Source organism: Oncorhynchus masou, unplaced genomic scaffold (assembly GCF_036934945.1).
Source record: "Oncorhynchus masou masou isolate Uvic2021 unplaced genomic scaffold, UVic_Omas_1.1 unplaced_scaffold_899, whole genome shotgun sequence".
Lineage (NCBI taxonomy): Eukaryota > Metazoa > Chordata > Actinopteri > Salmoniformes > Salmonidae > Oncorhynchus > Oncorhynchus masou.
In genome coordinates this window covers 1-60765 of record NW_027015460.1, presented here as the reverse complement: position 1 = coordinate 60765, position 60765 = coordinate 1, and the positions used below count along the sequence as shown (strand labels likewise).

Here is a 60765-nt window from a genome sequence, read left to right as displayed (position 1 = left end):
TATGTCATCCTATGTTAGGTTCTACTACCTGTATATAGAACTGGGTTGGGTATATCATCCTATGTTAGGTTCTACTACCTGTATATAGAACTGGGTTGGGTATGTCATCCTATGTTAGGTTCTACTACCTGTATATAGAACTGGGTTGGGTATGTCATCCTATGTTAGGTTCTACTACCTGTATATAGAACTGGGTTGGGTATATCATCCTATGTTAGGTTCTACTACCTGTATATAGAACTGGGTTGGGTATGTCATCCTATGTTAGGTTCTACTACCTGTATATAGAACTGGGTTGGGTATATCATCCTATGTTAGGTTCTACTACCTGTATATAGAACTGGGTTGGGTATGTCATCCTATGTTAGGTTCTACTACCTGTATATAGAACTGGGTTGGGTATGTCATCCTATGTTAGGTTCTACTACCTGTATATAGAACTGTGTTGGGTATGTCATCCTATGTTAGGTTCTACTACCTGTATATAGAACTGGGTTGGGTATATCATCCTATGTTAGGTTCTACTACCTGTATATAGAACTGTGTTGGGTATGTCATCCTATGTTAGGTTCTACTACCTGTATATAGAACTGGGTTGGGTATGTCATCCTATGTTAGGTTCTACTACCTTTATATAGAACTGGGTTGGGTGTGTCATCCTATGTTAGGTTCTACTACCTGTATATAGAACTGGGTTGGGTATGTCATCCTATGTTAGGTTCTACTACCTGTATATAGAACTGGGTTGGGTATATCATCCTATGTTAGGTTCTACTACCTGTATATAGAACTGGGTTGGGTATGTCATCCTATGTTAGGTTCTACTACCTGTATATAGAACTGGGTTGGGTATGTCATCCTATGTTAGGTTCTACTACCTGTATATAGAACTGGGTTGGGTATGTCATCCTATGTTAGGTTCTACTACCTGTATATAGAACTGGGTTGGGTATGTCATCCTATGTTAGGTTCTACTACCTGTATATAGAACTGGGTTGGGTATGTCATCCTATGTTAGGTTCTACTACCTGTATATAGAACTGGGTTGGGTATGTCATCCTATGTTAGGTTCTACTACCTGTATATAGAACTGGGTTGGGTATATCATCCTATGTTAGGTTCTACTACCTGTATATAGAACTGGGTTGTGTATGTCATCCTATGTTAGGTTCTACTACCTGTATATAGAACTGGGTTGGGTATGTCATCCTATGTTAGGTTCTACTACCTTTATATAGAACTGGGTTGGGTGTGTCATCCTATGTTAGGTTCTACTACCTGTATATAGAACTGGGTTGGGTATGTCATCCTATGTTAGGTTCTACTACCTGTATATAGAACTGGGTTGGGTATATCATCCTATGTTAGGTTCTACTACCTGTATATAGAACTGGGTTGGGTATGTCATCCTATGTTAGGTTCTACTACCTGTATATAGAACTGGGTTGGGTATGTCATCCTATGTTAGGTTCTACTACCTGTATATAGAACTGGGTTGGGTATATCATCCTATGTTAGGTTCTACTACCTGTATATAGAACTGGGTTGGGTATGTCATCCTATGTTAGGTTCTACTACCTGTATATAGAACTGGGTTGGGTATATCATCCTATGTTAGGTTCTACTACCTGTATATAGAACTGGGTTGGGTATGTCATCCTATGTTAGGTTCTACTACCTGTATATAGAACTGGGTTGGGTATGTCATCCTATGTTAGGTTCTACTACCTGTATATAGAACTGTGTTGGGTATGTCATCCTATGTTAGGTTCTACTACCTGTATATAGAACTGGGTTGGGTATATCATCCTATGTTAGGTTCTACTACCTGTATATAGAACTGTGTTGGGTATGTCATCCTATGTTAGGTTCTACTACCTGTATATAGAACTGGGTTGGGTATGTCATCCTATGTTAGGTTCTACTACCTTTATATAGAACTGGGTTGGGTGTGTCATCCTATGTTAGGTTCTACTACCTGTATATAGAACTGGGTTGGGTATGTCATCCTATGTTAGGTTCTACTACCTGTATATAGAACTGGGTTGGGTATATCATCCTATGTTAGGTTCTACTACCTGTATATAGAACTGGGTTGGGTATGTCATCCTATGTTAGGTTCTACTACCTGTATATAGAACTGGGTTGGGTATGTCATCCTATGTTAGGTTGTACTACCTGTATATAGAACTGGGTTGGGTATGTCATCCTATGTTAGGTTCTACTACCTGTATATAGAACTGGGTTGGGTATGTCATCCTATGTTAGGTTCTACTACCTGTATATAGAACTGGGTTGGGTATGTCATCCTATGTTAGGTTCTACTACCTGTATATAGAACTGGGTTGGGTATGTCATCCTATGTTAGGTTCTACTACCTGTATATAGAACTGGGTTGGGTATGTCATCCTATGTTAGGTTCTACTACCTGTATATAGAACTGTGTTGGGTATGTCATCCTATGTTAGGTTCTACTACCTGTATATAGAACTGGGTTGGGTATATCATCCTATGTTAGGTTCTACTACCTGTATATAGAACTGTGTTGGGTATGTCATCCTATGTTAGGTTCTACTACCTGTATATAGAACTGGGTTGGGTGTGTCATCCTATGTTAGGTTCTACTACCTTTATATAGAACTGGGTTGGGTGTGTCATCCTATGTTAGGTTCTACTACCTGTATATAGAACTGGGTTGGGTATGTCATCCTATGTTAGGTTCTACTACCTGTATATAGAACTGGGTTGGGTATATCATCCTATGTTAGGTTCTACTACCTGTATATAGAACTGGGTTGGGTATGTCATCCTATGTTAGGTTCTACTACCTGTATATAGAACTGGGTTGGGTATGTCATCCTATGTTAGGTTCTACTACCTGTATATAGAACTGGGTTGGGTATATCATCCTATGTTAGGTTCTACTACCTGTATATAGAACTGGGTTGGGTATGTCATCCTATGTTAGGTTCTACTACCTGTATATAGAACTGGGTTGGGTATGTCATCCTATGTTAGGTTCTACTACCTGTATATAGAACTGTGTTGGGTATGTCATCCTATGTTAGGTTCTACTACCTGTATATAGAACTGGGTTGGGTATATCATCCTATGTTAGGTTCTACTACCTGTATATAGAACTGGGTTGGGTATATCATCCTATGTTAGGTTCTACTACCTGTATATAGAACTGGGTTGGGTATGTCATCCTATGTTAGGTTCTACTACCTGTATTCGGGGATAGAACTGGGTGGGGTATGTCATCCTATGTTAGGTTCTACTACCTGTATATAGAACTAGGTTGGGTATGTCATCCTATGTTAGGTTCTACTACCTGTATATAGAACTGGGTTGGGTATGTCATCCTATGTTAGGTTCTACTACCTGTATATAGAACTGGGTTGGTTATATCATCCTATGTTAGGTTCTACTACCTGTATATAGAACTGGGTTGGGTATGTCATCCTATGTTAGGTTCTACTACCTGTATATAGAACTGGGTTGGGTATGTCATCCTATGTTAGGTTCTACTACCTGTATATAGAACTGTGTTGGGTATGTCATCCTATGTTAGGTTCTACTACCTGTATATAGAACTGGGTTGGGTATATCATCCTATGTTAGGTTCTACTACCTGTATATAGAACTGTGTTGGGTATGTCATCCTATGTTAGGTTCTACTACCTGTATATAGAACTGGGTTGGGTATGTCATCCTATGTTAGGTTCTACTACCTTTATATAGAACTGGGTTGGGTGTGTCATCCTATGTTAGGTTCTACTACCTGTATATAGAACTGGGTTGGGTATATCATCCTATGTTAGGTTCTACTACCTGTATATAGAACTGGGTTGGGTATGTCATCCTATGTTAGGTTCTACTACCTGTATTCGGGGATAGAACTGGGTGGGGTATGTCATCCTATGTTAGGTTCTACTACCTGTATATAGAACTAGGTTGGGTATGTCATCCTATGTTAGGTTCTACTACCTGTATATAGAACTGGGTTGGGTATGTCATCCTATGTTAGGTTCTACTACCTGTATATAGAACTGGGTTGGGTATATCATCCTATGTTAGGTTCTACTACCTGTATATAGAACTGGGTTGGGTATGTCATCCTATGTTAGGTTCTACTACCTGTATATAGAACTGGGTTGGGTATGTCATCCTATGTTAGGTTCTACTACCTGTATATAGAACTGTGTTGGGTATGTCATCCTATGTTAGGTTCTACTACCTGTATATAGAACTGGGTTGGGTATATCATCCTATGTTAGGTTCTACTACCTGTATATAGAACTGTGTTGGGTATGTCATCCTATGTTAGGTTCTACTACCTGTATATAGAACTGGGTTGGGTATGTCATCCTATGTTAGGTTCTACTACCTTTATATAGAACTGGGTTGGGTGTGTCATCCTATGTTAGGTTCTACTACCTGTATATAGAACTGGGTTGGGTATGTCATCCTATGTTAGGTTCTACTACCTGTATATAGAACTGGGTTGGGTATATCATCCTATGTTAGGTTCTACTACCTGTATATAGAACTGGGTTGGGTATGTCATCCTATGTTAGGTTCTACTACCTGTATATAGAACTGGGTTGGGTATGTCATCCTATGTTAGGTTCTACTACCTGTATATAGAACTGGGTTGGGTATGTCATCCTATGTTAGGTTCTACTACCTGTATATAGAACTGGGTTGGGTATGTCATCCTATGTTAGGTTCTACTACCTGTATATAGAACTGGGTTGGGTATGTCATCCTATGTTAGGTTCTACTACCTGTATATAGAACTGGGTTGGGTATGTCATCCTATGTTAGGTTCTACTACCTGTATATAGAACTGGGTTGGGTATGTCATCCTATGTTAGGTTCTACTACCTGTATATAGAACTGTGTTGGGTATGTCATCCTATGTTAGGTTCTACTACCTGTATATAGAACTGGGTTGGGTATATCATCCTATGTTAGGTTCTACTACCTGTATATAGAACTGTGTTGGGTATGTCATCCTATGTTAGGTTCTACTACCTGTATATAGAACTGGGTTGGGTGTGTCATCCTATGTTAGGTTCTACTACCTTTATATAGAACTGGTTTGGGTGTGTCATCCTATGTTAGGTTCTACTACCTGTATATAGAACTGGGTTGGGTATGTCATCCTATGTTAGGTTCTACTACCTGTATATAGAACTGGGTTGGGTATATCATCCTATGTTAGGTTCTACTACCTGTATATAGAACTGGGTTGGGTATGTCATCCTATGTTAGGTTCTACTACCTGTATATAGAACTGGGTTGGGTATGTCATCCTATGTTAGGTTCTACTACCTGTATATAGAACTGGGTTGGGTATATCATCCTATGTTAGGTTCTACTACCTGTATATAGAACTGGGTTGGGTATGTCATCCTATGTTAGGTTCTACTACCTGTATATAGAACTGGGTTGGGTATATCATCCTATGTTAGGTTCTACTACCTGTATATAGAACTGGGTTGGGTATGTCATCCTATGTTAGGTTCTACTACCTGTATATAGAACTGGGTTGGGTATGTCATCCTATGTTAGGTTCTACTACCTGTATATAGAACTGGGTTGGGTATGTCATCCTATGTTAGGTTCTACTACCTGTATATAGAACTGGGTTGGGTATGTCATCCTATGTTAGGTTCTACTACCTGTATATAGAACTGGGTTGGGTATATCATCCTATGTTAGGTTCTACTACCTGTATATAGAACTGGGTTGGGTATGTCATCCTATGTTAGGTTCTACTACCTGTATATAGAACTGGGTTGGGTATGTCATCCTATGTTAGGTTCTACTACCTGTATATAGAACTGTGTTGGGTATGTCATCCTATGTTAGGTTCTACTACCTGTATATAGAACTGGGTTGGGTATATCATCCTATGTTAGGTTCTACTACCTGTATATAGAACTGTGTTGGGTATGTCATCCTATGTTAGGTTCTACTACCTGTATATAGAACTGGGTTGGGTATGTCATCCTATGTTAGGTTCTACTACCTTTATATAGAACTGGGTTGGGTGTGTCATCCTATGTTAGGTTCTACTACCTGTATATAGAACTGGGTTGGGTATGTCATCCTATGTTAGGTTCTACTACCTGTATATAGAACTGGGTTGGGTATATCATCCTATGTTAGGTTCTACTACCTGTATATAGAACTGGGTTGGGTATGTCATCCTATGTTAGGTTCTACTACCTGTATATAGAACTGGGTTGGGTATGTCATCCTATGTTAGGTTCTACTACCTGTATATAGAACTGGGTTGGGTATGTCATCCTATGTTAGGTTCTACTACCTGTATATAGAACTGGGTTGGGTATATCATCCTATGTTAGGTTCTACTACCTGTATATAGAACTGGGTTGGGTATGTCATCCTATGTTAGGTTCTACTACCTGTATATAGAACTGGGTTGGGTATGTCATCCTATGTTAGGTTCTACTACCTGTATATAGAACTGGGTTGGGTATGTCATCCTATGTTAGGTTCTACTACCTGTATATAGAACTGGGTTGGGTATGTCATCCTATGTTAGGTTCTACTACCTGTATATAGAACTGGGTTGGGTATATCATCCTATGTTAGGTTCTACTACCTGTATATAGAACTGGGTTGGGTATGTCATCCTATGTTAGGTTCTACTACCTGTATATAGAACTGGGTTGGGTGTGTCATCCTATGTTAGGTTCTACTACCTTTATATAGAACTGGTTTGGGTGTGTCATCCTATGTTAGGTTCTACTACCTGTATATAGAACTGGGTTGGGTATGTCATCCTATGTTAGGTTCTACTACCTGTATATAGAACTGGGTTGGGTATATCATCCTATGTTAGGTTCTACTACCTGTATATAGAACTGGGTTGGGTATGTCATCCTATGTTAGGTTCTACTACCTGTATATAGAACTGGGTTGGGTATGTCATCCTATGTTAGGTTCTACTACCTGTATATAGAACTGGGTTGGGTATATCATCCTATGTTAGGTTCTACTACCTGTATATAGAACTGGGTTGGGTATGTCATCCTATGTTAGGTTCTACTACCTGTATATAGAACTGGGTTGGGTATATCATCCTATGTTAGGTTCTACTACCTGTATATAGAACTGGGTTGGGTATGTCATCCTATGTTAGGTTCTACTACCTGTATATAGAACTGGGTTGGGTATGTCATCCTATGTTAGGTTCTACTACCTGTATATAGAACTGGGTTGGGTATGTCATCCTATGTTAGGTTCTACTACCTGTATATAGAACTGGGTTGGGTATGTCATCCTATGTTAGGTTCTACTACCTTTATATAGAACTGGGTTGGGTGTGTCATCCTATGTTAGGTTCTACTACCTGTATATAGAACTGGGTTGGGTATGTCATCCTATGTTAGGTTCTACTACCTGTATATAGAACTGGGTTGGGTATATCATCCTATGTTAGGTTCTACTACCTGTATATAGAACTGGGTTGGGTATGTCATCCTATGTTAGGTTCTACTACCTGTATATAGAACTGGGTTGGGTATGTCATCCTATGTTAGGTTCTACTACCTTTATATAGAACTGGGTTGGGTGTGTCATCCTATGTTAGGTTCTACTACCTGTATATAGAACTGGGTTGGGTATGTCATCCTATGTTAGGTTCTACTACCTGTATATAGAACTGGGTTGGGTATATCATCCTATGTTAGGTTCTACTACCTGTATATAGAACTGGGTTGGGTATGTCATCCTATGTTAGGTTCTACTACCTGTATATAGAACTGGGTTGGGTATGTCATCCTATGTTAGGTTCTACTACCTGTATATAGAACTGGGTTGGGTATATCATCCTATGTTAGGTTCTACTACCTGTATATAGAACTGTGTTGGGTATGTCATCCTATGTTAGGTTCTACTACCTGTATATAGAACTGGGTTGGGTATGTCATCCTATGTTAGGTTCTACTACCTTTATATAGAACTGGGTTGGGTGTGTCATCCTATGTTAGGTTCTACTACCTGTATATAGAACTGGGTTGGGTATGTCATCCTATGTTAGGTTCTACTACCTGTATATAGAACTGGGTTGGGTATGTCATCCTATGTTAGGTTCTACTACCTGTATATAGAACTGGGTTGGGTATATCATCCTATGTTAGGTTCTACTACCTGTATATAGAACTGGGTTGGGTATGTCATCCTATGTTAGGTTCTACTACCTGTATATAGAACTGGGTTGGGTATATCATCCTATGTTAGGTTCTACTACCTGTATATAGAACTGGGTTGGGTATGTCATCCTATGTTAGGTTCTACTACCTGTATATAGAACTGGGTTGGGTATGTCATCCTATGTTAGGTTCTACTACCTGTATATAGAACTGTGTTGGGTATGTCATCCTATGTTAGGTTCTACTACCTGTATATAGAACTGGGTTGGGTATATCATCCTATGTTAGGTTCTACTACCTGTATATAGAACTGTGTTGGGTATGTCATCCTATGTTAGGTTCTACTACCTGTATATAGAACTGGGTTGGGTATGTCATCCTATGTTAGGTTCTACTACCTTTATATAGAACTGGGTTGGGTGTGTCATCCTATGTTAGGTTCTACTACCTGTATATAGAACTGGGTTGGGTATGTCATCCTATGTTAGGTTCTACTACCTGTATATAGAACTGGGTTGGGTATATCATCCTATGTTAGGTTCTACTACCTGTATATAGAACTGGGTTGGGTATGTCATCCTATGTTAGGTTCTACTACCTGTATATAGAACTGGGTTGGGTGTGTCATCCTATGTTAGGTTCTACTACCTGTATATAGAACTGGGTTGGGTATGTCATCCTATGTTAGGTTCTACTACCTGTATATAGAACTGGGTTGGGTATGTCATCCTATGTTAGGTTCTACTACCTGTATATAGAACTGGGTTGGGTATGTCATCCTATGTTAGGTTCTACTACCTGTATATAGAACTGGGTTGGGTATGTCATCCTATGTTAGGTTCTACTACCTGTATATAGAACTGGGTTGGGTATGTCATCCTATGTTAGGTTCTACTACCTGTATATAGAACTGGGTTGGGTATGTCATCCTATGTTAGGTTCTACTACCTGTATATAGAACTGGGTTGGGTATGTCATCCTATGTTAGGTTCTACTACCTTTATATAGAACTGGGTTGGGTGTGTCATCCTATGTTAGGTTCTACTACCTGTATATAGAACTGGGTTGGGTATGTCATCCTATGTTAGGTTCTACTACCTGTATATAGAACTGGGTTGGGTATATCATCCTATGTTAGGTTCTACTACCTGTATATAGAACTGGGTTGGGTATGTCATCCTATGTTAGGTTCTACTACCTGTATATAGAACTGGGTTGGGTATGTCATCCTATGTTAGGTTCTACTACCTGTATATAGAACTGGGTTGGGTATATCATCCTATGTTAGGTTCTACTACCTGTATATAGAACTGGGTTGGGTATGTCATCCTATGTTAGGTTCTACTACCTGTATATAGAACTGGGTTGGGTATATCATCCTATGTTAGGTTCTACTACCTGTATATAGAACTGGGTTGGGTATGTCATCCTATGTTAGGTTCTACTACCTGTATATAGAACTGGGTTGGGTATGTCATCCTATGTTAGGTTCTACTACCTGTATATAGAACTGTGTTGGGTATGTCATCCTATGTTAGGTTCTACTACCTGTATATAGAACTGGGTTGGGTATATCATCCTATGTTAGGTTCTACTACCTGTATATAGAACTGTGTTGGGTATGTCATCCTATGTTAGGTTCTACTACCTGTATATAGAACTGGGTTGGGTATGTCATCCTATGTTAGGTTCTACTACCTTTATATAGAACTGGGTTGGGTGTGTCATCCTATGTTAGGTTCTACTACCTGTATATAGAACTGGGTTGGGTATGTCATCCTATGTTAGGTTCTACTACCTGTATATAGAACTGGGTTGGGTATATCATCCTATGTTAGGTTCTACTACCTGTATATAGAACTGGGTTGGGTATGTCATCCTATGTTAGGTTCTACTACCTGTATATAGAACTGGGTTGGGTATGTCATCCTATGTTAGGTTCTACTACCTGTATATAGAACTGGGTTGGGTATGTCATCCTATGTTAGGTTCTACTACCTGTATATAGAACTGGGTTGGGTATGTCATCCTATGTTAGGTTCTCCTACCTGTATATAGAACTGGGTTGGGTATGTCATCCTATGTTAGGTTCTACTACCTGTATATAGAACTGGGTTGGGTATGTCATCCTATGTTAGGTTCTACTACCTGTATATAGAACTGGGTTGGGTATGTCATCCTATGTTAGGTTCTACTACCTGTATATAGAACTGGGTTGGGTATATCATCCTATGTTAGGTTCTACTACCTGTATATAGAACTGTGTTGGGTATGTCATCCTATGTTAGGTTCTACTACCTGTATATAGAACTGGGTTGGGTGTGTCATCCTATGTTAGGTTCTACTACCTTTATATAGAACTGGGTTGGGTGTGTCATCCTATGTTAGGTTCTACTACCTGTATATAGAACTGGGTTGGGTATGTCATCCTATGTTAGGTTCTACTACCTGTATATAGAACTGGGTTGGGTATATCATCCTATGTTAGGTTCTACTACCTGTATATAGAACTGGGTTGGGTATGTCATCCTATGTTAGGTTCTACTACCTGTATATAGAACTGGGTTGGGTATGTCATCCTATGTTAGGTTCTACTACCTGTATATAGAACTGGGTTGGGTATATCATCCTATGTTAGGTTCTACTACCTGTATATAGAACTGGGTTGGGTATGTCATCCTATGTTAGGTTCTACTACCTGTATATAGAACTGGGTTGGGTATGTCATCCTATGTTAGGTTCTACTACCTGTATATAGAACTGTGTTGGGTATGTCATCCTATGTTAGGTTCTACTACCTGTATATAGAACTGGGTTGGGTATATCATCCTATGTTAGGTTCTACTACCTGTATATAGAACTGGGTTGGGTATATCATCCTATGTTAGGTTCTACTACCTGTATATAGAACTGGGTTGGGTATGTCATCCTATGTTAGGTTCTACTACCTGTATATAGAACTGGGTTGGGTATGTCATCCTATGTTAGGTTCTACTACCTGTATATAGAACTGGGTTGGGTATATCATCCTATGTTAGGTTCTACTACCTGTATATACAACTGGGTTGGGTATGTCATCCTATGTTAGGTTCTACTACCTGTATATACAACTGGGTTGGGTATGTCATCCTATGTTAGGTTCTACTACCTGTATATAGAACTGTGTTGGGTATGTCATCCTATGTTAGGTTCTACTACCTGTATATAGAACTGGGTTGGGTATATCATCCTATGTTAGGTTCTACTACCTGTATATAGAACTGGGTTGGGTATGTCATCCTATGTTAGCTAACTACTATTGTCAGATCTCTCCACTCTCACACTAGGGAAGCTCAGGCTGGAGGTACCAGGTTTGAGGACCCTGACGACCTGCCTGTGGAGGTTGGAGACTGGGGCAAAATCCGGGATCCACAAGAGAAAATGGAACCAGTCAAGATGGAATTGGGCCCGTTCCGGGTAACCGTGGCAACACCAACGGGCGGTCAGAGTTCAGGAAGGGTTCCCGGCTGGCACCACCTGTCAGAAGGAGTTCAGCCCACAGGAGATGACGGAGCCAAGACACTGAAACAAGAGGCAGAAGCAGATGTGAGTCGAGACCAAAGACTTGAAAAAGATGAAGAGCCAAAGCCCTGAAGAACCAACTGTTTTACATGATCAGCAAGGTTATGTTGTAAATTAACAAACTCTTAAGAGGGTATAAGAGAGGGAAGACGACAGCGTGAGGTCGTCGGTGGTCGACTGTGTTGGCTCTATCCACACTACTTGTTTGTGTGGGTGAAGCCGGCCCTGTCAACACGTGGGTAAAGTTGGTTTGACACTTAGTTAGAAAAGTGTCCCCACATTTTTATTAAGAATAAAAAACAGATGTCTTATATACGTAAGTATACAAAATGGAGAAAAAGTCAAGGGGTTTGAATACTTTTTCAATACACTGTATATAGAGATTAGGGTGACATTCAATGTGGCCAATCACATCCGGGGCACCGGTGTCGAGGTAAATGAGGTCATATGTACATGCAGGTAGAGTTATTAAAGTGGCTATGCATAAATAATAACAGAGCAGCAGCAGCGTTCCGGGGGGAAGTAGAGTACTCACCAACATGTCATCAGTGTGGGACAGGAAGGGCTGCTTAGCACTGTGATGGGGCTGTTCTAATGTTACCAAGGCAGCAGAGCCTCATGTACATCAGGATGTAATGTTACTGAGGAGAAGCTAGGTGGCAGCGTAACACAGGAGTAGAATACTATAGGAGAAACGCTAGGTGGCAGCGTAACACAGCAGTAGAATACTATAGGAGAAACGCTAGATGGCAGCGTAACACAGGAGTAGAATACTATAGGAGAAACGCTAGGTGGCAGCGTAACACAGGAGTAGAATACTATAGGAGAAACGCTAGATGGCAGCGTAACACTGGAGTAGAATACTATAGGAGAAACGCTAGGTGGCAGCGTAACACAGCAGTAGAATACTATAGGAGAAACGCTAGGTGGCAGCGTAACACAGCAGTAGAATACTATAGGAGAAACGCTAGATGGCAGCGTAACACAGGAGTAGAATACTATAGGAGAAACGCTAGGTGGCAGCGTAACACAGCAGTAGAATACTATAGGAGAAACGCTAGATGGCAGCGTAACACAGCAGTAGAATACTATAGGAGAAACGCTAGGTGGCAGCGTAACACAGGAGTAGAATACTATAGGAGAAACGCTAGATGGCAGCGTAACACAGGAGTAGAATACTATAGGAGAAACGCTAGGTGGCAGCGTAACACAGCAGTAGAATACTATAGGAGAAACGCTAGGTGGCAGCGTAACACAGCAGTAGAATACTATAGGAGAAACGCTAGATGGCAGCGTAACACAGGAGTAGAATACTATAGGAGAAACGCTAGGTGGCAGCGTAACACAGCAGTAGAATACTATAGGAGAAACGCTAGGGGGCAGCGTAACACAGGAGTAGAATACTATAGGAGAAACGCTAGGTGGCAGCGTAACACAGCAGTAGAATACTATAGGAGAAACGCTAGGTGGCAGCGTAACACAGGAGTAGAATACTATAGGAGAAACACTAGGTGGCAGCGTAACACAGGAGTTATCACTGTACTATAGACCACTGTAGGAGCGAGAGGGTCACAGCAGCAAGATTCGTGACCTGTTGCCACGAGAAAAGGGCAACCAGTGAAGAACAAACACCATTGTAAATACAACCCATATTTATGCTTATTTATTTCCCCCTTTATACTTTAACAATTTGCACATAATATGACATTTGAAATGTCTTTATTCCTTTGGAACTTTTGTGTAATGTTTACTGTTCATTTTTATTGTTTATTTCACTTTTGTTTATTTTATTAGTTATTTATTTTTGCCACTGAAATGAAACACTTTATTTAAAGGGTTGCCATATAATTGAAATTTCATACCATTTCAAATGTACAAACCAAAGCAAAAGAAAATGTGCAGCTACATTTTGTCACAACAAGAACAGGCATCCTGTCACCATAGCAACACCCACTCGTAGCACACGCTCCAGCAGGTATATCTCACTGGTCACCATAGCAACACCCACTCGTAGCACACGCTCCAGCAGGTATATCTCACTGGTCACCATAGCAGCACCCACTCGTAGCACGCGCTCCAGCAGGTATATCTCACTGGTCACCATAGCAGCACCCACTCGTAGCACGCGCTCCAGCAGGTATATCTCACTGGTCACCATAGCAGCACCCACTCGTAGCACGCGCTCCAGCAGGTATATCTCACTGGTCACCATAGCAGCACCCACTCGTAGCACGCGCTCCAGCAGGTATATCTCACTGGTCACCATAGCAACACCCACCCGTAGCACGAGCTCCAGCAGGTATATCTCACTGGTCACCATGGCAGCACCCACTCGTAGCACGCGCTCCAGCAGGTATATCTCACTGGTCACCATAGCAGCACCCACTCGTAGCACGCATATCTCACTGGTCACCATAGCAACACCCACTCGTAGCACACGCACCAGCAGGTATATCTCACTGGTCACCATAGCAGCACCCACTCGTAGCACGCGCTCCAGCAGGTATATCTCACTGGTCACCATAGCAACACCCACACGTAGCACGAGCTCCAGCAGGTATATCTCACTGGTCACCATAGCAGCACCCACTCGTAGCACGCGCTCCAGCAGGTATATCTCACTGGTCACAATAGCAGCACCCACTCGTAGCACGCGCTCCAGCAGGTATATCTCACTGGTCACCATAGCAGCACCCACCCGTAGCACGAGCTCCAGCAGGTATATCTCACTGGTCACCATGGCAGCACCCACTCGTAGCACGCGCTCCAGCAGGTATATCTCACTGGTCACCATAGCAACACCCACCCGTAGCACGAGCTCCAGCAGGTATATCTCACTGGTCACCATGGCAGCACCCACTCGTAGCACGCGCTCCAGCAGGTATATCTCACTGGTCACCATAGCAGCACCCACTCGTAGCACGCATATCTCACTGGTCACCATAGCAACACCCACTCGTAGCACACGCACCAGCAGGTATATCTCACTGGTCACCATAGCAGCACCCACTCGTAGCACGCGCTCCAGCAGGTATATCTCACTGGTCACCATAGCAACACCCACACGTAGCACGAGCTCCAGCAGGTATATCTCACTGGTCACAATAGCAGCACCCACTCGTAGCACGCGCTCCAGCAGGTATATCTCACTGGTCACCATAGCAACACCCACTCGTAGCACGCGCTCCAGCAGGTATATCTCACTGGTCACCATAGCAGCACCCACTCGTAGCACGCGCTCCAGCAGGTATATCTCACTGGTCACCATAGCAACACCCACTCGTAGCACGAGCTCCAGCAGGTATATCTCACTGGTCACCATAGCAGCACCCACTCGTAGCAACGCGCTCCAGCAGGTATATCTCACTGGTCACCATAGCAGCACCCACTCGTAGCACGCGCTCCAGCAGGTATATCTCACTGGTCACCATAGCAGCACCCACTCGTAGCACGCGCTCCAGCAGGTATATCTCACTGGTCACCATAGCAGCACCCACTCGTAGCACGCGCTCCAGCAGGTATATCTCACTGGTCACCATGGCAGCACCCACTCGTAGCACGCGCTCCAGCAGGTATATCTCACTGGTCACCATAGCAGCACCCACTCGTAGCACGCGCTACAGCAGGTATATCTCACTGGTCACCATGGCAGCACCCACTCGTAGCACGCGCTCCAGCAGGTATATCTCACTGGTCACCAAAGCAGCACCCACTCGTAGCACGCGCTACAGCAGGTATATCTCACTGGTCACCATAGCAGCACCCACTCGTAGCACGCGCTCCAGCAGGTATATCTCACTGGTCACCATGGCAGCACCCACTCGTAGCACGCGCTCCAGCAGGTATATCTCACTGGTCATCATGGCAGCACCCACTCGTAGCACGCGCTCCAGCAGGTATATCTCACTGGTCACCATAGCAACACCCACTCGTAGCACGCGCTTTGGTCGCCTTTCCTTCCAGTTCTCTGCTGCCACTGACTGGAACGAACTGCAAAAATCACTGAAGCTGGAGATTCCCATCTCCCTCACTAGCTTTAAGAACCAGCTGTCAGTGCATCTCACAGATCACTGCGCCTGTTTATAGCCCATCTGTATACAGCCCATCTATCTACCTCATCCCCATACTGTATTTATTTATCTTGCTCCTTTGCACCCCAGTATCTCTACTTGCACATTCATCTTCTGCACATCTACCATTCCAGTGTTTAATTGCTATATTGTAATTACTTTGCCATCATGACCTATTTATTGCCTTAACTCCCTTATCTTACCTCATTTACACTCACTGTATATAGACTTTGTTTTATTTTTTTCTACTGTATTATTGACTGTATGTTTTGTTTATTCCTTGTGTAACTCTGTGTTGTTGTATCTGTCGAACTGCTTTGCTTTATCTTGGCCAGGTCACAGTTGCAAATGAGAACTTGTTCTCAACTAGCCTACCTGGTTAAATAAAGGTGTTCTCAACTAGTCTACCTGGTGAAATAAAGGTGTTCTCAACTAGTCTACCTGGTGAAATAAAGGTGTTCTCAACTAGTCTACCTGGTTAAATAAAGGTGTTCTCAACTAGTCTACCTGGTTAAATAAAGGTGTTCTCAACTAGTCTACCTGGTTAAATAAAGGTGTTCTCAACTAGTCTACCTGGTTAAATAAAGGTGTTCTCAACTAGTCTACCTGGTGAAATAAAGGTGTTCTCAACTAGTCTACCTGGTGAAATAAAGGTGTTCTCAACTAGTCTACCTGGTGAAATAAAGGTGTTCTCAACTAGTCTACCTGGTTAAATAAAGGTGTTCTCAACTAGCCTACCTGGTTAAATAAAGGTGTTCTCAACTAGTCTACCTGGTTAAATAAAGGTGTTCTCAACTAGTCTACCTGGTTAAATAAAGGTGTTCTCAACTAGTCTACCTGGTTAAATAAAGGTGTTCTCAACTAGTCTACCTGGTTAAATAAAGGTGTTCTCAAATAGTCTACCTGGTTAAATAAAAAAATAAAAAAATGGAAAACCGATTAGAAATGCTCTGCTATTGGTGATTTATCATGTCACTGTGAGATGAAACCGATATAGATTGCATGTTTGTGCTGAGAACATGAATAACTGTGAGCATCTCATTCTATTGGGCTCTCCAACATCTGTCAGGCTGGTGACAATAATGGCAGTGTCTTTCAAATCTCTCCTCTGGCATTTCTAAAGTGTCGTTGTAGCTCTGAAACAGAGCACCTGATTCTGATTCACCTAGTCAATGGGTTGATGATGAGTTGAACCAGGTGTGCTAGCCGTGGAGTATATAAAATACATGGAACGGCCGGGGGTCCTAGAAGCGAGGTTGGAACCCCCCCCCCCCCCCCTCCTGAGCTAGGAGACTACAACCCACTGAGGACATTATCATCAACCTAATAGTGCATGGCTCAAGATTGGGCCTAGTAAACAAGTATTGTGGTAAATCAGAAACTTCTCCCATGTAGTTCGTTCTGGCTGAGAAGGCAGTACTGAACATTAATAGAATTGCAAGGCTTGAGCCAGATGTCCAGGGTTATATCAGTTGGTATATGGATTTACTTTGCTAAATCACAGGAACTCCTGCCAGGACCATCGGACCGATATGGATGCAAACTGCAGGTCGATAGTACCCCTGTAGAGGTCACTGGGCACCATTATATAGACTGCGTTGTGATGTCCTCAGTGTACAGAACTATCAACCAGACACAAAAAACACTGGTCTACTAAGAACAGGTCAATACAGGTTTACAGTGACCTAAAAGTCAGAACATAGGCAGAGAACTTGCTAGGGACAGATTTGGAGATATTAACTTAATATTCTTAACATCTGGGTACTACAGTATGTTGTAAATATAATTTGGGTATAACAAGGTTGGATGGTTAATCTACAAGCAAAAGACCAAATTGAAAGCTGTCCTGAGGCAAAGAAAATCTCCCCCTATAAAGCACCCACTTCCATCAGGGAAATCCCCATGGCATTAAATAAGAACGTTATCTTTCCAGTTAATATATATATATATATGTCACAGTTTTCTTCATGTGTAAAGAGAGTCGGGCCAAAATGCGGCGTGGCTATTGTGATTCATATTTTAACGAAACAAGGAAAACCACGAATCAATAAGAAAACCGAAACAGCCTATACTGGTGCAAACTAACACACGACAGGAACAATCACCCACAAAACAGTCAAAGAATATGGCTGCCTAAATATGGTTCCCAATCAGAGACAACGATAATCACCTGCCTCTGATTGAGAACCACTTCAGACAGCCATAGATTAACCTAGAACACCCCAATAAGCTACAATCCCAAATACCTGTGAAAAACCAAGACAAAACACACCACATACACCACACACACCACATACAAAAACCCATGTCACACCCTGATCTGACCAAATAGATAAAGAAAACACAAAATACTAAGACCAGGGCGTGACATATATAAGGCCCTGAGGAGTATTGCACACATTGCAAGAGATGTTTGTGAAGACGTGATGCATAATTCAAGCAACCATATTGGTTTTTCCTAAATTTCTCCACACAAACAAACATAATTTTTCTGAATTCAGTAAATCAAATCAAATTTTATTTGTCACGTACACATGGTTAGCAGATGTTAATGCGAGTGTAGCGAAATGCTTGGAAAAAAAACAGTGGGTTAACTGCCTGTTCAGGGGCAGAACGACAGATTTGTACCTTGTCAGCTCGGGGATTTGAACTTGCAACCTTCCGGTGACTAGTCCAACACTCTAACCACTAGGCTAGCCTGCAGGCCCAACCCAACCGCCCCAGTACCATTGTGCAATCTGAAACTGAAGGCTGTGGAGTAGTTCTATGGATCTTTCTGTTAGGGGGCAGGTTTATTGGTTCAGTGATCCATCTTCTCCCCCAGAACCAGGGCTGCTATTTGCCGGGTCCTTTTAAGAGTGTTGAAACAGTCTTTCAGGGTTTGCTTGATGTTGGACACCAACATGTTGAGCTACAAAGATGCCTGTGCAAGTCCCAAAGATCACGCCCCAAAACCACAGAGGATCGCAGCCGAGACACCATGTATCCTGCCAAGAAGCCCTGAAGGAAAGGAGAGGCCAGCACTCTGCCCCCCTGTGGGATCCCAGTCTGTACTTCCTCCTCCACCCACCTCTGAATGTCCTCCAGCTGGTCCTCGAGCTCTGCCAGGTCCTTCAGTGGTCTGAAGGGGTCCACGTGGATGGGCATTCATAAAACGCCATTGTAGCCTACACCCCAGTAAGCACGGACCAGCGCCAGCGTCTTTCTTCGGTGCGGACCGGCCTTGACGTTTATGTTTGGTTAAAAGTTTGTTCGGTCTGGACCAATCTTAATTTGGCCCGAAACATAGACTTCACATAAAGTTGGTCTCACTTTTGTTTATTATCTACTTCACTTGCTTTGGAAAAGTTAACATATGTTTCCCATGCCAATAAATCCCTTACATTTGAATTGAGAGAGAGTGAGTGAGTGTGTGTGTGTGTGTACCATCAATCATCAACATCAACACTGAGATACACACACATACATTAATCTTCAGCTTCAACACTGACAGACTCTCTCCTGACGTCTTTCTCTCATCCAGTAAGTACAGTGTATTCTGAAGGTATTCAGACCCCTTGACTTTTTCCACATTTTGTTACGTTACAGCCTTATTCTACGTAAGGATTTAGACCCTTTGCTCTGATACTTGAAATTGTGACTTGTCCCAAAGCCACTCCTGTGTTTCTTGTCTGTGTGCTTAGGGTCATTGTCCTGTTGGAAGGTGAACCTTCACCCCAGTCTGCTCTGGGGCAGGTTTCATCAAGGATCTCTGTACTTCGCTCCATTCATCTTTCTCTCAATTCTGACTAGTCTCCCAGTCCCTGCCGCTGAAAAACATCCCCACAGCATGATGCTGCTGCCACCACCACCATGCTTCACCGTAGGGATGGTGCCAGGTTTCCTCCAGACATGACGCTTGGCATTCGGGCCAAAGAGTTCAATCTTGGCGGGAACTTATATAGACAGGTGTGTGCCCTTACAAATCATGTCCAATCAATTGAATTTACCACAGCTGGACTCCAATCAAGTTGTAGAAACATCTCAAGGATGATCAATGGAAACAGGATGCGCCTGAGCTCAATATGGAGTATTATAGCAAAGGGTCTGAATACTGATGTAAATAAACTATTTCTGTTTTTTATTATTAATACATTTGCAAAAAATGTCTAAAAACCTGTTTTCGCTTTGTCATTATGGGGTATCGTGTGTAGATTGTGTGTAATTTTTTAAATATTTAACCCATTTTAGAGTAAGGCTGTAACGTAACACAATGTGGAAAAAGGGAAAGGGGTCTGAATACTCTCTGAATACTGTCTGAATACTGTCTGAATACTCTCTGAATACTGTCTGAATACTGTCTGAATACTGTCTGATTACTCTCTGAATACTGTCTGATTACTGTCTGAATACTGTCTGAATACTCTCTGAATACTGTCTGAATACTGTATGAATACTGTTTGATTACTCTCTGAATACTGTCTGATTACTGTCTGAATACTGTCTGAATACTGTCTGAATACTGTCTGAATACTGTATGATTACTGTCTGATTACTCTCTGAATACTGTCTGAATACTGTCTGAATACTGTCTGATTACTCTCTGAATACTGTCTGATTACTCTCTGAATACTGTCTGAATACTGTATGATTACTGTCTGAATACTGTCTGATTACTCTCTGAATACTGTCTGAATACTGTCTGAATACTGTCTGATTACTCTCTGAATACTGTCTGATTACTCTCTGAATACTGTCTGAATACTGTCTGAATACTGTCTGATTACTCTCTGAATACTGTCTGATTACTGTCTGAATACTGTCTGATTACTGTCTGAATACTGTCTGATTACTCTCTGAATACTGTCTGATTACTCTCTGAATACTGTCTGAATACTGTCTGATTACTCTCTGAATACTGTCTGAATACTGTCTGAATACTGTCTGAATACTGTATGAATACTGTCTGAATACTGTCTGATTACTCTCTGAATACTGTCTGAATACTGTCTGAATACTGTCTGATTACTCTCTGAATACTGTCTGATTACTGTCTGAATACTGTCTGAATACTGTCTGATTACTCTCTGAATACTGTCTGATTACTGTCTGAATACTGTCTGATTACTGTCTGAATACTGTCTGATTACTGTCTGAATACTGTCTGAATACTGTCTGAATACTGTCTGAATACTGTCTGAATACTGTCTGATTACTGTCTGAATACTGTCTGAATACTGTATGAATACTGTCTGAATACTGTCTGATTACTCTCTGAATACTGTCTGAATACTGTCTGAATACTGTCTGATTACTCTCTGAATACTGTCTGATTACTGTCTGAATACTGTCTGAATACTGTCTGATTACTCTCTGAATACTGTCTGATTACTGTCTGAATACTGTCTGATTACTGTATGATTACTCTCTGAATACTGTCTGATTACTGTCTGAATACTGTCTGATTACTGTCTGAATACTGTATGATTACTGTCTGAATACTGTCTGATTACTCTCTGAATACTGTCTGAATACTGTCTGATTACTCTCTGAATACTGTCTGATTACTGTCTGAATACTGTCTGAATACTGTCTGATTACTGTCTGAATACTGTCTGAATACTGTCTGAATACTGTATGATTACTGTCTGAATACTGTATGATTACTGTCTGAATACTGTATGATTACTGTCTGAATACTGTCTGATTACTCTCTGAATACTGTCTGAATACTGTCTGAATACTGTCTGATTACTGTCTGAATACTGTCTGAATACTGTCTGAATACTGTCTGAATACTCTCTGAATACTGTCTGATTACTGTCTGATTACTGTCTGAATACTGTCTGAATATATATATGTATATATGCCTCCCTCAATAGAATGAATACATGGACACGTGTTCAAATGTTCATTTGTTATAAACAAATCAATTTAATCAATTAAAAAAAAGCTGATCAGCAATGAGTGTTGCAGCAGAGATGATAGATCCTGTATCTCAGTGCAAGAGGTCTGAGTGACTGAGAGTCTTTGGGTAGGGCATTTAGGCCAGTCTGAGGGAGATCGGCCTCTCTCCTTGTCTCAAGGTCTTCACCTGCATAATATGGTGGTGAGAGACTCCAGGGTGTTTCGGATTCGACGATCAAAGGAGTCGAGGAATCAACACTTTTGTAGTCAAATCTCCACCTCTACCTACCTAGGAAGTTTTGTCTCGTCACTGTGGCCTTGGCTTCAAATGCATTTATATATATTTTTTTAAATAAACACGGCAGGGAAGCCTAGTGGTTAGAGTGTTGGACTAGTAACCGGAAGGTTGCAAGTTCAAACCCCCGAGCTGACAAGGTACAAATCTGTCGTTCTGCTCCTGAACAGGCAGTTAACCCACTGTTCCTAGACCAGTTAACCCACTGTTCCTAGGCCGTCATTGAAAATAAGAATTTGTTCTTAACTGACTTGCCTAGTTAAATAAAGATAAAATAAAAAAATATAAATAAAAGCTTTGATTGTTTGATTGATTGGCTGACAGGTAAAGCAGTGATCCACATGAATTGAAACAGCTCGTGATTCACACTGTAATCCAAACATCTTAGTTTCACCTACGGCCTCATTTGGTACTGTTATATCCCATTCATACATCACCTAGGTACAGGAAGTAGACTGTTGGCGAACACATACCGTGTACAGGCTGTGCAGAATACTGTGGTGGCAGTGTGCTTGGGTAACAGGAGGCCTTCAGATTGAACCATCATAATAGTCATCGATATGAAGACAGGACCTGTCACTACCAGGCCTTTGGCATCAACGGAGGGGTTGAGACAGAGAAACAGTCATCATGGTGAGAACTATGAACCCGAGAGGTCATGTCATGGTGAGAACTATGAACAGAGGTCATGTCATGGTGAGAACTATGAACCGAGAGATCATATCATGGTTATAACTATGAACAGAGAGGTCATATCATGGTTATATCAACTACTGACAGAGCGGTAATCATGTTAAAAGCCTGTGTCTCAGCCATGCATGGAGTTTGGTTGACTCTGAGGAGAGACTTGGTCAATAGGAATGCACCTAAGACAGTTGTTCGCTGTAATGCAAGTGTATGTGAATGACATCTGAGAGGGTGAACAGGTCAAAGCCGTGTGTGTGTGTACATTCTGTACCACAGAGGTGATTGTCCAGCACTCAGTCTCTCAGTAGCATGTTGACAGTGTGTGTGTGTGTGTGTGTGTGTGTACATTCTGTACCACAGAGGTGATTGTCCAGCACTCAGTCTCTCAGTAGCATGTTGACAGTGTGTGTGTGTGTGTGTGTGTGTGTGTGTGTGTGTGTGTGTGTGTGTGTGTGTGTGTGTGTGTGTGTGTGTGTGTACATTCTGTACCACAGAGGTGATTGTCCAGCACTCAGTCTCTCAGTAAGCATGTTGACAGTGTGTGTGTGTGTGTGTGTGTGTGTGTGTGTGTGTGTGTGTGTGTGTGTGTGTATGTGTGTATACATTCTGTACCACAGAGGTGATTGTCCAGCACTCAGTCTCTCAGTAGCATGTTTGACAGCGTGTGTGTTCTCTTATTTGCTCGATGGTTGGGTGTTTGTTCTCCATTCTAACCACCTGTGAGTATGGAGTGGTCAAGGTCCTCCTTGGTCGGTCAGTCAGGCAGCGGTCGGTAAAACGCTGTCATGTGTTTATATTCAACCTTTATTTAACCAGGTCGTCCCATTGAGTTCAGAAGTTCCAAAGGAGGCCTGGTTGTGGTTCTGTCTTAGCTATTCAACCGCGTTCAGACCGCGTTGGTCTCCTGTTTTGGGGACCATTTAGCCGGACTGGTCTCCTCAACCAGATCAACATCTAGATAATCTGTTGATCCACTGTCCTGAGAAACCTTCTCCTCCTCGTCTCCTCCTCTCTCCTCTCCTCCTTCCTCCTCTCCTTCATCCTCCTCCTCCTGTTTTCTCGTCTTCCCGCGGTGGCAGAGGCCAGACTTGGCAGGCCCCACCATGGCGAGGAAGATGGCGCCCAGGCCCATTCCCACAGCACAGGAGTAGAAGGCTGAGCCATAGTTCTGGGTCTTGTCCACCAACAGGCCTGGGGAGAAAACACAGGAGGCAACGTCAGAGACGCCTAAAGATCTGCCAGGACCCTTCCAGATCATCAGGTTGGTGCAGCAGAAATCAAACCCTTCTAGATGGGTTCAAAAGAGGACTACAGACAGACAATGAAAGGATTCACAAAGAAAGATATTCAGAGAGAGAGAGAGAGAGAGAGAGGGAGAGTAACGAAGAGAGGGAGAGAGAGGGAGAGGGGGATGGAGAGAGAGAGTAACGAAGAGAGGGAGAGACAGAGAGAGGGAGAGTAACGAAGAGAGGGAGAGATGTAGAGAGGGAGTAACGAATAGAGGGAGAGAGGGAGAGAGGGGGATGGAGAGAGGGAGAGAGAGAGAGGGAGAGACGGAGAGAGGGAGTAACGAAGAGAGGGAGAGACAGAGAGGGAGAGACGGAGAGAGGGAGAGACGGAGAGAGGGGGATGGAGAGAGGGAGAGACAGAGAGAGGGAGAGGGAGAGACGGAGAAACGAAAAGAGGGAGAGACAGAGAGGCAGAGACAGAGAGGGAGAGACGGAGAGAGGGAGTAACGAAGAGAGGGAGAGACAGAGAGGGAGAGACGGAGAGAGGGAGAGAGGGAGTAACGAAGAGACGGAGAGAGGGAGAGACGGAGTAAGGGAGAGAGGGAGAGACGGAGAGAGGGAGAGACAGAGAGAGGGAGAGAGGGAGAAACGGAGAGAGGGAGAAACGGAGAGAGGGAGAGATGGAGAGAGGGAGTAATGAAGAGAGGGAGAGAGGGAGAGATGGAGAGACGGAGAGAGGGAGTAACGAAGAGAGGGAGAGAGGGAGAGAGGGAGTAATGAAGAGAGGGAGAGAGAGAGAGAAGACTAAGATCCAGACAGAGTTAACCATCTAGAGTCTCTTACCCCCCAGCGGTGGGCCTGCCAACCCAGCAAAGCTCTGGATACACACATAGACCCCCACGGACGAGGGCATCCTGTCTATGCCCACCACGTCGTCCTCTGCCAGCATGGGGATGTGTGTCGAACCCACGGTGCCCATCAGGAAGCCATAGAGACAGCAGCAGGCTGCCAGGCCCCAGAACTCAGTCACCTGGGTGAAGGCAAGCAGCACCAGACACAGCAGAACTACACATCCCAGAAGCACCTGGGTCTTACGCAGCCGCACCTTGTTTAAAATGACCCCGATGGACAGGCGCCCGCAGACCTCGGACACCGCCATTACAGAGAGCATGTAGGCCGACTTTTCTGGGTGGACGCCGCGGCTCTTACTGAGCTCTATGATGTAAAGTGACGGGGCGAAGAACCCCAGCGTGGCGAAGAGACCGAACAGAGAGTAGCAGATGAACGCTCCATCTTTCAACACAGAAAAGTCTAGAAGTTTAGGTCTGGAGGGTTGAACAAGGGGACCCACCTCACCCTGCTCTTTCTCCCCAGCCTCAAGCTGATTCAGTGGGGTTCCAAGGGCTGCCTGTCCCCCCTGGTTCTTCTCCCCCTGGTCCTCCATGAGGGCCCGGGTCTCTGAGGGGTCCTGTGCGGCTGTGGCGGCCCGGAGGTCAGCACTGGAGGTGGACAGAGAGGTGACCCCAGAATCCCCTGAGTCCTCAGACTCCCCCGAGCTAACGTTGGTCTGGGTGTCCTCATTCTCCAGCTCGTAGCCCGTCTGCAGCTCAACGGACAGCTTCTCCTTATTGGACACCTCCCCTGACACTTCCTGGTCAGGTCTGATGATGATTGGTCGAAGCAGAGCGCCGCAGCCAATCACGGAGGCCTGCATGAGACCGATGACAATGAGGCAGTGGCGCCAGCCGATGATCTCCTTCAAGGCCATGAAGGCTGCAGAGAAGGAGATGTGCTTTTAAATGACCGTTAGAAACATTTAAAAGTCCTGTTTTTTCACCCTCCTCCACAATGTTTCAGGTATTATTTATAGAACAGTATCAGTCACTCTATCTGCCTTTAGAGATTCATTAGTCTGTGTATGAAATGGCACCCTATTCCCTATATAGCACCCTACACCCTATGGGCCCTGGTCCAAAGTAGTGCACTATATAGGGAATAGGGTATCATTAGGCCCTGGTAAAAGAGTAGTGCACTATGTAGGGAATAGGGTATCATTGGGCTCTGGTCCAAAGTAGTGCACTATATAGGGAATAGGGTATCATTGGGCCCTGGTAAAAGTAGTGCACTATATAGGGAATAGAGTATCATTGGGCCCTGGTAAGAGTAGTGCACTATATAGGGAATAGGGTATCATTGGGCCCTGGTAAAAGTAGTGCACTATATAGGGAATAGAGTATCATTGGGCCCTGGTAAGAGTAGTGCACTATATAGGGAATAGGGTATCATTGGGCCCTGGTAAGAGTAGTGCACTATATAGGGAATAGGGTATCATTGGGCCCTGGTAAGAGTAGTGCACTATATAGGGAATAGAGTATCATTGGGCCCTGGTAAGAGTAGTGCACTATATAGGGAATAGGGTATCATTGGGCCCTGGTAAGAGTAGTGCACTATGTAGGGAATAGGGTGCCATTTGGGACACACATGAAACCGCAACGTACCTGGTGCGAAGACAAACATGGCGAAGGGCTCCCCTGAGGAGGCCAGGGCGGTGACCAGGGACCTCCTCCTGTTGAAGTACTGGGACAGGATGGTGATGGTGGGCAGGAAGGTCAGGCAGTACCCCAGACCTGGACACATTACAAAACCACATGTTATTGTTCACGCAGTCTGGAAATCACATGAGTAACATAAAACCAAAGCACATGAAAACACAGATTACAGGAGTACCTTGTCATCAAGATCATGTCAAATAACGTTCACAAAGTGAATACAGTCACTGTGCAAAATGCTGCTGACGGTTTCACGTTTCAGTCCATGTCTTAGATATATACACATCATTGGTCCAGCAGAGGACACACAGAGGGGTGTGACAGCCACTGGCACTGCAGCAAGGTCAGGGGTCAGAGGTCAGAGGTCAGGGTTGACAGGTCACCCTGATGTCAAGAGGTCAGGGTTGATAGGTCACTCGGGCTTGTTGTCGTGGTGACTGCTGAAAGAGGACGTAGTTAAAGACAAAGACAAGAAGAGAGAAGACAGAGGTGGTTAAGTTAGCTGCTGTCTGTTTTAAAGGAAGGTGAAGAGTTATTTAGTGGGACAGCTAGCAGTGCTTCGTTCTGTAAAAGAAAAGTTATTTGGATCAGATCTGAAAGGAAATATTGGTTTATTTTGGACAATTTTGGGAATTGTGTCCTACAGACTCAAGATGGGGGAGTTTAGGCCTCACTGATACCACACGGGACATTCATATCTTTCCATCTGAATTGAATGCAGCTTTGACAGTGGGGTTGGGAGTTTTTACCCCACAAACACAGGCCGGGTCTGGAAGAGGCAGACATCGATCAGTCAGCCTCATGCACTGCTAGGAGTCCCTTGTTTCATTCAGATCTTTTCAGATCGTGTGTGTGTGTGTGTGTGTGTGTGTGTGTGTGTGTGTGTGTGTGTGTGTAGCAGTTAGATCGTTACCTGAGACGATGCCGATGGTGACGTACATCTCGTTGATGGAGGAGACGAAAGCAGAGCTGATGGTACCCAGACTGACCAGAAAACCCCCCAACATCACTATGGGACGGTACCCAAACCGGTTACTGAGCACCGTGGACAGAGGGGCTGGAGGGGGAGGGGGGGGAAGAGGAGAGGGGGGGAGAGGGGGAGGTGGAAGAGGAGAGGGGGGGGAGAGGGGGAAGAGGAGAGGGGGAGAGAGGAGAGGGGGAGATAGGGGAGAGGGGGGAGAGGGGGGGAGAGAGGAGTGAGAGGGAGAGGGGGAAGAGGAGTGAGAGGGAGAGAAGGAGAGAGAGGAGAGAGAGAGAGAGGGAGAGGGGAGGGGGGGAGAGGAGTGAGAGGGAGAGAGGGGAGAGGAGTGAGAGGGAGAGGGGGAAGAGGAGTGAGAGGGAGAGGGGGAAGAGGAGTGAGAGGGAGAGGGGGAAGAGGAGTGAGAGGGAGAGGGGAAGAGGAGTGAGAGGGAGAGGGGGAAGAGGAGTGAGAGGGTGAGGGGGAAGAGGAGAGAGAGGGGGAAGAGGAGAGAGGGAGGGAGAGGGAGAGAGAGGACTGTTAGTTTTACTATAGACATGTTTTTCATTTACCTTATACACTATTTAATGAAGTCGTTGATTGACACAGTTCAGTGAGTAGGACAGATTCTGTGTCTAAATACTGTTCACACAGATTTACTGGCCCATAAAGCCTCTTATACGAGTGCTGATCTAGGATCAGGACCTCTGTCCATAAAAATCTGATCCATTATGATCTAAAAGGCTATTCCTAGATCAGCACTGCTACTCTGGTCTTAGACCTGTGAAGATGATGATTAAAACTCCCTAAGGCTAGGGGGCAGTATTTTGATGTCCGGATGAAAAGCGTGCCCAAAGTAAACAGCCTGTTACTCAGGCTCAGAAGCTAGGATATGCATATAATTGGTAGATTTGGATAGAAAACAGTCTAAAGTTTCTAAAACGGGTAAAATTATGTCTGTGTGTATAACAGAACTGATTTGGCAGGCGAAACCCAGAGGACAAACCATCCAGGGGGGGGAAAATGGGATCATAGGATTTTCCAATGGTTTTCTATGGGAACACTATTTATTAGGAACCTGGTTGCAGTTCCTATGGCTTCCACTAGATGTCACCAGACTTTAGAAATTGGTCGATGTTTTTCTTTTGAGAAATTAAGAAGTAGTGCTATTCATTCCATGTGTCACTTTGAAGGTCCCCCTACTATTTTGTTGCGCTTCAACAGGAGCGCGCTCGGTGTTATTTTTCTTCGGTATTGGAAACAGATTATCCCGTCTTAAATTTTATCGATTATTTACATTTGAGGATACCTGAGGTTGGATTAGGAACGTTGTTTGAAATGTTTGGACCAAGTTTATAGGTAACTAATTAGATAATTTGTAGGCATGTTGGGACTGGTGTATTTCTGAATCAAACGCGCCAAATAAATGGACATTTTGGGGATATAAAGAAAGCATTTATCGAACAAAACGACCATTCATTGTGTCACTGAGACATTTTGGGATTACAAAAAGAAGATCTTCAAAGGTAAGGCACTTACTTTCTTACTTTTGTGTCGCACCTGCCTGGTTGAAAAATGATTTTCATGAGTTTGTATGCGTGGGCGCTGTCCTCAGGTTATCCCATGGTCTGCTTTCACCGTAAAGCCTTTTTGAAATCTGACACAGCGGCTGGATTAACAAGAAGCTAAGCTTTATATTGATGTATTACACTTATATTTTCATGAATCTTGAATATTGATATTTCTGTAGTTTGAATTTGGCGCTCTGCAATTTCACTGGATGTTGTCATTTCGATCCCACTAAAGGGATTGGCACTTTAACCTCTTGATGCTATGGGGGCGCTATTTCATTTTTGGATAAAAAGACGTGCCCGTTTTAAGCGCAATATTTTGTCACAAAAAGATGCTCGACTATGCATATAATTGATAGCTTTGGAAAGAAAACACTCTGACGTTTCCAGAACTGCAAAGATATTCTCTGTGGGTGCCCTAGAACGGGAGCTACAGGCAAAACCAAGATGAAACGGCATCCAGGAAACCAGCAGGATTTTTGAGGCTCCGTTTTCCATTGTCTCCTTATATGGCTGTGAATGCGAGAGGAATGAGCCTGCCCTTTCTGTCGTTTCCCCAAGGTGTCTGCAGCATTGTGACGTATTTGTAGGCATATCATTGGAAGATTGACCATAAGAGACTACATTTTCCAGGTGTCCGCCCGGTGTCCTCCGTCGAAATTGGTGCGTCTTTTTCAGCTGCTGGTATTTTTCCATGCGATTCTGAGGGAAAGCAGGCTTCCACGAACTGTGAATGAAGAGATATGTGAAAAAACACCTTGAGGATTGATTCCAAACAACGTTTGCCATGTTTCGGTCGATATTATGGAGTTAATTCGGAAAAAGTTTGACGTTTTGGTGACTGAATTTTTGGTTCGTTTCGGTAGCCAAATGTGATGTACAAAACGGAGCGATTTCTCCTACACAAAGATTCTTTCAGGAAAAACTGAACATTTGCTATGTAACTGAGTCTCCTCATTGAAAACATCCGAAGCTCTTCAAAGGTAAATGATTTTATTTATTTGGTTATCTGGTTTTTGTGAAAATGTTGCGTGCTAAATGCTACTCAAAATGCTAAGCTAGCTTAGCATACTCTTACACAAATTAGTGATTTGCTATGGATCAAAAGCATATTTTGAAAATCTGAGATGACAGTGTTGTTAAGAAAAGGCTAAGCTTGAGAGCAGGCGCATTATTTTCATTTTATTTGCGATTTTCAGAAATCGTTAACGTTGCGTTATGCTAATGAGCCTGAGGCTTTATTCACGATCCCGGATCCGGGATGGGGAGTATCAAGAGATCCCTACAAGGTTTTAATAGGCTCTCCCTGGACCACCTGTGATTACCTGTGACTAAGAGGCTCTCTGACCACATGTGATTATGACGACTAAGAGGCTCTCTGAACCACCTGTGATTACCTGTGACTAAGAGGCTCTCTGAACCACCTGTGATTATGATGACTAAGAGGCTCTCTGAACCACCTGTGATTATGACGACTAAGAGGCTCTCTGAACCACCTGTGATTACCTGTGACTAAGAGGCTCTCTGACCCACCTGTGATTATGACGACTAAGAGGCTCTCTGAACCACCTGTGATTATGATGACTAAGAGGCTCTCTGACCACCTGTGATTACCTGTGACTAAGAGGCTCTCTGAACCACCTGTGATTATGATGACTAAGAGGCTCTCTGACCACCTGTGATTACCTGTGACTAAGGGGCTCTCTGACCACCTGTGATTACCTGTGACTAAGAGGCTCTCCCTGGACCACCTGTGATTATGATGACTAAGAGGCTCTCTGAACCACCTGTGATTACCTGTGACTAAGAGGCTCTCTGACCCACCTGTGATTATGACGACTAAGAGGCTCTCTGAACCACCTGTGATTATGATGACTAAGAGGCTCTCTGACCACCTGTGATTACCTGTGACTAAGAGGCTCTCTGAACCACCTGTGATTATGATGACTAAGAGGCTCTCTGACCACCTGTGATTACCTGTGACTAAGAGGCTCTCTGACCACCTGTGATTACCTGTGACTAAGAGGCTCTCCCTGGACCACCTGTGATTATGATGACTAAGAGGCTCTCTGACCACCTGTGATTACCTGTGACTAAGAGGCTCTCTGACCCACCTGTGATTATGACGACTAAGGGGCTCTCTGAACACCTGTGATTACCTGTGACTAAGAGGCTCTCTGAACCACCTGTGATTATGACGACCAAGAGGCTCTCTGAACCACCTGTGATTATGATGACTAAGAGGCTCTCTGACCACCTGTGATTATGATGACTAAGAGGCTCTCTGACCACCTGTGATTATGATGACTAAGAGGCTCTCTGACCACCTGTGATTATGATGACTAAGAGGCTCTCTGGACCACCTGTGATTATGACGACTAAGAGGCTCTCTGGACCACCTGTGATTATGACGACTAAGGGGCTCTCTGACCACCTGTGATTACCTGTGACTAAGAGGCTCTCTGAACCACCTGTGATTACCTGTGACTAAGAGGCTCTCTGACCCACCTGTGATTACCTGTGACTAAGAGGCTCTCTGAACCACCTGTGATTATGATGACTAAGAGGCTCTCTGACCCACCTGTGATTATGACGACTAAGAGGCTCTCTGACCCACCTGTGAATGTGACGATGAAGACGCAGATTGCGATGACCCAGGATACTCTGCTGTTGCTCTCCCCAAACTCTGTCATGAGGTCCTCGAGGAACACCCCCAGAGACTTGATGGTCCCGTAAGTAAACACCTCAACGAAGAAGAAGGCCACGGCCACTGCCCAGCCCCAGCCCCCGTCTGGCACCGCCTCGTACACACACGGACCCCCACATCCCCCGGACCCCCGCACCGCTGACTTTAACCCCCGCATGGCTGGGTCTGAGCACCTGGGAGAGAGGGACAGATAGTCTATCAGGGAACTTTTAAAGTTTTTCCAAGTGTAGTCAAGCGCTATGATGAAACTGGCTCTCGTGAGGACCGCCACAGGAAAGGAAGACCCAGAGTTACCTCTGCTGCAGAGGATGAGTTCATTAGAGTTACCAGCCTCAGAATTCGGCAATTAACTGCACCTCAGAAAACATCAAGAGTTCAGAGGAGTCTGCGTGAATCAGGCCTTCATGGTCCAATTGCTGAAAAGAAGAAACTAAAATATATTTTTATTTGTTTAACACTTTTTTGGTTACTACTTGATTCCATATGTGTTATTTCATAGATTTGATGTATTCACTATTATTCTACAATGTAGAAAACAGTGTGTGTGTACTGTATGTATATTGAGTGTACAAAACATTATGAACACCTGCTCTTTCCATGACATAGGCTGACCAGGTGAATCCAGGTGAAAGATATGATCCCTTATTGATGTCACTTGTTAAATCCACTTCAATCAGTGTAGATGAAGGGGAGGAGACCTGGTTAAACTCAATAGTAGGAAGGTGTTCTTAATGTTTTGTACACTCAGTGTATGTATGCACTTAGAGGGAAAGAGACAGAGATACTGGCATGCAGGCACACACACACACACACACACACACACACACACACACACACACACACACACACACAACCATAGCCTCCAGACCTGGCACATTTAAAGGAACACAGCCAGAGGAAAGACACACACAAGCATATAGTGGGCTGGTGAGACTTAGGGCGTTCTCATACATCTTTTGTTTGCTTAAGTTTTGAATCAGAGTTCAGATAAGCTTCACCCCCACTCTCGTTCTCTCTGTAAATTTCTATCTCTCTCTGTTCTGGTCTTCTCTTGTTCCATCTGATTCTGAACTGAAAACAAACAAAGATGATATAATCTACCAGATGATCCAGCTGGTGTCTGAATACTACTATAGCTCTATCCAAAATATAGCTGTTTTATATAAGGCTGGTTCATAGACTGGCTGTTTTATATGGGGCTGGTTCATAGACTGACTGTTTTATATGGGGCTGGTTCATAGACTGGCTGTTTTATATGGGGCTGTTTCATAGACTGACTGTTTATATGGGGCTGATTCATAGACTGACTGTTTTATATGGTGCTGGTTCATAGACTGACTGTTTTATATGGGGCTGGTTCATAGACTGGCTGTTTTATATAGGGCTTGTTCATAGACTGACTGTTTTATATGGGGCTGGTTCATATACTGTTTTATATGGGGCTGGTTCATAGACTGACTGTTTTATATAAGGCTGGTTCATAGACTGACTGTTTTATATGGGGCTGGTTCATAGACTGACTGTTTTATATGGGGCTGGTTCATAGACTGACTGTTTTATATGGTGCTGGTTCATAGACTGACTGTTTTATATGGGGCTGGTTCATAGACTGGCTGTTTTATATAGGGCTTGTTCATAGACTGACTGTTTTATATGGGGCTGGTTCATATACTGTTTTATATGGGGCTGGTTCATAGACTGACTGTTTTATATAAGGCTGGTTCATAGACTGACTGTTTTATATGGGGCTGGTTCATAGACTGACTGTTTTATATAGGGCTTGTTCATAGACTGACTGTTTTATATGGGGCTGGTTCATAGACTGACTGTTTTATATGGGGCTGGTTCATAGACTGTTTTATATGACCCAGACCCATGGACCCCCATCATATGTTAGCAACAAAAACATGATTCACATCTTGTCATCAGGTGAATTATAATGGCAAGTAGAAGTAATCAACATTTTAAAATGAATAGATTTGGTAGATAGTTTCATTATTTTGACCCCCCACAGTTCATTGGAAGAGGAAGAGTTAACTCTAACATAGTCTATTAGGTAGAAAGGTGTCTCGGTCAGCGTAGAGAAAATGTTGTAGTTTTAAAGATAATTTTCTGCAATTCTATGCATGTTGCCATGGCAAATGCTTTGTTCCTCTGCTCAAACATTCTAACTAAACCAATGGGCATGTGACATGACTGCCCAGTTTATGGGATGTTCGATTCTCCCTGACTCTCTAGCTTTTATTTGATTGTTAGTTCTCAAAGATGGTATTTTTATTTTAAAAAGAAAATATATATATTAAAATATATATATTTTAATATATATATATATATATATATATATTAAAAAAAAATATATTAAAATATATATATTTTAATATATATATATATATATATATAAAAAATATATATATATATATAGTTAGTAGGTATATATATAGGTCAATATCTTTTCTGCATGTTTTCTATCTGGTTTAAGTCGTTTAAGTTTGACACAAACTTTTTTTTTCCATCCCGAAAATGACCACTTGAATGGCCCACCTAAGACTTTTCTATACAGAAAAAAACCTGTAATTAGCTCCAATTAGTGTAATTTCCTCCATATTAAAGGGTTCGTTAGAGATTTTGACAATGCAGCCCTTTAACTACCTCCCCAGAGTCAGATGAACAGTAACAGCTAGCACACTAAATGTTCCTGTAGTCTTCCAGTCATTGTGCTAATGCTAGTTAGCATCGGCTCAGTTAGCATTGGCTCATAAAACCACCTCTAACTCCCTTCATACTAGATGCAAAGACATACAAATGGTATCCACTATGGTATTCTGTTGCAGCTAGCGATATTCATAAAGTAGTTATTTAACACCTACCAAAATCTAAAAAATATATATATTAAAAAAAACATAGCGGAAGCCCTGCAGTACCTCCGCGGACCCGTAGGGGGTCGCGGACCCCAGTTTGAAACCCCTTAGGCTACTACTGGTAAGGCATCACTAAGCAACGCCCTGGCCTCGGAGCTACACGAAACAGTGAGCATCACAGCTCGCTTGGCAGCTGAGTGAGTGAGTTCACGTTGAAATATAAAATACTTACCAACAGAGCGACGATCAGTCTAGTCGGAAAAGTGATCGACACAGAATAGTCGACTGTCGAATATAACGAACAGGTTTTAATGGCAAAATGAGCAGCTAGTTTATCGGTATGTTATTTCTATGTTCTCCCTATAACATTAATCTACCAGCTCTGTCTCTTCCGCTTCCGATCAGACGAATCGATGTTCTGGACTAAAGCAACATATTTTTAAGCATGATGTAAAAATGTCCTCTTGTCCGATCCACAAGAAGAATCATAGCTTATTATGTTACTGTATCTGTCCTCTCTTTCTTGAATGCCTAAAACACATCTGTGTCTTCTGTTAAAGTAAATCAACCGTTTCCTTATTTCCTTACTGTTCTGTCAGCTCTTTATAGCCTACCGGCTCGAGCCGGTCTTCAAGCGGGGGCGCGCAAATACTGCTGTAGCCTTTTTCTCAAGAGCGCGCATCCCTGCGTTATGCTTCCACGATACTGAGCGTTGTCACACTTCAATACCATTAGATCTGTGAAGTAGTCTGTAGGCCTCGTCTACGTGGAGAAAAGTAGCCTACTGGATGTATATTATAATACTATTATATATTTCACTTGCTTTGGCAATGTAAACATATGTTTCCAATGTCAATAAAGCCCCTTAAATTGAAGACAAATAAATTATATCCATCTCTCTCTTATTATTGTATGATTTTTTTTTAAACAAAGTAACACGCATACATTCCTTTTACATTTTAGGCAAATTAATAAATAGCGGTTATATGTATTTTTACTGGTAAGCCTATGCCTGTTTCGGTTGCTCCTTCACTCCAGTGACGTAGCCTACTCTCGAGTTTTTGTCGAGAGCGCGCTCTTTGGGGAGCAGACTGATGAAACAGCCTTTCCAGGAGCGCACATGCGGACAGACTCCCTGTCCGGGTGGAACAGGTTTATTCCAGTTCTGAGCCAACAACACTCACTTATTCAACATTTAATATCGCAATAACATACTTATCTAACCGGTGTTTTGCTGCCAGAAATTGATATGAAATAGCCAGGGGTGAGGGTAGTTCTCCAACAATGCACGTGGATAGATGTTCCTTCCTGTGTGAATGTTGGTAGTGGGTCATCATAGGCCCCGCCCTAGTATTATAGGTTAGAGACACCATTATTGGGTCGTCACTAGTTACCACAGCCATTTTTGGTCTTAATTTGAGGTTAGGTTAGGCATAACGTTAGCTGTGTATGTTAATGTTAGGGTTATACATCAGATTTTAAGAAGATACATTGTAGAAATATGCGGGTTGTGGTATGACTCTGTGGTTGTGGTAACTAGTGACGACCTTTGTCTTGTCCTCAGATGACGTTGCAGTGAGCCACAACCAGGCTAGATGATAGACTATCGCTAAAAGTACGCGGTGTAGCCTATAGCCTCGTTCTCTCGGCTAGGTTCATTCCATACCTACTGTATTTAATGTGGGAATCCTCAAATTCCGATGTACTGTAAAATAGACTATTGATAGTGTGATTTGAGTCAATATTAGCAATGGCATCATATACCAGGGATGTTTAGGGTCTGTTGGGAACACACAAGACTGGTCACACACAGAATGTCTGTGTCCTCTTTTGTTGACCCAGTCTTGTTAAATGTTTATAAAATGTATACTTTTTAAAATACATCCTAAGGAAAAATGTGAAAGTGATCAATGCACTTGTCTCCGCTGACCTAACCATTACCTCCCTCGCCAAGTAGTCAGGGGAAATGACGTCGCACCAGCAGCACCGCTGATATTTCGATGAACACGATGCAAGACTTCATAATCACACGGTTACACACAGCATCTGCACGGGTTGGCTTTCATCCCCCATAGCGCGGTAGCTATGCGACCAAAACAGCGGAGAAGTTAACCCTCGCGCTTCAACGCTCTTAGTTGTTCGCCCACTATGCTTTCACGGTGTACATCTACAATAGAAAGACAATAGAAAGACTCGAAACACCATGATTGGGTAATGAAACCATAATGGTGCATCTAACCTAAGGTCTGGGAGCCTATCTATAAATAATCTCAAAGTCCTGGGAATCTCGTTAAACCTGTTTTACGACAACAACAACAAAAAAACTCCCAGCTCATAGTAGATTTAAGGATGACGTTTAAACACTGCAAAGACAAACTCTGAGCCAGGAGTAAAAATCAATTTATAAAAGTTGATCTCTGCTGGTAATCACGACAGTTTGAGGTACCGCAAAGGATATATAGCGATGACGCTCATTGACATTGTTGCAATATATGGGGATTAACCAAACGTAATGAGGCGTCGCCAGCTGTTAACTCCACAGCACGCTTCAGACAAGGACAGTGAATGGAACTTCATCAAATGTTGTAATGGTAAAACGTTGATATACTTTTCGCCTGACAAGATCGTTTTGCCTACTCTTAATTATTGCCTAATATGTTGGGATGCATCACTGTTTAATTATTATTATTATTTTTTTTACAATTGTGATGGTTGTTAAAAAGCGGATTTTTTTTTAAATATAACACCGTTATGTCAACACACTCGTCTCTCACCGGTTTAACAACTGTAAATCGCTTTTGACACAGTAGGCATCAATTAAGTCACTTGCCGATAATGTTGCATGCAACGTTTGAAAGGTCTATAATTTTAATCGAACACAATCAATTTAGACATATTTTTTTAACATCGTGATGTTGCTCTCCAAAGGGCTACATTGAAATAACATGATGTCGATAATTTAATAAACGAAAGAAAAACGTATTTCTTTATTAGCCTCGTTGTTGTAAGTATATATTTAGGCATGTCGTGTGAAATAATTGTCAAAAGCGCAAAACAAAAAGGACTACTGTTGCATGTAGGTCTAGACGATTTATGGATTCATCACATTACAAAATAAATATCAAAACAGTGTTTTTAACGACATTTTTTTTCTATTATCAAGACACCTGCTGGTAACTCTTAACTGGTCAGGACAGCTCACGAGGTGTCCTAAATATCTGCCGACAACAGTGGGCTCTTATGACTAAAGAGGCTTCATGCATAGCTTTTATTTTTTTAACCGTAAGAGTAAAATGTCTCTATTCTCAGCGTTTACGACCATTTGATTTACTCTGTGACGCTTGGTGCATCCGGGCCCTGGTGTTTGAATGTAAACCCAATGTAAGGGTTATGATACACCGAAACTATTGTCAAACAGAATATACGTGCTCTGACTTGTTTTAAACACCCATAGTGGTTATTTAATCTGAATATTGGTGTTTTTAAGAGTGTTGTGAAAAGACGTTTAGGGGGTTTCCGTGTATGTAAAAGGCAGCATCAAAACACCGTGTCTCTTACACATCCAAATGGATTATATCCTAAATATTGATATGGACAATATTGATTATGGAATTCCACCATTTTTTTCATTGCTTTATTTAGACGGACCAGACATAGGAGTGAAAGTGGGACAGGCAGGAGCGGAAATTGGACCCACGACTTCTGGGGCAGTAAAATGGTACATTTCATTCAAATTTCATCGGAATTTTACACAATCAACGACACAGCCACACTTTTAAAAAACGTTTCTGGGGTGAATTGAAATGGACTCAATAAATAACCAACATGTACTTGAATGCAAGTCATTTCAATGATTTGTTAATTTCATTGGACCAACATTCTTTTTTAGAATAAATCCAACTTAATATGTTTCTCAAAATGTAAGTATATTTTATTTGAGGTAAACCAAAAATGGAGAACATTTTGTGATTGAACTAATTGTCACGCCTGCTCCCCCTCCTTGGCGCTCCAGGGCGCCAGGCTCCCCGTCGTCATACTCACCTGTTACCATCGTTACGCGCAGCTGCGCTCATTGGACTCACCTGGACTCCCTCACATACGTCTGCTCCTCTGTGTTGCGTTGGGCCTTACACTAATTAGAAGTATGGTTTTAAACCCCTTGCACTTTTCTATCTTGCCATGTGGTTCTGTTTTTAGAGGATTGTGGGTAATTCAAAATGTTTAGACTTTTATGTTTGAATAAATTAAAAGATATGATTATTAAGCGGCGTGTTGTATCATGAGGTGTAACGGATCACGTTGAAGGGACATCACTGCCTTCAGGCAGAATGACGTTCAATGATGAGATGCTCCTTTCCCACGTTTCCAACGTTTAATGGTAGACGCAAATACACTATCCTGCGATGCTGTAAAACCTCCAGCTCCTGCTGTTGGATTGAACACTGTGCTCAACAATACCCGTCAAAAGGGATTTCAACGGGCAAATAATCAGATTCATAAATCAACTAAAATCCCCCAGAAGAAGGTATCTAACACGAGACAGGAAACACCAGTAAAGTGTTCAGATGTTTTTTAAGAGCGCTCGCGACTGGAACGAGCTGCAAAAAAAAACACTCAAACGTCTCTTAATTTAAAGACTCAGTCATGGACACTGACTGACAGTTGGGGCTGCTTTGCCTGATGTATTGTCTCTACTACCTTCTTGCCCTTTGTGCTGTTGTCTGTGCCCAATGTTTGTATCGTGTTTTGTGCTGCTACCATGTTGTGTTGTGCCATGTGTTGCTACTATATTGTTGTCATGTTGTGTTGCTAACATGTTGTGTTGCTACCATGTTGTTGTCATGTTGTGTTGCTACCATGTTATGTTGTGTTGCTACCATGTTGTTGCCATGTTGTGTTGCTACTATATTGTTGTCATGATGTGTTGCTACCATGTTGTTGTCATGATGTGTTGCTACCATGTTGTTGTCATGATGTGTTGCTACCATGTCATGTTGTGTTGCTACCATGTTATGTTGTGCTGCTACCATGTTATGTTGCTACCATGTTGTCATGTTGTGTTGCTACCATGTTGTCATGTTGTGTTTCTACCATGCTGTGTTTTCAGGGATCTAATTCTGCACTAAACAGATCTTGAAACACTATAATAATGTTTTCAACCTTTTCCACTAGTCCTCCCAGGGAGGTTGTTACAACACACCGAGTCATGTTTCAGAACATCTCAGGATAATGTGTTTCAATACTCCAGCAAAGTGAAGGATTGGTCTCCTTCAAGTTGGTGTTTCGGTTTTACAAAACACTTCCTTTTAACAGTGTATGTCATATTGCTGGCTCTACCTTTAACCTAGCCACTATCCCAGCCAGGCCTCCCCCACCTCTGGTAAAGAAAGCCTGGGCGACCAAGGCTACTTTTAACCCTGTACCTGGGCATCCAATAGTTTTCTTTCTCCATAGGAGCATTAGAGGCCCTCCAGTGATTATGTTAGCTCTAGTGTTATTTTTATGAGCAGTGTGTTTCTATTACCGAGGTTGACACTAAGGACGTGGAGCGAGCCGTTGGCCCTCCCCACCCCCACCCGTTGGCCCTCCCCACCCCCACCCGTTGGCCCTCCCCACCCGTTGGCCCCCCACCCCCACCCGTTGGAAATAGGGAATAGGGTGCCATTTGGGATAATCCAGAGTCAAGTCTCTGTGGTACACTGGTCCTTTTAGATTACATGGACAGGGGGGACCTGATCCTAGACCAGCTCTATGACTGAATACTGGTCCTTTTAGATTACATGGACAGGTGGGACCTGATCCTAGACCAGCTCTGACTGAATACTGGTCCTTTTAGATTACATGGACAGGTGGGACCTGATCCTAGACCAGCTCTATGACTGAATACTGGTCCTATTAGATTACATGGACAGGGGGGACCTGATCCTAGACCAGCTCTATGACTGAATACTGGTCCTTTTAGATTACATGGACAGGTGGGACCTGATCCTAGACCAGCTCTGACTGAATACTGGTCCTTTTAGATTACATGGACAGGTGGGACCTGATCCTAGACCAGCTCTATGACTGAATACTGGTCCTATTAGATTACATGGACAGGGGGGACCTGATCCTAGACCAGCTCTATGACTGAATAATGGTCCTATTAGATTACATGGACAGGGGGGACCTGATCCTAGACCAGCTCTACGACTCCTACGCTTGATACAGATGTTGATTTCTGTGTTGGTTTTGCCATGGGTCTGTTTTTTAATTTGTAATTTTTTTTATGCCTTTATTTAACCAGGCAGGTCAGTTAAGAACAAATTCTTATTTTCAATGACGGCCTAGGAACAGTGGGTTAACTGGATTGTTCAGGGCCAGAACAATAGATTTTTACCTTGTCAGCTCGGGGATTTGATATTGAAACCTTTCTCTAACCAATACTCTAACTACTAGGCTACCTGCCACCCCAAGGGCTGGACCAGAGCTAGGGCTTTTAATATGAGCACACGTAACTCCCTGGACCAGAGCTAGGGCTTTTAATATGTGCACACGTAACTCCCTGGACCAGAGCTAGGGCTTTCAATATGAGCACATGTAACTCCCTGGACCAGAGCTAGGGCTTTTAATATGAGCACATGTAACTCCCTGGACCAGAGCTAGGGCTTTTAATATGAGCACATGTAACTCCCTGGACCAGAGCTAGGGCTTTTAATATGAGCACACGTAACTCCCTGGACCAGAGCTAGGGCTTTCAATATGAGCACACGTAACTCCCTGGACCAGAGCTAGGGCTTTCAATATGAGCACACGTAACTCCCTGGACCAGAGCTGGGGCTTTTAATATGTGCACACGTAACTCCGTGGACCAGAGCTAGGGCTTTCAATATGAGCACACGTAACTCCCTGGACCAGAGCTAGGGCTTTCAATATGAGCACACGTAACTCCCTGGACCAGAGCTAGGGCTTTTAATATGAGCACATGTAACTCCCTGGACCAGAGCTAGGGCTTTCAATATGAGCACACGTAACTCCCTGGACCAGAGCTAGGGCTTTTAATATGAGCACACGTAACTCCCTGGACCAGAGCTAGGGCTTTCAATATTGTCCCACCTTTTCAATATGAACACACGTAACTCCCTGGACCAGAGCTAGGGCTTTCAATATGAGCCCACGTAACTCCCTGGACCAGAGCTAGGGCTTTTAATATGAGCACACGTAACTCCCTGGACCAGAGCTAGGGCTTTCAATATGAGCACACGTAACTCCCTGGACCAGAGCTAGGGCTTTTAATATGAGCACACGTAACTCCCTGGACCAGAGCTAGGGCTTTCAATATTGTCCCACCTTTTCAATATGAACACACGTAACTCCCTGGACCAGAGCTAGGGCTTTCAATATGAGCACACGTAACTCCCTGGACCAGAGCTAGGGCTTTTAATATGAGCACACGTAACTCCCTGGACCAGAGCTAGGGCTTTCAATATGAGCACACGTAACTCCCTGGACCAGAGCTAGGGCTTTTAATATGAGCACACGTAACTCCCTGGACCAGAGCTAGGGCTTTCAATATGAGCACACGTAACTCCCTGGACCAGAGCTAGGGCTTTTAATATGAGCACACGTAACTCCCTGGACCAGAGCTAGGGCTTTTAATATGTGCACACGTAACTCCCTGGACCAGAGCTAGGGCTTTTAATATGAGCACACGTAACTCCCTGGACCAGAGCTAGGGCTTTCAATATTGTCCCACCTTTTCAATATGAACACACGTAACTCCCTGGACCAGAGCTAGGGCTTTTAATATGAGCACACGTAACTCCCTGGACCAGAGCTAGGGCTTTTAATATGAGTGCACACTTAACTCCCTGGACCAGAGCTAGGGCTTTTAATATGTGCACACGTAACTCCCTGGACCAGAGCTAGGGCTTTTAATATGAGCACACGTAACTCCCTGGACCAGAGCTAGGGCTTTCAATATGAGCACACGTAACTCCCTGGACCAGAGCTAGTGCTTTTAATATGTGCACATGGTGTTTTGCGGGTACTATTTACTGAAGCTGCCAGTTCAGGACTTGTGAGGCGTCTGTCTCTCAAACTAGACACTCTAATGTACTTGTCCTCTTGCTCAGTTGTGCACCGGGGCCTTTTACAAGGCCAGATGCTGCATAGGAACACCTATGTTAGAATGCTATTCATTGGCTCAGCGTTCAACACCATAGTTCCCTCAAAGCTCATCACTAAGCTAAGGATACTGGGACTAAACACCTCCCTCTGCAACCGGATCCTGGACTTCCTGATGGGCCGCCCCCAGGTGGTGAGGGTAGGTAACAACACATCTGCCACGGGGGCCCCTCAGGGGTGCGTGCTCAGTCCCCTCCTGTACTCCCTGTTCACTCATGACTGCATGGCCAGGCACGACTCCAACACCATCATTAAGTTGGGGCGGCAGGGTAGCCTAGTGGTTAGAGCGTTGGACTAGTAACCGGAAGGTTGCAAGTTCAAATCCCCGAGCTGACAAGGTACAACTCTGTCGTTCTGCCCCTGAACAAGCCAGTTAACCCACTGTTCCTAGGCCAGTTAACCCACTGTTCCTAGGCCGTCATTGAAAATAAGAATTTGTTCTTAACTGACTTGCCTAGTTAAATAAAGGTAAAATAAAATAAAAGTTTGCAGATGACGCAACAGAGGTAGGCCTGATCACAGACAACAATGAGACAGCCTATAGGGAGGAGGTCAGAGACCTGACCGTGTGCTGCAAAGACAACAACCTCTCCCGCAGCGTGATCAAGACAAAGGAGAAGATTGTGGACAACAGGAAAAGGGGGACCGAGCACGCCCCCATTCTCATCGACGGGGCTGTAGTGGAGCAGGTTGAGAGCTTCAAGGTCCTTGGTGTCCACGTCACCAACAAACTAACATGGTCCAAGCACACCAAGACAGTCGTGAAGAGGGCACGACAAAACCTATTCCCCCTCAGGAGAATGAAAATATTTGGCATGGGTCCTCAGAGCCTCAAAAGGTTCTACAGCTGCACCATCGAGAACATCCTGACTGGTTGCATCACTGCCTGGTATGGCAACTGCTCGGCCTCCGACCGCAAGGCACTACAGAGGGTGGTGCGTATGGTCCTGTACATCACTGGGGCCAAGCTTCCTGCCATCCAGGACCTCTATACCAGGCGGTGTCAGAGGAAGGCCCTAAAAATGGTCAAAGACTCCAGCAACCCCAGTCATAGACTCTCCTCTCTGCTACCGCACGGCAAGCGGTACCGGAGGACTAAGTCGAGGTCCAAATGGCTTCGAAACAGCTTCTACCCCCAAAGCCATAAGACTCCTGAACATCTAGTCAAATGGCATGCTGCTACTCTCTGTTATTATCTATGTATAGTCACTTTAGTAACTCTACCTACATGTACATATTACCTCAATTGCCTCAACACCAGTGCCCCCACACATTAACCGGTACCCCCTGTATATATCCCATCTATTGTTATTTTACTGCTGCTCTTTAATTATTTGTTATTTTATCTCTTACTTTTTTAGGTATTTTTTATAAAACTGCATAGTTGGTTAAGGGCTTGTATTCAGCATTTCACTGTAAGGTCTACTACACCTGTTGTATTCAGCATTTCACTGTAAGGTCTACTACACCTGTTGTATTCAGCATTTCACTGTAAGGTCTACTACACCTGTTGTATTCAGCATTTCACTGTCAGGTCTACTACACCTGTTGTATTCAGCATTTCACTGTCAGGTCTACTACACCTGTTGTATTCAGCATTTCACTGTCAGGTCTACTACACCTGTTGTATTCAGCATTTCAATGTCAGGTCTACTACACCTGTTGTATTCAGCATTTCACTGTCAGGTCTACTACACCTGTTGTATTCAGCATTTCACTGTCAGGTCTACTACACCTGTTGTATTCAGCATTTCACTGTAAGGTCTACTACACCTGTTGTATTCAGCATTTCACTGTAAGGTCTACTACACCTGTTGTATTCAGCATTTCACTGACAGGTCTACTACACCTGTTGTATTCAGCATTTCACTGTAAGGTCTACTACACCTGTTGTATTCAGCATTTCACTGTAAGGTCTACTACACCTGTTGTATTCAGCATTTCACTGTAAGGTCTACTACACCTGTTGTATTCAGCATTTCACTGACAGGTCTACTACACCTGTTGTATTCAGCATTTCACTGACAGGTCTACTACACCTGTTGTATTCAGCATTTCACTGTAAGGTCTACTACACCTGTTGTATTCAGCATTTCACTGTCAGGTCTACTACACCTGTTGTATTCAGCATTTCACTGACAGGTCTACTACACCTGTTGTATTCAGCATTTCACTGACAGGTCTACTACACCTGTTGTATTCAGCATTTCACTGACAGGTCTACTACACCTGTTGTATTCAGCATTTCACTGACAGGTCTACTACACCTGTTGTATTCAGCATTTCACTGACAGGTCTACTACACCTGTTGTATTCAGCATTTCACTGACAGGTCTACTACACCTGTTGTATTCAGCATTTCACTGTAAGGTCTACTACACCTGTTGTATTCAGCATTTCACTGACAGGTCTACTACACCTGTTGTATTCAGCATTTCACTGACAGGTCTACTACACCTGTTGTATTCAGCATTTCACTGACAGGTCTACTACACCTGTTGTAGTCAGCATTTCACTGACAGGTCTACTACACCTGTTGTATTCGGCGCATGTGACAAATAACATTTGATTTAATTTGCAGACTGTTCTAGTGTCCTCGCCAATTCATTGATACATATGTTCAAGAGGATGGGGCTCAAGCTGCATCCCTGTCTCACCCCCCAGCCCTGTGGAAAGAAATGTGTGGGGTTTTTCCCAATTTTTACCACACACTTGTTGTTTGTGTACATGGATTTTATTATGTCATATATTTTTCCCCCAACACCACTTTCCATCAATTTCTATAGCAGAAAAGACTTTGCCTTCGTTTTGGTTTGTTGTTAACAAACTATAGTTTTAGCAAGTCGGTGAGTACATCTACTTTGTGCATGACACAAGTCATTTTTCCAACGAATGGTTTACAAACAGATTATTTCACTTATAATTCGCTGTATCACAATTCCAGTGGGTCAGAAGTTTACATACACTAAGTTGACTGTGCTTTAAACAGCTTGGAAAATTCCAGAAAATAATGTCATGGCTTTAGAAGCTTCTGATAGGCTAATTGACATCATTTGAGTCAATTGGAGGTCTACCTTCAAACTCAGTGCCTCTTTGCTTGACATCATGGGAAAATCAAAATAAATCAGCCAAGACCTCAGAAAAAACTGTAGACCTCCACAAGTCTAGTTCATCCTTGGGAGCAATTTCCAAACACCTGAAGGTACCACGTCCATCTGTACAAACAATAGTGCGCAAGTATAAACACCATGGGACCACGCAGCCTTCATACCGCTCAGGAAGGAGACGTGTTCTGTCTCCTAGAGATGAACGTACTTTGATGCGAAAAGTGCAAATCAATCCCAGAACAACAGCAAGGGACCTTGTGAAGATGCTGGAGGAAACATGTTCAAAAGTATCTATATCCACAATAAAACGAGTCCTATATCGACATAACCTGAAAGGCCACTCAGCAAGGAAGAAGCCACTGCTCCAAAACCGCCATAAAAAAGCAAGCCTATGGTTTGCAATTACACATGGGGACAAAGATCGTACTGTTTGGAGAAACGTCCTCTGGTCTGATGAAACAAAAATAGAACTGTTTGGCCATAATGACCATTGTTATGTTTGGAGGAAAAAGGGGGAGGCTTGCAAGCTGAAGAACACCATCCCAACCGTGAAGCATGGAGGTGGCAGCATAATGTTGTGGGAGTGCTTTGCTGCAGGAGGGACTGGTGCACTTCACAAAATAGATGGCATCATGAGGTAAGAAAATTATATGGATATATTGAAGCAACATCTCAAGACATCAGTCAGGAAGTTAAAGCTTGGTTGCAAATGGGATCTCCCAAATGGACAATGACCCCAAGCATACTTCCAAAATTGTAGTAAATGTCTTAAGGACAACAAAGTCAAGGAGTGGCCATCACAAAGCCCTGACCTCAATCCCATAGAAAATTTGTGAGCAGAACTGAAAACGTGTGTGTGTACAGAGAGTCCTACAAACCTGACTCCGTTACACCAGCTCTGTCAGGAGGAATGGGACAAAATTCACCCAACTTAATGTGGGAAGCTTGGGGAAGGCTACCCGAAACGTTTGACCCTAGTTAAACAATTTAAAGGCAATGCTACCAAATACTAATTGGGTGTATGTAAACTTCTGACCCACTGGGAATGTGATGAAAGAAATAAAAGCTGAAATAAATCATTCTCTCTACTATTATTCTGACATTTCACATTCTTAAAATAAAGTGGTGATCCTAACTGACCTAAAACAGTGATTTGTTTATAGGATTACATGTCAGGAATTGTGAAAAACTGAGTTTAAATGTATTTGGCTAAGGTGTATGTAAACTTCCCACTTCAACTGTAGATGTTTTTGCTGTTTGTTCTTTGTTATAGGGCCTAAAAGATTGGAGAAGTGGTTTATCCATACATCTCTGTTTTGGATAGATAAGTCTTTGTGTTGGTTGTTTAGTGTTTTCCAATTTTCCAAGATTTGGAAAATTGGTTTGGATTCTATGAATTCTTCAGTTACATTGAGTTGATTTCTGACGTGCTGTTCCTTCTTTTTCCATAGTGTATTTCTGTATTGTTTTAGTGATTCACCACAGTGAAGGCATAGACTCAGGTTTTCTGGGTCTCTATGTTTTTGGTTGGATAGGTTTCTCAATTTCTTTCTTAGGTTTTTGTATTCTTCATCAAACCATTTGTCATTGTTGTTAATTTCTTAGGTTGTCTGCTTCTCTCTCTCTTTTATTTAGGAGCCAGAAGCAGTGGCTCGTGTGAGGCATGTGTAACACTAATGAGTCAGCAGTCTCTCTCTCTGTCCCTCTCTCGCTCGTCTCTCTCTCTGTCCCTCTCTCGCTCGTCTCTCTCTCTGTCCCTCTCTCGCTCGTCTCTCTCTCTGTTCCTCTCTATCTGACTCTCTCTCTCTATTCCCCTCTCTCTGTTCCTCTCTCTCTGTTCCCCTCTCTCTGTTCCTCTCTCTCTGTTCCTCTCTCTTTGTTCCTCTCTCTCTCTGTTCCTCTCTCTCTGTTCCTCTCTCTCTGACTCTCTCTCTCTGACTCTCTCTCTCTGTTCCTCTCTCTCTCTGTTCCTCTCTCTCTTTGTTCCTCTCTCTCTTTGTTCCTCTCTCTCTGTTCCTCTCTCTCTGTTCCTCTCTGTTCCTCTCTGTTCCTCTCTCTCTGACTCTCTCTTTGTTCCTCTCTCTCTGTTCCTCTCTCTCTCTGACTCCTCTCTCTCTGACTCTCTCTCTCTGTTCCTCTCTCTCTTTGTTCTTCTCTCTTTTTTTCCTCTCTCTCTGTTCCTCTCTCTTTGTTCCTCTCTCTCTGACTCTCTCTCTCTGTTCCTCTCTCTCTCTGTTCCTCTCTCTCTTTGTTCCTCTCTCTCTTTGTTCCTCTCTCTCTTTGTTCCGCTCTCTCTGTTCCTCTCTCTCTCTGTTCCTCTCTCTTTGTTCCTCTCTCCCTGTTCCCCTCTCTCTGTTCCTCTCTCGCTATTCCTCTCTCTTTGACTCTCTCTCTCTGTTCCTCTCTCTTTGTTCCTCTCTCTCTGTTCCTCTCTCACTCTTCTCTCTCTCTGTTCCTCTCTATCTGACTCTCTGACTCTCTCTCTCTATTCCTCTCTCTTTGTTGCTCTCGCTCTGTTCCTCTCTCTCTGACTCTCTTTCTCTGTTCCTCTCTGACTCTCTGACTCTCTCTCTCTGTTCCTTTCTCGCTATTACTCTCTCTCTCTCTTTGTTCCTCTCTCTCTGACTCTCTTTCTCTGTTCCTCTCTGACTCTCTCTCTCTGTTCCCCTCTCTCTGTTCCTCTCTCTCTATTCCTCTCTCTCTGTTCCTCTCTCTCTGTTCCTCTCTCTCTATTCCTCTCTCTCTATTCCCCTCTCTCTGACTCTCTTTCTTTGTTCCTATTTCTCTGTTCCTCTCTCTCTGTTCCTCTCTCTCTTTGTTCCTCTCTCTCTGTTCCTCTCTCTCTGACTCTCTTTCTCTGTTCCTCTCTGACTCTCTCTCTGTTCCTCTCTCTATTCCTCTCTCTCTGTTCCTCTCTCTCTGTTCCTCTCTCTCTGTTCCTCTCTCTTTGTTCCCCTCTCTCTGACTCTCTTTCTCTGTTCCTCTCTCTCTGTTCCTCTCTCTTTGTTCCCCTCTCTCTGACTCTCTTTCTCTGTTCCTCTTTCTCTGTTCCTCTCTCTCTGTTCCTCTCTCTCTTTGTTCCTCTCTCTCTGTTCCTCTCTCTGTTCCTCTCTCTCTGACTCTCTTTCTCTGTTCCTCTCTGACTCTCTCTGTATCTCTCTCTGTGTTCCTCTCTCTCTTTGTTCCTCTCTCTCTGTCCCTCTCTGTCTGACTCTTTCTCTGTTCCACTCTCTCTGTTCCTCTCTGCCTGACTCTCTTTCTCTGTTCCTCTCTCTCTGTTCCTCTCTCTGACTCTCTCTCTCTGTTCCTCTCTCTCTCTGTTCCTCTCTCTCTGACTCTGTTTCTCTGTTCCTCTCTCTCTGACTCTCTTTCTCTGTACCTCTCTCTCTGACTCACTCTCTGTTCCTCTCTCTGACTCTCTCTCTCTGTTCCTCTCTCTCTGACTCTCTTTCTCTGTTCCTCTCTCTCTGACTCTCTGTTCATCTCTCTCTCTGTTCCTCTCTCTCTCTGTTCCTCTCTCTCTGACTCTCTCTCTGTTCCTCTCTCTCTCTCTCTGTTCCTCTCTCTGACTCTCTCTCTCTGTTCCCCTCTCTCTCTGTTCCTCTCTCTCTGACTCTCTCTCTGTTCCTCTCTCTCTCTCTCTGTTCCTCTCTCTGACTCTCTCTCTCTGTTCCCCTCTCTCTCTGTTCCTCTCTCTCTGTTCCTCTCTCTCTCTCTGTTCCTCTCTCTCTCAACAGACTCAGTGCAGCGCAGTGCAACACTGATGAGTCAACAGTCAGGTCATTATTAACCTAAGGCCTAGTCGTATTGGGTTGCAAAATTCCAGTAATTTGACCCAAAGTCACAGGTTTTCAAGAAAACCTGGTTGGAGGATTCCAGGATTTTGTCCTTAATCCCTCATAATAGATATAGATAATATATATATATAATATATATATATATATTTTGGACATATTTAGCCCCTTATTATTGTTGGCACCTAACTTTCTCCTTTCTTCCATTTGTTTGTGTGGGTTTACCTTCAGACGAGTCCCGTCATACTTGTGGGGGTCGTAGAGTCAAACGGAGAACATCATCATGTTTGGGAGAGTCTCCCCTTTCCATAGTAGGGTCATATTAGTTCGGAAGCTACAGATGTTTTTGTGAGATGACCGATTTTTGGGGATGTCTCGTGGTCTTACCGATACCGTTGTAGCTCAGCCTCCTTCCACTGCCGATGCGGAAGGTCGACAGGCTGATGTGATGGGTTGAGACTCAGCCTCCTTCCACTGCCGATGCGGAAGGTCGACAGGCTGATGTGATGGGTTGAGGCTCAGCCTCCTTCCACTGCCGATGCGGAAGGTCGACAGGCTGATGTGATGGGTTGAGGCTCAGCCTCCTTCCACTGCGGAAGGTCGACAGGCTGATGTGATGGGTTGATGCTCAGCCTCCTTCCACTGCGGAAGGTCGACAGGCTGATGTGATGGGTTGATGCTCAGCCTCCTTCCACTGCAGAAGGTCGACAGGCTGATGTGATGGGTTGAGGCTCAGCCTCCTTCCACTGCCGATGCGGAAGGTCGACAGGCTGATGTGATGGGTTGAGGCTCAGCCTCCTTCCACTGCGGAAGGTCGACAGGCTGATGTGATGGGTTGAAGCTCAGCCTCCTTCCACTGCCGATGCGGAAGGTCGACAGGCTGATGTGATGGGTTGATGCTCAGCCTCCTTCCACTGCGGAAGGTCGACAGGCTGATGTGATGGGTTGAGGCTCAGCCTCCTTCCACTGCAGAAGGTCGACAGGCTGATGTGATGGGTTGATGCTCAGCCTCGTTCCACTGCGGAAGGTCAACAGGCTGATGTGATGGGTTGATGCTCAGCCTCCTTCCACTGCGGAAGGTCGACAGGCTGATGTGATGGGTTCAGACTCAGCCTCCTTCCACTGCGGAAGGTCGACAGGCTGATGTGATGGGTTGATGCTCAGCCTCCTTCCACTGCGGAAGGTCAACAGGCTGATGTGATGGGTTGAAGCTCAGCCTCCTTCCACTGCGGAAGGTCAACAGGCTGATGTGATGGGTTGATGCTCAGCCTCCTTCCACTGCGGAAGGTCAACAGGCTGATGTGATGGGTTGATGCTCAGCCTCCTTCCACTGCGGAAGGTCGACAGGCTGATGTGATGGGTTGATGCTCAGCCTCCTTCCACTGCAGAAGGTCGACAGGCTGATGTGATGGGTTGAGGCTCAGCCTCCTTCCACTGCCGATGCGGAAGGTCGACAGGCTGATGTGATGGGTTGAGGCTCAGCCTCCTTCCACTGCGGAAGGTCGACAGGCTGATGTGATGGGTTGATGCTCAGCCTCCTTCCACTGCCGATGCGGAAGGTCGACAGGCTGATGTGATGGGTTGATGCTCAGCCTCCTTCCACTGCGGAAGGTCGACAGGCTGATGTGATGGGTTGAGGCTCAGCCTCCTTCCACTGCAGAAGGTCGACAGGCTGATGTGATGGGTTGATGCTCAGCCTCGTTCCACTGCGGAAGGTCAACAGGCTGATGTGATGGGTTGATGCTCAGCCTCCTTCCACTGCGGAAGGTCGACAGGCTGATGTGATGGGTTGAGACTCAGCCTCCTTCCACTGCGGAAGGTCGACAGGCTGATGTGATGGGTTGATGCTCAGCCTCCTTCCACTGCGGAAGGTCAACAGGCTGATGTGATGGGTTGAAGCTCAGCCTCCTTCCACTGCGGAAGGTCAACAGGCTGATGTGATGGGTTGATGCTCAGCCTCCTTCCACTGCGGAAGGTCAACAGGCTGATGTGATGGGTTGATGCTCAGCCTCCTTCCACTGCGGAAGGTCGACAGGCTGATGTGATGGGTTGAGACTCAGCCTCCTTCCACTGCGGAAGGTCGACAGGCTGATGTGATGGGTTGATGCTCAGCCTCCTTCCACTGCGGAAGGTCAACAGGCTGATGTGATGGGTTGAAGCTCAGCCTCCTTCCACTGCGGAAGGTCAACAGGCTGATGTGATGGGTTGAGGCTCAGCCTCCTTCCACTGCCGATGCGGAAGGTCGACAGGCTGATGTGATGGGTTGAGACTCAGCCTCCTTCCACTGCGGAAGGTCGACAGGCTGATGTGATGGGTTGAGACTCAGCCTCCTTCCACTGCGGAAGGTCGACAGGCTGATGTGATGGGTTGATGCTCAGCCTCCTTCCACTGCGGAAGGTCAACAGGCTGATGTGATGGGTTGAAGCTCAGCCTCCTTCCACTGCGGAAGGTCAACAGGCTGATGTGATGGGTTGAGGCTCAGCCTCCTTCCACTGCCGATGCGGAAGGTCGACAGGCTGATGTGATGGGTTGAGACTCAGCCTCCTTCCACTGCGGAAGGTCGACAGGCTGATGTGATGGGTTGATGCTCAGCCTCATTCCACTGCGGAAGGTCGACAGGCTGATGTGATGGGTTGATGCTCAGCCTCCTTCCACTGCGGAAGGTCGACAGGCTGATGTGATGGGTTGAGGCTCAGCCTCCTTCCACTGCCGATGCGGAAGGTCGACAGGCTGATATGATGGGTTGATGCTCAGCCTCCTTCCACTGCGGAAGGTCAACAGGCTGATGTGATGGGTTGATGCTCAGCCTCCTTCCACTGCGGAAGGTCGACAGGCTGATGTGATGGGTTGATGCTCAGCCTCCTTCCACTGCGGAAGGTTGACAGGCTGATGTGATGGGTTGATGCTCAGCCTCCTTCCACTGCAGAAGGTCGACAGGCTGATGTGATGGGTTGAGGCTCAACCTCCTTCCACTGCAGAAGGTCGACAGGCTGATGTGATGGGTTGATGCTCAGCCTCCTTCCACTGCAGAAGGTCGACAGGCTGATGTGATGGGTTGAGGCTCAACCTCCTTCCACTGTGGAAGGTCGACAGGCTGATGTGATGGGTTGAGGCTCAGCCTCCTTCCACTGTGGAAGGTCGACAGGCTGATGTGATGGGTTGAGACTCAGCCTCCTTCCACTGCGGATGCGGAAGTTCGACAGGCTGATGTGATGGGTTGAGGCTCAGCCTCCTTCCACTGCAGAAGGTCGACAGGCTGATGTGATGGGTTGAGGCTCAGCCTCCTTCCACTGCGGAAGGTCGACAGGCTGATGTTTTTTTTTTTTTTTTTTACCTTTTGTTTATCTAGGAAAGTCAGTTAAGAACAAATTCTTATTTCCAATGACGGCCTGGGAACAGTGGGTTAACTGCCTGTTCAGGGGCAGAACGACAGATTTGTACCTTGTCAGCTCGGGGGTTTGAACTCGCAACCTTCCGGTTACTAGTCCAACGCTCTTAACCGTTCTTAACCACTAGGCTACCCTGCCGCCAACAACAACTGATATCTCAAGTTTAAACTGACGGATTGTGATGGGGATTTTTTAAATTACGTTACTTAGATAGATGCGTCAACGGACTCTTAAGGATTTGAAATCACGACAAGGCTGCCGGCTATGGATGCTGTCTTAATTGGCCTGTCACCTCACCACCATCAACCACACACTGCTACTCCCGAGTCTAAGGCACTGAGTCTCAGTGCTAGAGGCGTCACAACAGACCCTGGTTCGATTCCAGGCTGTATCACAACTGGCCGTGATTGGGAGTTACAGAAAGACTAAATATGAAGGCTTTTTCTACATAGCTCAATTCTGATTTTTTTTCAGTCACTAATTGGTCTTTTGACCAATCAGATAAGCTTTGAAAATATATGTTGTGAAAGATCTGATGTGATTGATCAAAATACCAATTGGTAAAAAAAAAAATCAGATTTAAGGTCTTATTTGTCCCTCTAATGGTTAAGGTTTAGGTAAGCTGATTAGTTCTGTGGCAAATTCTATACAAGGATAGATTGGCTACTACATCCAAGGCTGTGTGTGGACTCAGTGGTCGAATAATATAACATCTGTCCAAAACATTCCTTCCTTCCTTCCTCCCCTCTCTTCCCTCTTTCTCCCTCCCTCCCTCTCCTCTCCCTACCCTTTCCTCTCCTTCCCCTCTCCCTCCCTCTCCTCTCCCTACCCTTTCCTCTCCTTCCCCTCTCCTCTCCTCTCCCTCTCCTTCCCCTCTCCTCTCCCTACCCTCTCCTCTCTCTCCCCTTTCCTTCCCCTCTCCTCTCCCTACCCTCTCCTCTCCCTCTCCTTCCCCTCTCCTCTCCCTACCCTTTCCTCTCCTTCCCCTCTCCCCAACCTTCCCCTCTCCTCTCTCTCCCTTTTCCTCTCCTCTCCCTCCCTTTCCTCTCCCTCCCCTCTCCTCTCCCTTTCTTCTCCTCTCCCTCCCTTTCCTCTCCCTCCCCTACCCTTTCCTCTCCCTCCCCTTTCCTCTCCTCTCCCTCCCCTTTCCTCTCCCTCACCCACCCTTTCCTCTCCCTCCCCTTTCCTCTCCTCTCCCTCCCCTTTCCTCTCCTCTCCCTCCCCTTTCCTCTCCCTCCCTCCCCTTTCCTCTCCCCCTCCCCTCTCCCTTCCCTCTCCCTCCCTTTCCTCTCCTTTCTCTCCCCCCTTTCCTCTCCTCTCTCCCCTTTCCTCTCCTCTCCCTCCTCTCTCTCCCCTCCCCTCTCTCTCCCCTCTCTCTCTCCCCTTTCCTCTCCTCTCCCTCCCCTCTCCCTCCTCCTCTCTCCCTCCCCCTCTCCTCTCCCTCCCCTCTACTCCCTCCCCCTCCCTTTCCTCCCCTCCCTCTCCCCTTTCCCTTTCCTCTCCCCTCCCTCTCCCTCCTCCCTCTCTCTTTCCTCCCTCTCTTTCCTCTCTCTCCTCCCTCTCCCTTTCCTCTCCTCTCTCTCTCTCCTCCCTCTCTCTCTCTCCTCCCTTTCCTCTCTCCTCCCCTCTCCTCTCCCATCCCACATTAAAGATAAATAACCACTCCAGTCAGGCGATTTGCATAATTCCATTCCGACTTCAGTCAACTTCTTTATTTGTTTGTTTCTGTGTAGTTACTTTTTTTGGTCTTGTGCAATCTGCAAAACGTCACACGTCATACAAATGATATCATCGGGACGTACATACAAAACGACCTACTGGTTCGTGTCCAATGGGCGTACATGTAAACATTTAATCAGTATCAGTACATCGAAATACACAGATTTAAAACAACATAAACATCATAATAAAAACTGTTAATCTCCTTTACGATTAAATACCATCATGTTAATAATAATAATAATAACAAACGTAATACAAAGTTATGATGATGCTATAATTAAAACAATTTAATTATTCTATTATAAAATATTTTTTTTGTCAAGTAATGTATGTAACTATATAAAAAAAAAAACTAAAAAGGTGGGGTGGTTATATTTGCGACATGTCAGTCATGCACGTGGTACAGGAGAGTCTTATCACACCACAGACGGATCACACACACGGTCTCTAACACTTCCACTGCTCTTCCAAGGTGCCCTCTGAGACAGAGGCTTTGTGACCTTGATTTAGTTTGGAGTTTGTCCTCTTGGGAATATTCAAATCGCTTTCATTGGTTCCAGTTTACAGGACACACTAAACACAACCTTTTTTGGGGAGGGATTAGTGTGCCACCAACTAAATTACGCTCTGCCCAGAGTTCCCCTGAAGTACCCCCTTCATGTGCATTTTGACCAGTAGGCCTATGGTCTCATGAGTCTTCTCTAGTACCCCCTCTAGTACCCTCTCCTAGTACCCCTGGGTTGGGAACCACTGAACTAAACTAAGCACAGCCCTGGACTGTGTACCGAATTGCACTATATTCCCTATATAGTGCATTACATTTGATAAGAGACCTATGGGCCTTGTCAAAAGTAGTGCACTAAATAGAGAATAGGGTGCCTTTTAGGACATAGTGGTATTTGAGTGTTTGACATTATATATTTGAGCCAGGACTGTAACACACTGGTTCACAAACACCCAGTCCTGCCCCCCCTCCCCCTCCCAATTAGAAATCATTATCATTATTATTATTATTTTTTTAAATCACTTAATTAAAAAAAATAACTTAGCACCCTAAAATGAGAATCTTTTCCCTCTCTGGTTTGTTTAGTCCTGTTCCTCTCTGACTCTCTCTCTGGGTAACGGTTCCCCTGGTTTATTTAGTCCTGTTCCTCTCTATCTGACTCTCTCTCTGGGTAACGGTTCCCCTGGTTTATTTAGTCCTGTTCCTCTCTATCTGACTCTCTCTCTGGGTAACGGTTCCCCTGGTTTATTTAGTCCTGTTACTCTCTATCTGACTCTCTCTGGGTAACGGTTCCCCTGGTTTATTTAGTCCTGTTCCTCTCTGACTCTCTCTCTGGGTAACGGTTCCCCTGGTTTATTTAGTCCTGTTCCTCTCTGACTCTCTCTCTGGGTAACGGTTCCCCTGGTTTATTTAGTCATGTTCCCCTCTGACTCTCTCTCTGGGTAACGGTTCCCCTGGTTTATTTAGTCCTGTTCCTCTCTGACTCTCTCTCTGGGTAACGGTTCCCCTGGTTTATTTAGTCCTGTTCCTCTCTGACTCTCTCTCTGGGTAACGGTTCCCCTGGTTTATTTAGTCCTGTTCCTCTCTGACTCTCTCTCTGGGTAACGGTTCCCCTGGTTTATTTAGTCCTGGTCCTCTCTGACTCTCTCTCTGGGTAACGGTTCCCCTGGTTAATTTAGTCCTGTTCCTCTCTATCTGACTCTCTCTCTGGGTAACGGTTCCCCTGGTTTATTTAGTCCTGTTCCTCTCTATCTGACTCTCTCTCTGGGTAACGGTTCCCCTGGTTTATTTAGTCCTGTTCCTCTCTGACTCTCTCTCTGGGTAACGGTTCCCCTGGTTTATTTAGTCCTGTTCCTCTCTGACTCTCTCTCTGGGTAACGGTTCCCCTGGTTTATTTAGTCCTGTTCCTCTCTGACTCTCTCTCTGGGTAACGGTTCCCCTGGTTTATTTAGTCCTGTTCCTCTCTGACTCTCTCTCTGGGTAACGGTTCCCCTGGTTTATTTAGTCCTGTTCCTCTCTGACTCTCTCTCTGGGTAACGGTTCCCCTGGTTAATTTAGTCCTGTTCCTCTCTGACTCTCTCTCTGGGTAACGGTTCCCCTGGTTTATTTAGTCCTGTTCCTCTCTATCTGACTCTGTCTCTGGGTAACGGTTCCCCTGGTTTATTTAGTCCTGTTCCTCTCTGACTCTCTCTGGGTAACGGTTCCCCTGGTTTATTTAGTCCTGTTCCTCTCTGACTCTCTCTGGGTAACGGTTCCCCTGGTTAATTTAGTCCTGTTCCTCTCTGACTCTCTCTCTGGGTAACGGTTCCCCTGGTTTATTTAGTCCTGTTCCTCTCTGACTCTCTCTCTGGGTAACGGTTCCCCTGGTTTATTTAGTCCTGTTCCTCTCTCTGACTCTCTCTCTGGGTAACGGTTCCCCTGGTTTATTTAGTCCTGTTCCTCTCTATCTGACTCTCTCTCTGGGTAACGGTTCCCCTGGTTTATTTAGTCCTGTTCCTCTCTGACTCTCTCTCTGGGTAACGGTTCCCCTGGTTTATTTAGTCCTGTTCCTCTCTATCTGACTCTGTCTCTGGGTAACGGTTCCCCTGGTTTATTTAGTCCTGTTCCTCTCTGACTCTCTCTGGGTAACGGTTCCCCTGGTTTATTTAGTCCTGTTCCTCTCTGACTCTCTCTGGGTAACGGTTCCCCTGGTTAATTTAGTCCTGTTCCTCTCTGACTCTCTCTCTGGGTAACGGTTCCCCTGGTTTATTTAGTCCTGTTCCTCTCTATCTGACTCTCTCTCTGGGTAACGGTTCCCCTGGTTTATTTAGTCCTGTTCCTCTCTGACTCTCTCTCTGGGTAACGGTTCCCCTGGTTTATTTAGTCCTGTTCCTCTCTATCTGACTCTGTCTCTGGGTAACGGTTCCCCTGGTTTATTTAGTCCTGTTCCTCTCTGACTCTCTCTGGGTAACGGTTCCCCTGGTTTATTTAGTCCTGTTCCTCTCTGACTCTCTCTGGGTAACGGTTCCCCTGGTTAATTTAGTCCTGTTCCTCTCTGACTCTCTCTCTGGGTAACGGTTCCCCTGGTTTATTTAGTCCTGTTCCTCTATCTGACTCTCTCTCTGGGTAACGGTTCCCCTGGTTTATTTAGTCCTGTTCCTCTCTCTCTATCTGACTCTCTCTCTGGGTAACGGTTCCCCTGGTTTATTTAGTCCTGTTCCTCTCTGACTCTCTCTCTGGGTAACGGTTCCCCTGGTTTATTTAGTCCTGTTCCTCTCTATCTGACTCTGTCTCTGGGTAACGGTTCCCCTGGTTTATTTAGTCCTGTTCCTCTCTGACTCTCTCTCTGGGTAATGGTTCCCCTGGTTTATTTAGTCCTGTTCCTCTCTGACTCTCTCTCTGGGTAACGGTTCCCCTGGTTTATTTAGTCCTGTTCCTCTCTGACTCTCTCTCTGGGTAACGGTTCCCCTGGTTTATTTAGTCCTGTTCCTCTCTGACTCTCTCTCTGGGTAACGGTTCCCCTGGTTTATTTAGTCCTGTTCCTCTCTGACTCTCTCTCTGGGTAACGGTTCCCCTGGTTTATTTAGTCCTGTTCCTCTCTGACTCTCTCTCTGGGTAACGGTTCCCCTGGTTTATTTAGTCCTGTTCCTCTCTGACTCTCTCTCTGGGTAACGGTTCCCCTGGTTTATTTAGTCCTGTTCCTCTCTGACTCTCTCTCTGGGTAACGGTTCCCCTGGTTTATTTAGTCCTGTTCCTCTCTGACTCTCTCTGGGTAACGGTTCCCCTGGAAGTCCTGTGTTTCCAGACCAGGTGTCAGTGTGTTCTAACGTGTACAACAGACACCTGTCTGTCTGTCCTCCCGCCTGTGGTTCCAGACCAGGTGTCAGTGTGTTCTAACATGTACAACAGACACCTGTCTGTCTGTCCTCCCGCCTGTGGTTCCAGACCAGGTGTCAGTGTGTTCTAACATGTACAACAGACACCTGTCTGTCTGTCCTCCCGCCTGTGGTTCCAGACCAGGTGTCAGTGTGTTCTAACGTGTACAACAGACACCTGTCTGTCTGTCCTCCTGTCCTTCCCTCACAGACGACGCCCCTGGCCACCTCGAGTTCCGTCGCGGCACCAATTTATCTACCAAAAAACACCAAAACAGACCGGGGTTCAGGTTGAATGGTTTTTGGTCATAGTCTTGTCATAATAGAGACAACAGGGTTAAAGGTTCCTTCCATATCATTTCAGGTAGAGTCCCAAATGGTATCCTGTTCCCTGTATAGTGCACTACTTTTAACCAGAGCCCTATTTCCTATATGGTGAACTATCAGGGTCAAAAGTAGTGCACTATATAGGGAATAGGGTGCCATTGGCCATAGGGCTCTAGTCAAAAGTAGTGCACTATATAGGGAATAGGGTGCCATTGGCCATAGGGCTCTAGTCAAAAGTAGTGCACTATATAGGGAATAGGGTGCCATTGGCCATAGGGCTCTAGTCAAAAGTAGTGCACTATATAGGGAATAGGGTGCCATTGGCCATAGGGCTCTAGTCAAAAGTAGTGCACTATATAGGGAATAGGGTGCCATAGGGCTCTAGTCAAAAGTAGTGCACTATATAGGGAATAGGGTGCCATTTGGGACGCGAACCTCAGTCAATTCAATGTAATTCCTGAACTGATTGAGTGGAAATGGAATTGACCCCGACTCTGAGAGACAGACTAAAGACGTCCACCTTTACCAATATCAACATCGGGGGGGGGAGAGAGAATGTTTTATAAAACACTCCACTAACTAAGATAAATCCTGTGATTAATGCTCTTAGACAAGGTTTTTCTAGGACCAGACACATGGGACAGACGAGACAGAGGTGTACAAACAGACCTCCTTATTCCTTATAAAACACACAGTCATGCCAAGAGGTTTCAAAACAACATCATTATTGTGGTCTGGTTACGTGGACATGTATCACGGCTCCCCTTCTCAGGGAATGTGACAGAACTACAGGTTGACATTCATTTCAATAGGACATAGAGACTAGTGGGGCATCACATAAGCAGCCTTTTCCTAACCTCTCCTCGGCAACCACCAACCTCTCCTCGACAACCACCAGCCTGTCCATGTATTACAACCTCTCCTCGTCAACCACCAGCCTGTCCATGTATTATCACCTCTTCTCGACAACCACCAGCCTGTCCATGTATTATCACAACCTCTCCTCGACAACCCCCAGCCTGTCCATGTATTATCACAACCTCTCCTCGACAACCACCAGCCTGTCCATGTATTACAACCTCTCCTCGACAACCCCCAGCCTGTCCATGTATTACAACCTCTCCTCGGCAACCACCAGCCTGTCCATGTATTATCACAACCTGTCCTCGACAACCACCAGCCTGTCCATGTATTACAACCTCTCCTCGACAACCACCAGCCTGTCCATGTATTACAACCTCTCCTCGGCAACCACCAGCCTGTCCATGTATTACAACCTCTCCTCGACAACCACCAGCCTGTCCATGTATTACAACCTCTCCTCGGCAACCACCAGCCTGTCCATGTATTACAACCTCTCCTCGGCAACCACCAGCCTGTCCATGTATTACAACCTCTCCTCGGCAACCACCAGCCTGTCCATGTATTACAACCTCTCCTCGGCAACCACCAGCCTGTCCATGTATTACAACCTCTCCTCGGCAACCACCAGCCTGTCCATGTATTACAACCTCTCCTCGGCAACCACCAGCCTGTCCATGTATTATCACCTCTCCTCGGCAACCACCAACCTGTCCATGTATTATCACCTCTCCTCGACAACCACCAGCCTGTCCATGTATTATCACAACCTCTCCTCGTCAACCACCAGCCTGTCCATGTATTATCACCTCTCCTCGGCAACCCCCAGCCTGTCCATGTATTATCACCTCTCCTCGGCAACCACCAGCCTGTCCATGTATTATCACAACCTCTCCTCGACAACCCCCAGCCTGTCCATGTATTATCACCTCTCCTCGGCAACCACCAGCCTGTCCATGTATTACAACCTCTCCTTGG

At 44.6% G+C, this 60765-nt stretch overlaps 2 protein-coding genes and 1 pseudogene across 2 annotated transcripts; 1 reads left to right on the top strand and 2 right to left on the bottom strand.

Annotated features, from left to right (window-relative positions):
- Positions 1 to 18319: 18319 nt before the first annotated feature.
- On the bottom strand, positions 18320 to 21633 carry LOC135538053 (SLC35A4 upstream open reading frame protein-like; annotated as a pseudogene).
- A 71-nt stretch (positions 21634 to 21704) lies between these two features.
- On the bottom strand, positions 21705 to 35206 carry LOC135538052 (monocarboxylate transporter 7-like). Its single transcript, XM_064964045.1, has 6 exons — positions 34796 to 35206; positions 31616 to 31878; positions 27383 to 27526; positions 26419 to 26547; positions 24764 to 25693; positions 21705 to 23882 (listed from the first exon to the last, which is right to left on the bottom strand). The coding sequence occupies exons 2-6, from the start codon at positions 31860 to 31862 to the stop codon at positions 23578 to 23580; spliced, it is 1755 nt and encodes a 584-aa protein (XP_064820117.1). The 5' UTR covers positions 31863 to 31878; positions 34796 to 35206; the 3' UTR covers positions 21705 to 23577.
- Positions 35207 to 59831: 24625 nt separating this feature from the next.
- LOC135538051 (uncharacterized) lies at positions 59832 to 60745 on the top strand (the record flags this gene model as incomplete). The annotated part of the gene is made up of 1 exon (XM_064964044.1): positions 59832 to 60745. A coding segment is annotated over exon 1 (914 nt), but the record flags the coding sequence as incomplete, so codon positions are not given.
- Between the last annotated feature and the right edge of the window lie 20 nt (positions 60746 to 60765).

What these genes read in the sequence shown, in the direction of transcription:
- LOC135538052 (XM_064964045.1), bottom strand. Translation starts at nt 31,862, where the DNA reads ATGCGGGGGTTAAAGTCAGCGGTGCGGGGGTCCGGGGGATGTGGGGGT. An exon ending in CTTCATCGTCACATTCACAG is followed by an intron (nt 27,527 to 31,615) that starts GTGGGTCAGAGA and finishes CTCCCCCTCCAG; the next exon opens with CCCCTCTGTCCACGGTGCTC. An exon ending in CATGTTTGTCTTCGCACCAG is followed by an intron (nt 25,694 to 26,418) that starts GTACGTTGCGGT and finishes CCTTCTCTGCAG; the next exon opens with CCTTCATGGCCTTGAAGGAG.